The sequence below is a fragment of the Colias eurytheme genome, chromosome 5 (assembly GCF_061535395.1).
Source record: "Colias eurytheme isolate Ceu_HAF_F1 chromosome 5, ilColEury1 Martin Lab GWU primary, whole genome shotgun sequence".
NCBI classification, from domain to species: domain Eukaryota; kingdom Metazoa; phylum Arthropoda; class Insecta; order Lepidoptera; family Pieridae; genus Colias; species Colias eurytheme.
In genome coordinates, this window is record NC_142984.1 from 11,794,568 (window position 1) to 11,866,000 (window position 71,433).

The 71,433-nt window shown below is 38.5% G+C and overlaps 2 protein-coding genes across 5 annotated transcripts in view; both read left to right on the forward strand.

The window, feature by feature from the left end:
- The window catches only part of LOC149908694 (uncharacterized), a 191,180-nt gene extending 173,704 nt beyond the window's left edge, over positions 1-17,476 (forward strand). The window contains exons 3-22 of one of the 4 annotated variants that reach the window (XM_090102150.1): positions 41-76; positions 399-434; positions 1,144-1,179; positions 1,461-1,532; positions 2,907-2,960; positions 4,536-4,715; positions 5,069-5,174; positions 6,663-6,751; positions 7,006-7,140; positions 7,265-7,291; positions 8,313-8,360; positions 9,099-9,203; positions 9,285-9,329; positions 9,478-9,549; positions 13,200-13,226; positions 13,301-13,354; positions 13,556-13,582; positions 13,671-13,706; positions 13,888-14,022; positions 17,286-17,476. In XM_090102150.1, coding sequence (XP_089958276.1) covers positions 41-76; positions 399-434; positions 1,144-1,179; positions 1,461-1,532; positions 2,907-2,960; positions 4,536-4,715; positions 5,069-5,174; positions 6,663-6,751; positions 7,006-7,140; positions 7,265-7,291; positions 8,313-8,360; positions 9,099-9,203; positions 9,285-9,329; positions 9,478-9,549; positions 13,200-13,226; positions 13,301-13,354; positions 13,556-13,582; positions 13,671-13,706; positions 13,888-14,022; positions 17,286-17,366 — 1,401 coding nt within the window. In that variant the 3' untranslated portion in view covers positions 17,367-17,476. Of the gene's footprint in view, positions 1-40; positions 77-398; positions 435-1,143; positions 1,180-1,460; positions 1,533-2,906; positions 2,961-4,535; positions 4,716-5,068; positions 5,175-6,662; positions 6,752-7,005; positions 7,141-7,264; positions 7,292-8,312; positions 8,361-9,098; positions 9,204-9,284; positions 9,330-9,477; positions 9,550-11,081; positions 11,605-13,199; positions 13,227-13,300; positions 13,355-13,555; positions 13,583-13,670; positions 13,707-13,887; positions 14,023-17,285 lie in introns of those variants that run through there. The other 3 variants (XM_090102151.1, XM_090102152.1, XM_090102154.1) reach the window with 3 other exon arrangements.
- A 6,886-nt stretch (positions 17,477-24,362) lies between these two features.
- Positions 24,363-60,669, forward strand: LOC149908695 (uncharacterized). The gene is made up of 9 exons (XM_090102231.1): positions 24,363-24,864; positions 35,008-35,914; positions 37,832-38,001; positions 38,079-38,224; positions 38,441-38,569; positions 39,224-39,640; positions 57,786-58,121; positions 58,687-59,003; positions 60,072-60,669. The coding sequence occupies exons 1-9, from the start codon at positions 24,699-24,701 to the stop codon at positions 60,361-60,363; spliced, it is 2,880 nt and encodes a 959-aa protein (XP_089958357.1). The 5' UTR covers positions 24,363-24,698; the 3' UTR covers positions 60,364-60,669.
- Positions 60,670-71,433: the final 10,764 nt, after the last annotated feature.

Sequence of the window (71,433 nt, forward strand, 5' to 3'; positions counted from 1 at the left end):
ATTATTTAAGTTTACTATTTATTTTTTTACTTACTTTCAGGGGTTACTGGGAGCGCCAGGAAAAAACGGATTCCCGGTAGTTATTTTATGTTATTTTATTTTTATTATTTTTTTATTTCTTAGATACTTATTATTTCTTTATGACATAATAATGTTGATGTCACAACACATTTCTACCGATGCACAATGTTACCGGTACTACTGAATAATATTTACCATTGAACACGGTGATACTCATGAAACTTAACAGATAAGTCACGCTGATGTCGCATGAGAGGCGTTCTGTCGGTCGTTCTCTTGAGCTCGTCCCCTTTACAATGTACGGTGTCAGCTGACCGGAGTAGGGCAAATAGCAAACACGAGTGGTGGATTCAATGTAAAATGGTGTGACGTTTCAGGGGAGCAAGGGCGAGAAAGGCGAACGAGGCTTCATGGTAAGCGCCGCCCCCGTACCCATCCGCCTCGTCTCGCACTAAACCCAGATTATCTTTGCAACTAACCCCGACATCCAAGCCATTCTAAACTAGATACTCCCAACGAAAAACATTAATTGTAAACTGTTCTCCTGGCTGTCGCAGACCAGCGACACCAGAGCAAAGAGACTGTTCATTAACCTCGTAGTGGTGCTCGGTAGATCCAAATCCTAACCCGGCTGAATCGTAAATCCTTGTAGATTAATGTAATTTGGGTTTTACTAACAATAGACAGTAGTTTATGCATCGTGTTATCCTTAAGCGGCACTCTCTGGCGATATGCGCGTGAAGTCATTGTTTATGCATAGAAATACATTATGGATCTAGGTCCAGTTCCCTACCCATAGTTTTTATAGAATTCATAATTATTGTATTAACCAGTTGTAGCAGACATAATGTATTCCCCACCGCTCAATTACAATTTTCCTTCGGTTCACATCCTTCGTTACACCCGCCCATCGATCGGCCCTCATCGAGGTTATATTTTCATTTTTGTCCCTTCCAATGTCTTCCGCGCCAGTGTGTTGTTTGATGGTTTCACTAACTATAGGTATTCTAGAATAACCATACATCGAGATTTCATCTTAGAGCATTATTGATTGGTATACTTACATATTAATTAGCTTATTATAATGAAACATGTCGTAATGGGACCATGTTCACTTTTCAGGGTCCAATAGGATTAGACGGACCGAAAGGAGATCCCGTAAGTAGTTTTTTTTACAATCTCTCAGATCATTTGATCGATTTCATTTATTGTTGTAAAGTAGTATTATAATTTATAATGCTGAAGAGTTTATATTTTGTTTGTTTGGCTTTTAACAATTATCTCCAAACTACGAGGTATACCTAACGATGACGTTTGTCTGTGTTTTACATATTATTAATGTATATTTGAAATTTGAATCATTATCTAAATCTTATAAATTTTATTACGCTTCAATAGTTTAGAGGTAATTTGAAAATGAGCGTGTGATGATGTTCCAGGGCCGGCCGGGGGACAAAGGGCAGAAGGGGGACCACGGGAGCCCCGGCTTTGATGTATTCTCAGCCGTCAAGGTAAACTTTTAATTAAATTTTACAAGAGTAAAACAAAATTATGAAAAATTACAATAAAATATTTGTTGATGTGATGTGTTAATTTTCAAGACAACACAAAGCGACAGGAGTCAATCACCCTGAACGATTTCACTAAGGATTTCAGTATTGCAAAGAGCTGTCTTTATTTTATTTGATTACTGATTAGGGAGCATCCATAAATTACGTGAGGTGTTTTTGTCCATTTTTTGACCCTCCCTCCCCCTCTGGTGAGATATCATGAGATTTTATTGAACCCCCTCCCCCATCCCCTCATCTCACGTGAGATTTTTCAAAATGTGGGTTTCTTATGATTATTTGTCATTGTAAAAAGAAAAAAAATTGTTTCGTGCTTTTGTTTACGACTAGTTAAAAATAGTAATTAATACTGCTGAAAGTTAAAGTGTTATAACAAGGTAACAATAGAATATTTAAATCTTAACCGTAACATTAAAATCTAAGCATGTTATTTGGATTAAATGGACCAAAAGAGTATAATTTGGTTAGTTTCAATTAAAAAAAAATTGCGTGATATTTGCCGACACCCCCCCAATTTTACACCTCTCCCCAACGTAAGGTTAGATGAGATTTTACTCGACCCCCTCCCCCCCTAAAACAACTCACGTAATTTATGGACGCCCCCTTATATGTAGGTATATTTTTTATTAAAAGCAAACGATTGATTTGCAATAGGAGCTGTCAATTTTTTTTTGTCGAGTATTGGTATGCAAATGAGAGCATCATATTATTATTATAATAATATTATGATGCTCTCATTTGCATAACCTTTTCCCACTCCATAACAACCATAAGCCAAGTTCTTTAAAAGTTGCCCTTTCCAGCTCACTATTCTTGTGAACGTAAATCAACAAAAATGTGATAAATAGCGGGTTACAGGGCGTCAAAAGATCGGTGGACAACTATAAGATGAGTCCCTACACTACTGCCGAAATCATTGCTGTGAAGGTATTTCCTTTAGAACCGAACTGTTACAGTATTTACGTATTCGTTCAATTGGCAATTCACGGTTTGCTTTTCAAATTATTTTGCGCTTCTTTCCGTATTATCGTAGGTTATTCTGCGGTGGGTGTATGTAGTGTACTGAGTAGATTATCGTTTATTAGTGCTGTTGACGTTTATATTATTTATTACATCTGCAATCTGCATGCTACGTGAATACTCTGAAACTGATGCAACTGACTCTGAGCCGCAACGTATTAACGTTATTACATATTATAACGTTATGTTATGTCAAGTAAGGGTTCAGTGAGCGGTGGCCAGTAGTCGGCAGTCAGTGGAGTATACAAGTGGCACGCGAAGTGTTCAGCATAACGCATGCTTCCCGTGTGCCTGTAGGGCCTGCAGGCGGCCGGCCACAACATCTCCGCGCAGTCTATCATTCAGCTGAAGGTGAGAGCTTTCTGCGTACTTTTATTAATATCGTGGCAGTATTCATATATTTATTGCTTTTATACATATTTATAAATTGGCGTTGCATGTTGTTAGAATTTTTTTACACGTATTATAATTATTGGCTTAGTGTATGGGGATTGCAGTATTACCTATAATTATTGTAAAAAATAAAAATATTACGATTGTGAGTGATTATCGAAAAATATTTGGAGAAAAACAATTAGAACAGTAGGTACGCAAATTATACATGTTATAATATTATAAGATTAAAAGCAAAGTATTTCTTTGTTTTTTTTTAAATAAGTTTATTGCCGAACTATAGCTTAATTTCAATATAAGAATTTACAATTTATATATAGTTACTTAGGTAGACTTCAAAAACGGAAAAGTAAAAAATAAAAAATATTTGATATTATTAATTACGACCTGTGATTACCTACTAAATGTTATTTAGATGTGCTATTTACTAAATAGGTTTCCATCATCAAATCAGCTCTATGTCATAATGAATTTTCATCGCTAGTCAATTTACATACATATAGGTACAAAATTTCATCTCAATCGGTAACAGGGAAGTGAATCAAAGTTACTTGCTAGATTTCAATTGAGTACCTAATCGAGATCAGACAAAAAACTAGTGTGCCTATCCGAATCAAATTTTTATAGGACCAATTCGAAACAATTCCGCATAAATCAATTAATGAGAATAACGTAAAATAGTCCGGGATACATCGCTCATTTTTGCAAGTGATTACTATCAAGCTAATTTTTCGTGAGTAGCTTTATTTTGATGAGATGCCCAATAATTTCATGTACGAAACTCTCGATTGTGGTAGCTTACAGAGGTAACAAGGATAAAAAATTTTGATTTGACGGTTCTCAAATATTTATTACGCAATTTGTAGGACAATATGTCTGTTGAATTATATAAGTATTAAATAAGTGAAAATAAAAAAATCTGCTGGTTAGTAATCATTTATGATGACTTCGTTATCGATACACATTGGAAAGGGGGACTCTTTGATCAAACCATAGATTTTGTAGGACAAATATTTTTTCGAATAATTTAGATAATTATCTTGAGATTGAACAAAAAAAAAACATTCAGTTAGTAATTAATATTTGAGAACCATCAAATCAAAATATTTTATCCTTGTTTCCTCTGGTAGCTACCACAATCGAGAGTTTCGTACATGAAATTATTGGGCATCTCATCAAAATAAAGCTACTCACGAAAAATTAGCTTGATAGTAATCACTTGCAAAAATGGGCGATGTATCCCGGACTAAAATCGGTTCAGAAGCCTCGGCGTAATATTATGTATACATACATAAAAAACACAAAAAAATAAACCGGCCGAATTGAGAACCTCCTTCTTTTTTTTTGAAGTCGGTTAAAAATTGAACATAAAAAATTATATTAACAATATCTATTTTTATTTATATATAAAATATTAACACTGAATTTTCATTTATAGCTTGCTAGCCGTACTAATACTGTGCAACAAGAGCTTTAATTGTTATTATAATACATACTATAAGTATTGTATAAAGGACATGTGTGATAATATAGGGAGAACCTGGTGAGCCAGGTCCACCGGGGCCCCCGGGCCCGTCCGGAGCGGACGGCGTGACGGGTGCGGAGGGCAGGCCGGGGCCGGCCGGCGCAGTCGGGCCCGCTGGCCCGATCGGCCCCGCCGGCCCGCCAGGGCCCATCGGACCAACTGGGCTACCCGGACCTATAGGACATAAGGTTAATATCCATACATATTATAGTAAAACTGTACCCAAACCCTTTCTGTACATTTACCATATTTTCTCTGGAAAATTAAAAAGACCTCCACTTTCAAAACTAAGTAAAAGTATGGCAACGAGTAGGTACATAATGCAATTCTTTCAATTATTTTTTTCAAAATATGTAACTTCATCATAGTTACTGTTATTTTAAAGATCCTCTTCAGCTTCATCACAATAATTAACATCCAACTACAGTACTTAAGGAATTATAATGTAAATCAACGCCATTCATTCAAAATTTTAGTAATCTAAGTATATAAGACGTAATGTGAGAGTGTAACTGTGGCCCTGGCCTGCGGCGTGTTTCAGGGCGACAAAGGCGACAAGGGCGAGCGCGGCTTCACCACGACGCTGAAGGGCGACGCGTTCCCCACCGGCATCATCGAGGGCCCGCCCGGCCCGCCCGGCCCGCCCGGTAACCCTCTCGTAGCTCCGCATGTCGCCCCGGGACAGACACGCTTCCTACACGACGCCGTAGCTAGTCGCTCACGCTCGGATTTGGGAATGCTTTTAAATTTTGTTCGCATTAAAACGAAGCTTCATGGGGGTTAACATACTTATAATTAATTTGGATATTTATGGAATCTAATATTTGTTCATTAATCGTTCCTTTAGAGTTTAGTAGATAGAATACCGCTAAGTAGTATTATTGAGCACGATATCGACGCACGCCTATTCGTTTCGACGCTATAATAATTAAAATGTTGACAAATTTAAGTAAAGGCGATGCGTCCATGTCGCGCACGCCGCCTAGAAGTAGCCTAGGGCGTAGTGCGTAGTAGTGTGTAACGGCAGGGTGTGTTGAAGGGTCGGAGGGCGCGCGCGGCGAGCGGGGAGCGACGGGCGCGCCCGGCCCGCCCGGCGAGCGCGGCGCACGCGGCAAGCGCGGCAAGCGGGTAACCGCCCTCACTGCGCACCACACCACACGCACACGCACAGCACACGAGCACACGAGCACACGCACACCGACCACGGCTCACCACACATGGCTACCGCTCATACAAACATTCTAGTAATCGATTATTATGATACCAAAATAACAACGATTTTAATATTATACACTTTTGCTTAAAAATAGAAATAACTTATCCATGTATGGTAAGCCAAAATTAAACGAGTGTTGCTAATATAATACTTGTAGTAAAATAAAAACTATGATGGAATTCATAATTTTTCAAATTCTCTTATGTTGCTTACGAATGTCTTATTATATTACAATTGGCAACACTACATAGAAAAGAGAACCCAACAATATACTTATTCATCCGCTGCCCACTCTGCCCACGCGCAGCACGCTCGCCTTTCGAAACCAGAGAAGACTATCCACTATTCTTTTATATTCTGAATATATTTTACTCAGTGTACCTCTTTCTAAAACTGCTGATCAATCGACTCCAAGCTGTCCTTCTCGTCTCATCATTTTTGCATCCTTCCTTCGAGATATATTTCCTTATTCATTGCATCGTTCGCATGCCTCGCACGCCGCATGATATTGAGTAGTACTATAACGCCAGTTTACAGTTTTGATCACACGTAGATAGTTGGGTTGTGGTACAAGTGAGGACTAACTAGCTTCAGGTGCTTAGTAACGAGTCACGCGAGAGCGGCTCTCAGCCAGCATTGCACAGGCTTATTGACACAGGTAACTTTACTTTAATAAGAGTACAGTGTTGAATTCCCACTGTTTGTAATAAGTACATAAAAGAAGTATCACTCTCAACGTATCATTCGTATCCTGACTTGACAATTGTTTATTATTTTGTACAAATCAGGGCCAAACGTTGATTTCCAAATAAAATTTTTATTAACATAATAAATTAAGATAAAAGTAAAATGCAAATAATCTAATTGTAATTTTAATTTGGATATTTAGATGTTAACTTACGTGTCATTGCCTATTCAGGAACTGCGGGAGCGGCTGGCCCGCGCGGCCCGCCCGGCCTCGACGGACGCCCCGGAGACGCGGGCGTGCCCGGCCCGCCCGGCAAACCAGTACGTCTCAAACTGCTCTTGATTGCACCTAATGCAATCAAGAGCAGTAGCAGCAGCAGACTTGGAAAACAATATAATAGCCCGTTTTATTTCAATACAAAAATTAATAATGTTTTTTTTTAATATTACCTTAAAATAATTAGCATCATTTGTAAAATACGTTATTTGCGCAATAACAAACACAATAATCCTGAATTTTATTATCTGCTGAAATATTAATCAAATACAAATGATGATATTTCCTAAAATGACAGGGTGAGATGGGTCCAAAGGGCGAGAAAGGAGACTACGGTGACATGGGATCCCCGGGCATGTTGGGCGCCCCCGGGCTGCCCGGGCCGCCCGGCTACCCCGGCCTCAAGGGGGAGAAAGGCGACAAGGGAGACTCGGTAAGGTCGCACGTACCGGCAGCGTAGCACAGTAGTCACGAAACAGCTGAGCACAACTAACATTGCCCTTCTCTCTCTTGTTTTGGTTGCGGTGCGCGCGCGGTGCCCTTCGGTTGGACACTAGAAGTACAGAAAGCTGAGACGAAGACAAGTAACTATCGACTCTTTTCTTTCTTCTTTTTTCATTTGCATCCCTCCAGCAGGCCTAGAAAAATGACAACGACAAATAGAGGCGGTCCTTCATTTTTAAGTTCTTGGAAAGAAATACATATTGTCAAATAATATTTTTTCGCAATTTTCACCGAAACGGTAAATTTTATCATGAAAATATCACCTGTGACCAAAATTGTAGATATTTTTATTAGAGCCACTTTTTATGAGATATTCAAAGAAGTCATTCAAAATTTCAAAAGATTCATAAAATGCAAACGTTTATAAAATCAATTCCGTCCTACATAAGTGATTGTGAATGTTAACAACTTCTATTTCCACTATGGTGGTTTTGCCATTTTGGTGCAAACCATCTTTTGTCCAATATTTATTTTTCCAAGTACCGGAATGATGGGAAGTTTTGATATTCAATTATATTTTAAACAATTGTACCAATTTTCAGTTGGTTGAGCTTTTTGCAACTCTTCGTAACTTCGTTATCAAAAAGTCATAAACTTTCGTCAGTTTTCGGCTGGATAGGAATTTTGTTACTTCGAAAGTCTGCATTGACCGTACCGGACTATATATTTTTAATATTTATACATATAGAAAACGAATGACGATGACGTTTGTCTAGGCCTACTGTTAATAAAAAGCCTAAAAAAATAAAAGTAATCATTATTAATAAGTATCACGATTTTACTTTTGATTTTTAAATATAATTAAAGGGGAATTGCTTCTCTCTCTAGATGGAATGTCAAATATCCTGAAGTACCTACTCATGTTCAAGTAAATAAGTATATTAATACGAATTTTCAAAGATATCGGTTAGTACTACATAATGTGCTACTGTTTGCTACACGGGAAGTATGATGCATATTTTGTTAACAAAGTAGTTTGAGTCGTCTGTACTTACATAGGAGTCATAAATGTTTTCTTTAGGTAGTTATATTATAATACATTATCAAAGTATATGCCTTGGCGGTGTGATGTGGAACTGTTAATCTTTATGCCCACTGTTGAACTTACAGGGAGACGGCACGGGCTACGAGCTGTATGGACATGAAATAGTAAGTCATTTTTAATATTTTCTCAAATATCGAATAAACAGATATTTATTGCCAAAAACATTACCTACAAAATTTCTCTGAGTAGTAACATAATATAATTATTCTTCTTCATCTATAAGAAATTACACGCGAGGCCGAGTTAAATATTTGTTTGAATGTAATAAGAGAAAAGAAAGAAAAGAGCATATTCCTACTTGAAAGGCCGGCAACATACTCACAATGTCTCTGGCACTGTGCGTACATATGGGCGACGTGGAGCACTTACCATCAGGTGACGCGTCTGCTCTGTTGCCCCCTATTGCATAAAAAAAAATGTAATAAGAATGTACTGCGATTCTACACAGCTACCCAATTGATGTAGGTAGTTGATATCAAATCGCAGCTAGTCAACGACTATTAGCAAAGTGAGGGTAGTTGGGTCGAACGTCGTATAAACAACGTCCGAGCACGATTCGTACGAATGCGCCACGAGTCAAAGGAATGCGGCATTTGTGTTATTATCGTGTGAAGTAAATATAGACATAATTATGTATTACTAATACCATTGTATATTTATTTGTTTCATATAAATAATGTATATTTATTTGTTTCATATAAATAATGTATATTTATTTGTTTCATATAAATTATTTTAAACATCTTAATTTGCAGGTGGGCTAGGAATTTGTGTAAAACGGTAACTACATAATGCATATAAAAGCAATGATAAAAAGTAAAACACACGTTCCACTTTTCCAGATGATGGGGCCCCCTGGCGCGCCGGGCCCCGCGGGGCCTCCCGGCGTTGCGGGCCCGCCCGGCATCAAAGGCGACAAAGGCGACCCGGGCATTCGGGGGAAATCGGTACGTCGCAGGTGTACACATTACAAGGGAAATGTATTTCACTGAAGATCATTCATAAAATTAAACCTCTATGTTTTCCAGGGGGAACGGGGTGAAAAAGGAGATCCTGGTCCGATGGGTTTACCGGTTGGTATTCATTAATTATTCTTCTGTCAGTAAAATATTAAAGAATAATATAATTATAGTGAAAGTCGGGTAACATATTTAATTAAAAAAATGTTCTTACTTATGTGTTTCAAACATTATTCCTCACACAAAGGTGTAATTATTCCAGGGCCCCGTGGGGCTACCCGGCGAGCCCGGAGAGCCCGGGGAGCCCGGTCGACCCGGCGACTCGGGGCCTCGCGTAAGTATTCTCGTCCCACTTTGCCCCACATGAGCAGACAAACTGTGAAGATATAAAGCTTCATATGAACGTACAAAATTTTAACCTATTTTGGTAGAGCTAAATAAATTTTATTTTCTTACAAAATATCGTTATCGTGGTTCTCAGCCTTTTCGCCAAAAATACATACATATAATAATCCGCTTAATAATAATTCTACCAAATGAAATGTTGTCATACAAAAATTTGCTAATCGTTAGTTGTCAAAGTGAAACATCGGCGAAACGTTGGTTGGCAAGTGATAATCTGGCAAATCATTGCGAAAAGGCAGGATACAAAAAATTGGTTTATTTCAAATCTCAATCTCACGGTGTACGAAAAGCGATGACATTGACAGCTACCCATTGGCCACACGTGCGATCTTCGCGGCTATATGAAGCTTTGTCTCTCTACATTTTATTACTCATGTGCGTTGCAATCACCTACACTGTACATTCACTAATTTGCAAAATAAAAATGCATGTATCTAGTAGCGTGTGGTGAGCTAGATACCATGCTCGTCTGCGTAGGGCTATGGAGTGGAACACAAAGTTTATAAAACGTAGACTTTTAGATTCCTTCGACATAACAACACTAATCCACTAACTGTAGCATTTAGTTTAATGAGCATGTTAAATACCGTTCTGCGACTCCCACATTTATGTTATAACATCTATTTTAGCGTATGATTGTATTTATCACAGGTACTTACGGGTTTGTAATGGATTTAAATAGTAATTCAAAATTCATGTTGCGTACGTAAACATGACGACTATAATTAGCTGTTAATGATTCAATCTCATGAATAACGAAATATATTAAAAAATCCGAAAAAAAATCAAATCCCTTGCACTTATAATTTTAAATAAATTCAGTATACGCGAGTAAAAGCAATGTTATACTCTGTCCATTATATTATTTGCTTTCTGACAGCTCCACGCCTATGAAGGATTGTATTGTCTATGTTGAAATGTCATACAAATAATTATTGTACTTCATGGACAGGCCCCGCCCACTTAGTGATGTCTACACAGAATTATTCAATGATGGGTCGATAGATTATAATAATCGATAGAAGTACTCTGTAAAATATATCCGATACAGAAAAACTCTTCTATTATGTTATGTAATTTAAACATAAAGACAAACAAATTGTAAGACAGAAACCAATAAATAATAAAATATTAGTTTAGTTTAGTTTTAACCACAGTTTTAACATAAAATGCATAGATATTATGTGGTCTTATTATCACATATCTTATAAGTACGTTTACGTTGTAATTATTATTTACGTACCTGATTCGATTTATGATAATATTTTGAATTTATAATCGGAATGGTATGACAATCGATAATCTTTTGGACATCACTTCTGGTATCACCTGTCGAGCTATCAAAAAGCAATTCTTATAGTGGACAGACTATAAAATATACTGAGCTAAGTACATGTGAGGTGGGTCGCAGAGCGGTGTGGGAGGGGTGTGCTAACAGAGGTGTGTGTGTGTGTGTGGCAGGAAGGCGGCTGGGCGCAGCACTTCGCCTTCACGTAGTGGCGCCCGCGGCACCGACTGCTGTAAATTGTAAAATTGTACCTATCTCCTGGATCCAGTGTAAGATGTTACCGTCTAGTGCTAAGTGTTATTGACTCTGTATAAAGATAATCAATTTTTACACGAAACATCGAATTGTAATTTACGTTAAGCTTTGTGCCGTTTTGTATAAATTGAGTGTGAACGCCCTTCGCTCGACTCGAACGGAAGTGTTGTCGTTTTTATAAAGCACCTCGATGATAGGGAACCGATAGTTTGTATTATTTATGCCTCTAAAATTGATTTGGAGACACAAAATATTTCATGGGACATTTTAGTAAAATAAAATCAATATCACAGGAGGTTAAGAGTTTTACCGTGGACCGAATCTTTACTATAAGCTTTATGCATTAGCGCCCCGCGAGGCTTCGAGGGAATTGTGAATATTGTGATATATTACCATTTACCATGTACGAGTGTCAAGATGTTCTTGGAGTTGTTATCCTCATAAGTAGAGATTGTCTAATCTAAAAATGAACGCCCCTCCACTAAACTTAATTGTTTCAATGTGTGAGGACAAATAATTATTGAACCACTTTATATGTGTGCGCGCGTCGATTCTACTGCAAACTTTGACACTCGCGCACTGATTTGTCAACTAATCGGGCGATCAGTTCAGGTGCCTAGCATTGTATGGCGGGGAGAGCGCGCTATGTACGGAATGACACGTCCGTTCTGTCGTGCATCGCGTCATTTATGCACTAGTTGGCCAACTGGTCCTGTCGTTCGGGCATGGACGGGACTGGAGGACTGAACGACCAATGAGGCAGACCAAATTTGTGTGTATTGCGTCTATACACGTACTTTGAATGTGAGCGTTAACACAGTGGAGGGGCGTTCATTTTTAGATTAGACAATCTCTACCTTTATCGTGTCACTTTGTATCGCTAAGTCATATCTATAAAACTATTTATCGACTCGCCTAATTTAACGATAAGGTTATTGTGAATGTATCTTTCTTTAAAATGAATGTTATATTCGAATTTTAGCATAAATTAATAATATGTAAATAATGTCATCAGTGAGTGCGCGCCAAATTACTAAACAAATGTTTCATTAGCAGGGCAATAGATTGAAATTATTTAAGCATAATAATAATATATCGAAGGAAACTATGAAAAACAATAAATAGAGTGGCCAGTAGTGGCAGCCCGTTGTGCAGTATGCCGCGCGCGCTCTCTGCTTGCGAAGGGGGCGAGGGTGCGCTCTTCGGGTCTCTCTCTACTTACATATCATTTCCTACTTCTGTCACAGCATTTCTCCCGTGTTTTGTGAATATACTTTCTAGAGTAGTGGTCTCGAGAAAGCGCCCTCCCCCGCCCTGTACATAATGTGTCCCGCGCGCTCCGTCCGCACTCCTACTATGTTAATGTTAAATCGTGCATATTCACTCGTGTCCTATCTCTCTCGATGTATTTCTTCTAAGGTATCGTCTTTATCATAAACGTTAAACTTAAGTATTACTAACGAAAGGAATGTACAAATTGAATCGCCTAGGCTAAGATAAGTGGTGAATGCCGCGTGTGACTGCCTGAGGAAAGTGTAACTATGGCTCGAGCGTGTGATCGCTCCGTCGCGCCGGTCCACTTCCCTTTTGTTCGTCTCGTTTAGTGTAAGTGTATGTATTAGAGTAAGGAGTTTAGTTTTTTTATGAGATCGAAAGTTGTCATTTGTACCATAACCTCGAGAGCGAATAAAATATTGTTGTTCACAAATTATTTTCAAGGAAAATAAATATTTGCATGCCGTGCATATTTGTCTTTTTCTTCCGACCTGTCTTATTTCTCGTTTCGCTTCTCTTCGAGATGTGACGAGCGCTCGCCGTCTCTGGCATGGTGGGCGATGGCACGTTAGCCCGAACGTATGAGCATGTTACTGTTCTCTGAGTCCAAAATTTTCAAGCTTCACAAGTAATTTCAAAAGGATTCTAGATATATCAATATTCTGCTTACATCGTTAAAGTGAATACGTAGAGCATAGTGGGCAGCCGCGACCAATGCAATGCACCAAGAGAATCGACGTTTATTAGTGTGTATTTCGCAGGGTCCGCCCGGCCTGGACGGTATGAAGGTCAGTATTGGGTGTAATTAATTATATTTAATTGAATATTAATCAGATTTAAGTAATTAAACGGTTGTCGACAGGGTGCACAGGGAGAGCCGGGCGGCAAGGGCGAGCGCGGTGACCCGGGACTTCCCGTACGTTTACATTATTCAATTTTGGTTTTTCTTCCGCGCAGGATTGCTAAAATTATCCGAGCGTTATAAAACTGCCGTCCGTCGGTTAAGACCGGTCATCATTTTCTCAATACAGAACATACGTAGTTAACCGTTTTTAAATACATAATATATTCGGTCGTTAAGAATTAAGGATATCATTCAAGAGCTTATTCATTTCAGGGAACGGACGGAATCCCCGGGACGGAGGTCAGTCGGAGCGGACGATATCACTGTATACGACCTGAATTACTCTCTTTATATAAAACGATTAATCAATTTAACTTTAACCATATAGGGGCCGAAGGGTGAAAAAGGTTACAAAGGAGAACCGGTGAGCAATCTCAATGTTGATATTATTATTCTCTCTTTTCTTCTCTTTCGGCACAAGGTAAAACGCTAACTTTCTGAGACACTCGGACACATCGCACGTGCACTAACACTAACGCACACAAGCACCCCGACACTGCATCGTTTCCCCGGCAACACCCCAGTAACGCCCGTCCGCTCCGCAGGGGCCGAGCGGCAAGCGCGGGCGCAAGGGCGACAAGGGCGAGCGCGGCGAGCAGGGCGTGCCCGGCCTCGACGCGCCCTGCCCGCTGGGGCCCGACGGCCTGCCGCTGCCCGGCTGCGGCTGGCGGCCCTCCAAGGTACGTGCAACCTGTGGCCGCACAGTGTGGCGAACTCACTCGGGAAACCTAATACCTAATGTTTTATAATTCCGAATGGGGTTTTGAGTATGGCCGCCAAATATTGTACAATAACAGTCGTGAAATCGTAACACACCGTAACATACGTGACTGATAGTAACATACGTGATTTTGTTAAGCCTAGTGTACATTACAACTAATAATGCAGGAGATTTTTTTTACATTTCTGTTTTATATTGTTAATTAAATTATTTGATTAAATTACTTTAAAACTCAATAAAACAAATTTAAATATTAAAGAAAAAGTTTTATTTCTCAAATTTTGTATTTCTATAATACTTACAAATGCAAGAATCATTCACAACTTATGATATTAATTACGAATACGAATTATTATAGTAAAAAAGTTACTAACTTCCGAAACATGATAGTTTTTGAAGTGGGTTCTCTTTATGTAAAAAAGTAAATTTTTAACTTTAGATTCTCTAGTGAGTACTACCCATAAGAGCCGCTCACGGATGTTACGTAACACAATAGTAACACATGGTATCATTCGTGAATAAAAATATGGTTGGACATAACCTAAAAAGCCTTTATTCGCCAAAGTATTGTAGTAATAAGACGCCGCATAATTTGATTTGTTACTAGAACACTAAAGCTACACACATAATTTAAATAATATAGTAAATTTGTACTCTTACCTTGCATAATTCTCACTCAAAATTATTAAAATGTTCTGGGACAAAAATGCCGACTACCTTTCGATCAACTTTTACAGTAACAAAATGGCGATTTTTTTTCTAAAGGTAGGCCAACATGTAAATCGGTGTTGCCCCTACTTAAAAATATTTTTGTGGCTTGGATATCTAGTTATTTAGGGTGTTATTTTATGGTAACCGTGCGTGAAGTATCATTCGTGAAAAAAAGTGAGACATAGTTTTAAGTGAGTTTTATATTAATTTCTTTTATGTTATTTTTATTAGAACTTGTTAAAACTATCCACAAGTTTACAGAATAATTTAGAAATACCAAAATTTTACAGGTATCAATAGATTTTTGCATAATTTTGTGACTTCAAAGTGTGAGATGACTAAGTGGGACACATGATTTTAGTATGGAAAGGAAAATAAGCATTTCAAAAAAAATAATATTGAGCTTGTTAAAGGCACTCAAAATTAATTTAAATTATTAATATAATGATAAATATAACATAGTGAAGCTGAAACTATTTAAAAACTACCATAATTACTATATAAAAAAATTTGGTGCTATATAAAATGACAAGGACATTTTTTTTTTCTTGAATGTACAATTTTTGGCGGCCATACTCTTTTACCTTACTGTTGTGAAAACAGAGGTATTTTGTATTTTTGTATAATATTATAATTATGGTATTATCGAGCAGCATGAATTATGCGTACCGCCCTACTAACTGAGAAACTTTATAACGCTAACTCGCACGCTTCATAACGCTACCGCCCCCTCCGTCTGCCGCTCTTCCGATTCGACGGGTACATAATCGCAGACGGCAATAATAATAATATCGAATCACTATCTCGATTATATATAATTGTCGAACGTCGATGCATCGACAAAAAAGTGAAAAGTTCCCCGAGGGCCGTGGCACAGAATGCGAAGAGCGGTAGGTCGGGACGCACGAGGGTCGGCGGAAGGAGTGGCGGGCAGTAGCGGGTGGTAGTTGTCGGTGTGGCAGGAGGCGGCGCGCGAGGAGCGGCCGGACGGCTCGCACGAGGACGCGGACGGCGAGGCGGAGGACGCGGACGAGCCGGGCGAGTACGACACGCGCGACGACGAGCTGGAGCACGCGCGCGACTACGAGGACTACCCCGACGGGCCCCTCGACCCGCGCCGCGACTGAGCGCAGGTTCGCTGGCGTCCACCGTCGCCACACACTTTTATTTATCACGAGCTCGTATTCGATTGACTTTTGTGCGGCGATTGGAATGCTGAAATCCCGCCGAACGCCCGCTCCCTAAGTGGGTAAGTATAAAAATATTGATCGGTGTCGTAGTCGACAGAATGGGTTTTCTATATTAACTTCTAATTACTAACCATCGATATCGGATATCTTATATGGCAGGGGTTCCCAAACTGTGCGCCGTAGGAAGTGTAGAGGGGCGCCGTGAATCGATCTGCTTATATTCGCGAGTACCTTTTTAGAGCGCTCGAATCGGTAAGAAACATAAAAATGAAAATAAAGCGTCGTAAAATGACATACAAGATTTTAAATTTGATACGACGATAGGTACCTACTACCTACTTACGTCGTACCTTTATCGTGTTTTTTTTTTTAGATTTTTTGCGTGGGTAGGGCGCCGCGACAAAAACTTAACATGAAACTGCGCCGCGAGCTGAAAAAGATTGGGAACCCCTGTTATAACGGGTTTTTCAATAAGCACAGGTAGATATTTTCGGCCTGTGGTGGCTACCTCCTGTGAGTGACATACTATATCAAAAATATATTTTAATGTTCAGCAACTTATGCCATTTTACTATGCCAAGTTACACGAAAAAATTCAGGCACAAATGATAAAACTTTATGATCAAAATAAGTGTCTGTATGTACATTTTTTGAGTCAATTTCACAGAAGTGGTGAGATCTGGTTGAATTTTATCGATGGCCTGTGTTAAATATGCATTTACAGCATCAGTCGATTGTGGATTACCTCTTTAGATCTGGAACTTCAATGTGTAACAACCTAATAATCGCTAATTTGAAACGTAAGTTCTTAGGCACGGCAAGAAATCACCTGCCTCAGGTTTTGCTATACATATCCATGGACTACGGCGATATTCTCCGCCATTCTAGCATTTCTTGAACGTTCAGGTATTGGCTTATAATAATAAGCCAATACATGGGGAAATTGTATACTATTGATTGGGACAATAGTCCCAATCAATAGTATACAATTTCCCCACCAAACTGTCCCATTTATTGTAATCGTAAAATTTTATAATGTGTGCCTACTTGCCATAGTAAAATGGCATAATTGGCTTAACATTTCAAATATTTTTTTTATAGATGTCACTCACAGGAAGTGGCCACGACAGGCCGAAAACATCTACCCGTGCTTAATGAAAGACCCTTTATATGTGAGGTAATAATATATTATGTGGGTACTGAGTAACTACATAATATATATAATAAATTACTATTGTATAGTTTTTATTTTGACTCAAAGAGACATACCTAACGATATCGGTCGCGATACGATAAGACTGAGCATACGATGTGCGGGCAGGACGCGATGCTGGCGTGGGTGCGGCGCCGCCTGGAGCTGGACCGCGGGGACAACGAGCTGCGCGCCGGCCGCCTGGCCTGACCGGCCGCCTGGCTGACCGGCCGCCTGGCTGACCGGCCGCCTGGCTGACCGGCCGCCTGGCTGACCGGCCGCCTGGCTGACCGGCCGCCTGGCTGACCGGCCGCCTGGCTGACCGGCCGCCTGGCTGACCGGCCGCCTGGCTGACCGGCCGCCTGGCTGACCGGCCGCCTGGCCTGACCGCGCCACCCCGTCCTCTGCGCGACCGTCTACTGCTTCCACTGTAATTGCCAACTTAAAATCATTATTTAATTAAATAGCTTTATCTATCATCCGAGATTAAATTATTACATACTAGCGACCCGCCCCGGCTTCGCACGGGTGCAATGCTGATACTAAATACACTACAGAAAAACTGTGAACGTTGTATATAAAAACATAGCGGCCCGCTCCGACTTCGTATAGATAGCCTGGCGGCCGGCCGGTACCGCCGCAAACGCTACGTCCCGCAATTTTTAAATCTGTAATATCTTCGAAAATATTCACTTAAATCATACGTTGTAAAGGGCCATATAGATCTATATTAAACGAACAATGTATTCAAGGTATTTAATTGGTTAAGGATTAATGCTGTATTGGTTAAAATCGCATCGAAAATTAGCCATTATTTTTCGTAAAAAGTAAATGACAAAAAAATGTTATTGTGGGTTATCCATAAGAGATAGACATATACCATCGCGGACTTTTCTATACGTAGACCTTTTCAATGTGTATAATACTTAGTACATTATTTTGATAAAACTCGTAGGGTTCAGCCTGCGTTTGCAATGTAAGCGGAAAAAATGTAATTTTTTACGACATCACTTTAGAAACCTCAAAAATAACAGTACTTTTCCACTATTTAATGGATGTTATTATACATATAAACCTTCCTCTTGAATCACTCTATCTATTAAAAAAAACCGCATCAAAATCCGTTGCGTAGTTTCAAAGATTTAAGCGTACAAAGGGACATAGGGACATAAGGACATAGGGACAGGGAAATCGACTTTGTTTTATACTATGTAGTGATACCTATGTTTTCTGTTAAGTTATACAAAACTATATTTTCGGGTTAAAGTAAATATATTACATTAGTCTACTGCTACTGTTCTAGTGCTTTTATAGTTAAAACCTGTATATTATGACTAGGTAACATCTTCTGTGAGATATATCGAAGATATTATAATTTGGGAAGAAATACGTGGAAATAGGCAGATGAACAAAAAAAATCGTTCTTCCAGCGCATTTTTTGCCTCCAAACATAAACAATTAACGAGTAAATAACTTGTGCTGTAACATATAATAAATAATCATATAATAAGTAAGATAATTTTCATACCTTTGCATTTACTATAAGATAGTTATAAGCGAATTTAGTGTACAAACCGAAACGGAATTATTAGGGCGGCCGTACACGGACCGCTTCAAGCAGTTGAGACCGACGCGACGGCTTGAAGCCGCGACCGTGCTGTGAACTATGGACATTCATTCACTGCCGTACACGGACTGCAGCTGGAGCCGTCGCTAGCGCTTCCAGCCATCAACTGCGCGGTTTGTAGTGACAGCTCGAGCAGTCAACGACCGACCGCTCGAGCCGTCACAAATAAACCATAATTCCCATTAGTTAGGAGTATGTAATTACCAATATCGTGTGTGGTATCGTTCGTTCGTCTCGTTGCAATACCCTGTCACGGCGTATTTTGTAAAGTTTAATGTAGTTGTAATAATTGGAAAGTTTATACGTGTCGATGTTCGTTAGAGTCGTGAATATATTTTGTACTATAGATAGCAAAAAACTGAACTACAACAAGCGAGTTACCGCAGCATTAGTCCGTTAGCGCCCGTAGCGAAGCAGCCGAGCTGTGCGGGGCGTGCCGGCCGCCCGCCGCCGGGTCGCGCTGGCGCCGCGCGGCTCATTGACTTCACCCAGCTACCCGCTTGTAGAACTAACACATTTGTAAATATCCATTTCATATTAAGATATACCTAACTAATAAGACTATGATATATTATTATATTTTTTTAAAGAATTGTGGACTGTATATAAGAAGTTTTTATTTATAAAAAGCTACTTGTATAATTTAATGATTGTAATTATAAGTTAATACAGACAGTAATTAAATAATGCTAAGTGAGATAATAATTAGATTGTTGCTGTAAATAATAATTCTTAATTTCCATGTAAACTCGTGTCGGAATCCAAGATCTATTCAAGTCTTATTCAAGTAGTGGTTATGACGGGGTTTTATTTGTAATTTTATTTAGATTTAGATATTACTCGGATTTTAAAAATAGACAAACTAAATAATAACTATATCGAATGATACAATTGTTTCAGATCTTTATTTGTTTTTACATTTCAGAATTAAGTTTCTATAGGAGGTACCTAAACTCAAAAATACTATCTACTAGTATAATGCAAACCCCATTCTATATTATTATCTAGTTACTTATACTTTGAAAAAAAATATATATTTAGTCTTAGGGCCGATTTTTCAATGCTGGGATAAAACTTATTTGTCGAATAATGTATAAAACTACCATTTTAAAAACGTATTCTAATTCGCCGTGTTTGACAGTTTACGTGACATTTTAATATTATCGTGTAATACTTTATTGGACGGATAAGTTTTATCCAAGCATTGAAAAATCGGCCCTTAATCTAATTAATTTAAACAGATGTTTTGTAAATAGTTATGCTCGTTAAATGTATAAATTTCAAATACTAAGTAAATGAATGTTTATTTAAGAATAAAAGCAGTGATTTTTTTTATTTTTTGTTTTATTTTTTATACCTACCTATTAATACAATGAAAATTATACAGATGATATCAGTGAGATGAAAGATTTTCAATGTTGGATTTTATTTAAAAAAATCTACGAAGTCGAAGTTACGAGGCGGACAACTGTTGGCTAGATGACATCCCGCTTTGGAAGAATTAGTAAAATAGTCCCGCAAAATGTTAGATGCGTCCCGCATGTCAAATTATGAAAACTAAAAGCGAGTGAAATGTTCTTAATTTTTTTTGTTCCACTTTCGGCTGGTGAAACTGCAATGTCGTCTCCGAGCGGGAAAGACCTTCACAAAAACTGCTTGGCCATTGAGCAATATGTTACTATATATACCTTAACCTTATTGAAATAAACATTAAACAGCCGAAGTTGAGGTTTTATACATAATATTAACATAGGTACTTAGTTAGGTACCTACCTACTACTACTAAAAAGTTTACTAAGCAAGCAAGGTTTTTAAAGCTATTTTGTAAGGTAATGATTATTGGTGACTGATGTTATCTTTAAATCTTGCCAAAAAAGTTTCACTTCTGACACGTATATCACACACTCTTTTTTTTCATTTAATTGAAGTAAGTGCATATACCTATTTTGTTTCGGAATAAATTACTTAGTTATCCACTAATCCATACTATAATATTATAAATGCGAAAGTAACTCTGTCTGTCTGTCTGTTACTCAATCACGCCTAAACTACTGAACCAATTTGCATGAAATTTGGTATGGAGATATTTTGATACCCGAGAAAGGACATACCATAGGCTACCTTTTATTGCGAAATATGTGCCACGGGCGAAGCCGGGGCGGACCTCTAGCATAATATTATAAATGCGAAAGTGTGTTTATTCGTTTTAATGTGACATGGCCATGGGTAACTTTTGACAGCGGTGAAACGACTCATATAGGTCGCGTCATGTAAAAAGAACACTGGCGGTTAAGCTGCGCATTGGCGATTTATTGGTCTATTTGGTGTTATGAGGTGGTATAAGAATAACAAATATGTAGTTGCGAAGCCACGACTCGAGAGCCTACTTCAAAAATAAAATAAGCAGCAAATAACTTTCGTGCTAAATTCGATACATGCCAAAACATACCCCAGCACTTTCATCCAGCGTTCTTTTTACATGATTCGCGTTATACTAATGCGAATTTAACATCAGGGGAATCCGCGGGCATAGAAAAATATATGAATACTAGCTTACCGCCCGCGGCTTCGCCCGCTTTGCCTTCCTCTTGAATAACTCTATCTATTAAAAAAAACCGCATCAAAATCTGTTGCGTAGTTTTAAAGATTTAAGCATACAAAGGGACATAGGGACAGAGAAAGCGACTTTGAAGGGTTTATTGCCGGTAACAATATTATGTATGATAATAATTAATAATTCATAAAAAAGTATTTTATACCTACATTTCTTAAAAAGCTTCGATATTGTATACAATAATACAATTCATTAATTATTGATTATTATTCAAATTGTTGTAAAATAGTCACACTTTTTTAAGTTGGTTAATACACTAACATACTTATCAGGATCGTACCTACTAATAAAAATAACAAAATGATTTTTTTAAGTTCCCAGTAATCTTCTAAAATCAATTTCAATAAAAATAATATCAAGTATGAAGAATGGAATGCGCTATGTTTACGTGAGCGTGTTGTTCCCGCGCACCACGTTGCGACGTTAGATACCTAAATATGAGTAACGCAGATTTGTGACAGCGTCCTTAAGTTCTCTTCTGAATTATTTCTGTGAAACACGAAATATAAGGTTATTTATTATGCATACCATGTTTAAATATAAATTTGTAGTTGAATCGTTTCTATCGCCTTAAATACGTATTTTATCACAATTTTTTAATTACCTACTTATCGAAATTTTCATGACTTATAGAAATTTTCTCCACAAGGAGAAATTTTCCTGACGTATAGAAATTCTCCTGTCTTAGCGAAATTTTCCCGACTTATGGATTTTTCCTGACTTATAGAAATTTTTGCGGCAAAGAGAAATTTTCCTCACGTATAGAAATTTTCCTGGCTTATAGAATTTTTCCTGACGTAAAGAAATTGTCCTGGCGTATATAATTTTTCCTGACTTATACAAATTTTCCTGACGTATATAAATTTTCCTGGCTTATATAAATTTTCCTGGCGTATAGAAATTTTCCCCACAAAGAGAAATTTTCCTGGCGTATATAATTTTTCCTGACTTATACAAATTTTCCTGACGTATATAAATATTCCTGGCTTATATAAATTTTCCTGGCGTATAGAAATTTTCCGGACTTATGGAAATTTTCCTGTCTTAAATTTTCCTTTATTATGGAAATTTTCCTGGTGAATAGAAATTTTCCTGGCTTATAAACATTTTCCTGACTTATACAACTTTTTTTTTATAAGAGTGGGCAAACGGGCTTGTGGAGCGCCTGATCTTAAGCGAGTCCACCGCCCATATTCATCTACAGGGGCTTCTGCAGATGCGTTGCCGACTTTTTGAGGTGGAGGTACACTCTCTTCTTGAAGTCACTCAAGTTGTAGCCATTAGGAAATGTCGCCGGAAAATTTTCCTTATCTATATAAATTTTCCTGACGTATAGAAATTTTCCTTGTTTATAGAAATTTTGCTTTCTTATGGAAATTTTCCAGCTTATAGAAATTTTCCCGACTTATGGAAATTTTCCTGACTTATAGAAATTTTTCCTGACTCATCGTAATTTTTCTGTCAATCGAAATTTCCCTAACTATTGTTAAAATCATATTTCTAATCTTCCTAAAATTGGAAATTTTTACGACTGATTAAAGTAAACCACCCACCTATTCCCACCCACATCCCGTACGCTATGCTCTCTATCCACAGGCCGCGCGTGCGCAGATGGCTCAGTATCTGCATAGCTAGCGAACGTATAAACTCGCCTGGTCGTTGGGCGTTCATGAACAATATCATCATCATCATTTTTATTGAAAACAATATTCATATATTTTTCTTTGCCCGCTGATTCCCCTGATGTTAAATTCGCATTAGTATGAGTCGTTTCACCGCTGTCAAAAGTTACCCATGGCCATGTCACATTAAGGGCCGATTTTTCAATGCTTGGATAAAACTTATCCGTCCAATAAAGTATTACACGATAATATTAAAATGTCACGTAAACTGTCAAACACGGCGAATTAGAATACGTTTTTAAAATGGTAGTTTTATACATTATTCGGCAAATAAGTTTTATCCCAGCATTGAAAAATCGGCCCTAAAAAGAATAAACAGTAAACACACTTTCGCATTTATAATATTACTAGAGGTCCGCCCCGGCTTCGCCCGTGGTACATATTTCGCAATAAAAGGTGGCCTATGTCCTTTCTCGGGTATCAAAATATATCCATACCAAATTTCATGCAAATTGGTTCAGTAGTTTAGGCGTGATTGAGTAACAGACAGACAGAGTTACTTTCGCATTTATAATATTAGTATGGATTTCATAGTCGTATAATCTCCAAAACCCTTAAGCTGCGTACGGATTGCGCGTACCCTGGTACGCGTTCTCAGTTTACACGTATCCGGAACGCCTAGTTCCGTATAGAAAGTAACCTGCAGCTACGCGTTCACTCTTGGGGTACGCGTACCGCGTGAGCCAACTCGAGCGCGAGCCGATCCTCAGTCGGTTTTTGGTCGCGCGTCAAAGAGAACTCGCGCGGCCGGCTACGCTACAATTGGACGGCAAAATGAATAAACACGCGTGTTCTTCGAGTTTTAATAATGAAAATATTATCAGATTGATTCAACTTTATGAATTTCACCGGGTCATGTGGGATAGCACACTAAATGATTATCGAAATAACGATTTTCGCCAATATGCATGGAAGGCAATTTCAAATGAACTGAAAATTCTGAGTCATGGCGAATGACTGGGGCTCGCGGAGCGTTTTGGATCGATTGACCTCGCGTACAGGTTCGCGGCGGTCCGTACAAGAGCTGTACGCGTATCCAATGTACGCGTGGACAGTGTTTCTCCACTACGCGTAACACAGGAACGCGCTATCCGTACGCAGCTTTATACTTAAACTAACTTCTACTACTACTACTGTAATATATAATACTCTCAAATCCCGATAACACCTGAGTCAACTGACACTGACATTATTTTGACGTTTAACGTCACTCCGACGCGTACGCGTTCGCCAAACGCCAGTAATTTGTTCAGTGACAGTATGTCTACGTACGGCGGCGGCGTGGGTGTGTATTTTGTTTGTGAATCGTATTTACATCGTTTTTCAGTCGTAATTAAGTCAGTTAACTCTTAAAGAGTAACGATTATTAGAAACCGAATCGGTAATAACAGGCAAAATGCAATTCACTAATTTGAAATGTGCTTAAATATTTCTAAAACGTTACACTATAATATAAACGTAAACAAGGTAACAGGAAAAAGTGGATTTACCAAGAAACTAGTCAGCGGTATGCGGTAAATAACATGTAGTCATCAGGGTATATTTGTGCGCGTAATCGTCTGATAACCGCTACAACGGTGCGTATTCCACGCCTCGAACAATTGAAATATGGATAAACAATGGAAGTGAGAAGGTGGCGGTGTCTGGTGCTGTGGGTGCTGTTAGCGAGATGCGAGAGAGGCGCGGAGGGCGCTGCGCTGCGCTGCCCGCCGCCGCCGCCCGGCGCGGCGCCCCGCTGCCTGTACCGGGGCGAGGCTGACGACGAATACTTCTTTAATGTTGATGGTTTGTATGAATACAAATAAACATTCCAATAAATACTTAGTTATAAGTACATACCGAAACTTTTATAAGTCTATTTATTTATTCGTATCTTTCTTATACAGGGTGTAATCGTTAAGTGTGCACAGGCGATTATTTCGGAACTATTGCCCATATCAAAAAACTTTAAACTGATATTGAAAGCCCTATACCTAATGAGTAAGATTACTATAATAACTTTTAGAAAATAAAACAGGAAATATCCAAAAAAGTTACATTAAACACTCCCATACATTGAAATTTCCATACATTTTGTGTTCAAAGCAAATGTTCGAAGTGACGTCCTCGTTTTGGAATACCATTGTATTCCACATCGAGCTCTATTTACAGTTTCCAAATGAATTTTTATTAAAATTTGCGAAGTAATTTAAGCACAAATTCAAAAAAAGAACCAAAATTTTTCATATTACATGTTTAGGATAGTCATATCTCATACTAAATGTATGGGCGTGTTTGTTTTAAAAAGTTATTATATTCATTTTACTCATTTTAGGTAAAGGGCTTTCCATATCAGTTTAAAGTTTTTTGATATCTGCAATAGTTACGGAATAATCGCCTGTGCGCACTTAACGATTACACCCTGTATATATTTTATAATTATAATATTATAATAAATTTATAAAGATCAAAGGTTAAAATTATGTTTGATATTAATTATATTATGACTGGAACCGTTTATAGACATTATGTTATACAAGTGACTAAAATTTCCTCATTCTTATTTATTATTATCAACTAGCTGATGCCCGCGACTTCGTTCGCGACGTAAACAACTGGAGGATTTCAATTAAATAAAATTAGATTTAACTGAAATCCTCAAAATAAAGAAGAAAGCATTACAAAAAAGAATAAAAAATTGGTCTTGAATATTACACGTATCATCTAATAGAAGATTGGTAATTTTGCTTTATACGCACCCTTAATTCGTTTTTGTTAAACCCTTATTGTAGGTAGGTACTCATTTAAATTATTTTAAACTAGCTTCCGCCCGCGACTCCGTCCGCGCGGATGTGGGTCTTCGCGTGGATAGTTTATTTCTCCATTTTGAGTAACTCTGACATTAACATCTTATAAATATCTATTGGACCCAAATACGGCTAGGCCTATTATAATACCCAACGTGTGTTCTCGGTTCTACAGAACAACGTCTATGGATAAAACTGAAAAATTAAGTTTATTTTTTTCTACGTATTTTTCCAGGATAAAAAGTATCCTATTTTACGCCCAGGATAATAAGGTATAATTATACCAAGTTTCATCGAAATCGAACCGTAGTTTTCACGTGATGTCTTCACATACAGACAGACAGACAGACAGACAAAAATTTTTTTAATCACATATTTGGGTTTGGTATCGATCCAGTAACACCCCCTGCTATTTATTTTTTCAATATTTTCAATGTACAGAATTGACCCTTCTACAGATTTATTATAATATGTATACAGGGTGTCCCACTTTCGGTATACTAAGCGCAAAGGGACTTGTAGTTTTGCATACGCTGAGTACGTAAAAAATACTTATAAAATTCCAGACGCATTTTTTTTTCAAATAGAAGAGTTCTTAAAATTCCATGTGTACACCCCTAAAAAGCAACCCGCCCAACTTGGCCACCCGCACGTGAGCTATCGTTTAAGATTATCTTTTCATAGACAAAATGCTCACATTAGCAAAGCGATATATGCCGGCTGCGCGAAGCTAGAGAAGAATACATGGATTTTAAGGAAAAATTTGGCGAAAAATTTTTCACGTAATTTTGTTATTTGAGTATTTTTTACGTGATCAGTGTATGCAAAACTACAAGTCCCTTCGCGCTTAGTATACCGAAAGTGTGACACCCTGTAGATTATTTATAAAGTACGTAAATAATTTGAAAGCAACTCAAGCGCAGTCACGTCTCACAACCTGTGCTTTTGATGATTTGTTAAAGTTATTGCTAAACTCAAACTCAAACATTTATTTATTCAATAAGGCTTCTTTTAAGAGCACTTTTGAATCGTCATAACATTTTTTAAAATTTACCACCGATTCGGAAAGCAGTATCTATGGAGAAGAATCGGCAAGAAACTCCATAGTTGCTCTTCTTAACACATCATAATTCATAACTAAATGAATTTCGATGATATATCTAAGCTATCATCGAAATTCATATACAGTTCATACCAAGTAAGCTATAGATAATAATTATTTATTTAAGGTGATTGCAACGATCTGTTCCCAGCCAATATCCCGCTAGATGGCGCTGAATTCTACATTTCTAGTTTATTTGAGTTTTTGCGTAATTGGAATAGTCATCAAACCTAGGAATAGTCATGGCGGTTACTGAATATTATATTTTATTGAAATATGTTATATCATTGCCTTAAAATCCACCCAATTCGGTAAAATTATGCGTTTTAACATCTGTCATTGCATACAGGGTCGTTTACACACACAGACGTATACAAAAATGATAAAGATTTAACTCTAGATGGCGTGAATGTAAAGCGCGTCACACACGGTGATGATACTACCTATAATATTTTATCTAATCTAGTAATATTTTATATTACAGTATCTTAAGGTATCCGGTATCAGCGTTCTGACCATCATTTTTCTTTTTTCGCTGTAGAACCGCCATCCTGTTACAAATGACCCACAAAGGAGAATGACCACGGGTGGTATCGGTAAAATTTTAGTTGTGCCACGTATTCGTTATATTGTTAATTCCTATTTGTATTTATAATGATCATATGTATCAATATTAAGTCTTAATTAAACCGGATAAATTGAAATAATAGTAAAAGTAAAAGTTTTTCTTTTGAAACATGTATGAACTTTCGCATTAGTAGGAAGTAGGATTGTTATAAAAATAAAAGTTATATTTGTTGGCGTAAACTATTTTATTGTAATTTTGGGAAATAAATAATGTCAAAATTGATTACCTACAATAAAACGCAGTTTTATTTTATTACCTACATTACACTATTGTTTTTTTTTAATCAAAACATGTATTTGAAGTAGCAAATATGATATTATGCTGATCCAAGCATTTTCACTCAAAACTAATATCAGTAATGATTTGTAAAAGTAAATTATTTCAAAATACATTTCATAACCAACAAGTAAGAATAATTATTCATACAACAACAAATCAAAAACACTATTTACTATGGAAAAAAAACCAGGAAGGTGAAAAACATATTTACGATTTCGATGCACTCGACTTTTAGTAAAATAATAGGTAAAAATATTATTATGGTTTTGATCACAGACATATCTGTGGTTTTGATTTTAGCTACTAGTATCAGAAAGCTGCGTGTTCAATGCACGTCGGGGTCCCACAACTGTGGAGGAAGGAAGGTAGAATACCTCCATCGAATAAGTGAAGTTTCTCGACATACTCGATTTGCCGGCCGGCCTCAATGAAGATTGTCCGAAAGTTGTATATGTGCTCTGTAACGAAAAAATTTCGCTAGCGCGATTCAGAGTGAGGTGTCGTACAATATACCTAATGAAGTTTTTCATCTTTTTATTTTACTGCAAATACAAAATAAAAATTAAACAATGGTAATGTAAATTCTAAACAAACTACTACCAAAATACAATTAGAACAAAAATCATTTGACTTGTTTATTTCACCCAGAGGCCAGAGGCGGCTCGTGACAAAATTGTATACCTAGGTGTTCACTTGAAATAAAACAACGAAAATACAATAGCGTTCGGGATGATTTATTACAAAAAAATGAGCACCACATTTTATAAATGTCTATAACACTAAAAATTACAAAGTACAGGCTATTTCAAAACGAATTCAATGACTAGGTATCAATAATTAGTAAATCACCGAATTTGCATTCGCGAGCGTAGGTATCCATAGTGTTTGTCACTGACGGTCACTGACCTCTATAACTTATAGTTATAGAGGTCAGTGGTGTTTGTTGTGTAAACATGTATGTATTTGAGTAGTTAGTAGCATATTATATTCTGAATTTCTGATCCATGCCTATTCACTCAAAACTAATAACACTAATGATTTGTAACAGTAAATTATTTCAATAGGTAGGTATTTGAACATTTCCCAACAAGACGTAAGAATAATTATTCGTAGGTATACAAGATACAATAACAAATCTAATACACTATTTATTATTTTATTATTTACTAGCGGTCCGCCCCGGCTTCGCCCGTGGTACATGTTTACGTTTTCTCTCCATAAGAAGTAATAGCTAGAGAGCTAGCGCAAAGCTACCTGTATGTATTTGACCAGACCTGGATTTTTGTGTGTTGATTCCCCTATACCTACTATACATGAGATGAGGAGTCACTAAGCCCAGAGTGGTGGACGGGGTGCGCGCTTAGGTAAGACAGGTGGAAATTTTTGGCGAACTTTGAAACCATTTGACCACGTCTGCCATTTTGATATTTGAAAATAGATTATTATTACTATCGGAAAATAACAATGGCAGACCATTATCACGCGGATAACATTCTGGCAGACACTTATGAAAGTGCTGAAAAAAATACAATTTTGAAAGTATTTGACCAGATCTGCCATTATATATACATATATTTTATTTATTAGGGTCTTAAAAACTTATTTTCGAAACGGCAGACATTTTCATTGCGTACAGACTTCAGCAGACAACAAAACTTTACAGACTTCAGCAGTCAACAAGACTTAGCTTCTACATGGTCAGATGTATATATGTATTACGTTCCCTGACCTTACATCAATGATTTACTTTATTAATGTTTTTATGGTCATTTACATTTAATTTTGAAAACTATGGAATAAAATTTATAAATTTGATGATACAAAACTAAATATACATTTGTAAAGAATCTCAAATATAAAGTTGTGTTGCAAATAACAAATCATCATTTAAATATTTAGTTTATTTGATATTTCTTTATTTAAGAAACAATTAACAATTACAAAACAACATAAAAAAACACGCATGCATTTATTGAAATGTTCATTCATCATCACTATCGTATGGCGTTGTGTGACTCGTCTTCATAATCCATTGAATCGGATTCTGTAAAAGTAAAACGTAAATTATATAATAAAAGAAATGAGTCATTATAAACTTACCTAGTAAGGCAATGCCTTTCTTTGATGTCGCACGATGCCGCCGCGCCGCCAGTGTAGGTACTTCTGCTGCTACATGAAGATATGCTAGGGTTGCAACAAATGGGAAATAAAACAATTGTAATTATTACTATTATGATGTAATCATTTATTCATATTATGTACATTCAAAACAATTGCTATTATTAAATCTGATGTAATTATTTTTTCATAAATATATAATTATTATTAATTATATAATATATTGCACTGTGAAATATTTACGTATCACTTTATTTTTGATGTTCTTAATTGTCTTTTATAAAATTTAAGTGACGCATTCGCATTGGGATCAACAATCCGATAAGAAAAGAATGGAGACAACATATACATAGCTTTGATTTCAATTCTACAGATACAAAATATACAATCTATCTAAAATGATACAACGGATGTTTCCTGCGTTTTCTCGTCAAAATACCGAAACAACGTAATTATTGTATAGTAGTTGGGCGTGAAAGTAAAAAAACAAATGAAAAGTGTTTTCCATATGATTATTTATTAAATTTACGCGATTAAGAATAATTTCAACGATACAATTTAGTAACCGAGAATTCAGAGGATTAAAGAAAATACCTGCCTGATCATTTTATCAAACTCTAAAAGAATTATGGTTATTTCGCATCACTCGGTTTATTAGTTTGGTAATAATTATTAAAGGTAGTTACAACCCTAGCCATTGAGTCGAACGGTAGGCAACACAATATCGACTTTGTGCGGGTACATATGGTACATTTCTTCTTGCTGTGAAGCGTAATTATTATTATTAAGATTTTTTAGGCTATTTTGAATCAGCTGTTCTAATTTAATTCTAGAAATTTATTAAAACGTGATTTTTTTAAAAGTATATTATGAGTTTATAAATACCTCAACCAATAGTAATTGTGTCCTATCCTCATTTCTTTATATCTTGGTAGTTAACTAAAGTGTTAAATTTACATAACCTCAACAACAACATTTACACTGCCACTGCACTAAAACTAAACTAACTAGCTCTCTAGCTATAAGAACCATCCTCGTACTTCAAGGGATATAATAAAAAAAGAATTATCGAAATCGGTTCAGCCGTTCTCGAGTTATGCGCTTACCAACACATTTTGCGATTCATTTTTATATATAAGAAGACTAGCGGTCCGCCCCGGCTTCGCCCGTGGTACATGTTTACGTTTTCTCTACATAAGAACCATCCTCGTACTTCAAGGAATATAATAAAAAAAGAATTATCGAAATCGGTTCAGCCGTTCTCGAGTTATGCGCTTACCAACACATTTTGCGATTCATTTATATATATATATACTAGCGGTCCGCCCCGGCTTCGCCCGTGGTACATAATATTTACGTTTTCTCTACATAAAAACCATCCTCGTACTTCAAGGAATATAATAAAAAAAGAATGATCGAAATCGGTTCAGCCGTTCTCGAGTTATGCGCTTACCAACACATTTTGCGATTCATTTATATATATATACTAGCGGTCCGCCCCGGCTTCGCCCGTGGTACATAATATTTACGTTTTCTCTACATAAAAACCATCCTCGTACTTCAAGGAATATAATAAAAAAAGAATGATCGAAATCGGTTCAGCCGTTCTCGAGTTATGCGCTTACCAACACATTTTGCGATTCATTTTTATATATAAGATAAGATTATGTGAAAATAACCAGGAAGGTGAAAAACATATTTACGAAAACATAGTAACATAATACCTATGGCTGTCGCTAGTCGCTACAATAATTATATTTCAATTTTATCTTTTTATACCTAGTAGAACTGGCCGACGAATAAAAAAAATCGTATTAGAATAAATACAATAAATTACGGAACAAAAAAAGGATTGTAACTGAATTAGGTATGTTTGTTTCTGGGCGCACCGTTTTCGACGACGCGACGCGCGACGTAAGCGTATAGGTATAGGTACCTACTTTGCTAAAACAAACTAATAAAATTGTGTGTCTGTCTGAAAATTCGGAAAAGCATATTTTGCAAGTTTGTAATTACTTTGATAGTTTACCGATTTATAATAATTGTAATTGTAATTGTATAATATATAATTTGCAATGTGGTGAAATTTCATAAAAATCACGGGCCAATTTTTTGTTTTGAATCCCACCGAAAATATAATTGCGTTATTAGAATAATTAATTACTATACCTACCCACGATCAATTATTACAATATAGTCTCAAATGCATACTAGAGAAATATTGCAATTTGATTCAATTAAAATGCATAGCATACAAAAATAAATTCACAACACAAGAAATTCCGCGCGCAAATCATAGCGCGTGTCAATGAAATCAAGAATGTTTTATATCAAGCCGACGCGGACGACGACGCGACGCCGAACAAAAGTACCTACGACGGACGACCACGCTTCGAGTTGCCAAACAACATGAGTAATAAATTGTTTACAAAAAAAACAAGTTTTCCATTTTTCTGTATGAGTAGACAGAACTTCAAAACGCCACCTGCTACGGTTTATATTATGAACGATTGTTATAAAAATAAAAGTTATATTTGTTGGTGTAAACTATTTTATTGATCAATAATTTTGGAATTTAAAATTGTCAACATTGATTACAATAAAACGCAGTTTTATTTTATTACACTATTGTTTTTTTTTATCAAAACATGTATTTGAAGTACCATATAATATTATGCTGATCCAAGCATTTTCACTCAAAACTTATATCACTAATGATTTGTAAAAGTAAATTATTTCAATATACATTTCATAACCAACATGTAAGAATAATTATTATTATTCCTACCTACAACAACAAACCTAAAACACTATTTACTATGGGAAAATAACCAGGAAGGTGAAAAACATATTATTATTTACGATTTCGACGCACTCGACTTTTAGTAAAATATAGTAGGGAAACATAATATTATGGTTTTGATTTTTGCTACTAGTATAAGAAAACTGCGTGTTCAAACTACTTGTTTGTCTGTCTGAAAATTCGGAAGTACTTTGGTAGTTTACCGATTTATAATAATATTGTATACCTATATCGTTGTTTAAAAAATATTCAAACACAATAAAATATGATATATGTACTGATTTATCACTGGTTTCAGTGATGAACTGATGAGTCAATTATAGCCACTATACTTTCGTCATACGTGTGTATGATTGATGTGATTTGCAACGTGGTGATATTTCAGAAAAATCACGGGTCAAATTGTCCCACCGAAAATATAACTGCGTTATAAGAATAACTATACCTACGATAAATTATACATAATACAATATAGTCTCAAATGCATACTAGTGAAATATTTTATTTGAATCAATAAAATAAAAAAATAAATAAAAAATAATAATAATACAAAAATAAATTCACAACACAAGAAAATCCGCGCGCAAATCATAGCGCGTGACAATGAAATCAAGAACTTTCGAGCCGACGCGGACGACGAAGGAGCCTAACAAAAGTACCTACAATCATAGGCGGCTCGTGACAAAATTGTATGGCCGTGTTCACTTGAAATAAAACAACGAAAATAGGTACCTACAATAGCGTTAGCAGTACAAAAAAAATGAGCACCACATTATAAATGTCTATTTATACACTAAAAATTATAGAGTATTTCAAAACGAATTCAATTATTATTTAGCAATAATTAGAAAATCCCCGAATTTGCATTAGTGATCGTATTCATAGTGTTTGTCTACACTAATATTATAAAGAGGAAAACTTTGTTTGTTTGTTTGATTGTAAATTGTAATGAATAGGCTCATAAACTACTGGACATTTTACCAATGTTTGCAAGTTTGTGATTACTTTGATAGTTTACCGATTTATAATAATTGTATACTTATATCATTGTTTAAAAATATTCAAACACAATATGATATAGGTACTGATTTATCACTGGTTTCAGTGATGAACTGATGAGTCAATGTTAGCCACAATACTAATCACTTTCGTCATACATGTGTATGAACTATGATTGATGTGATTTGCAATGTGGTGAAATTTCATAAAAATCACGGGCCAATTTTTTGTTTTGAATCCCACCGAAAATACATATATTACTAATTGCGTTATTAGAATAATTAATTACTATACCCACGATCAATTATTACAATTTACAATATAGTCTCAAATGCATACTAGAGAAACATTGCAATTTGAATCAATTAAAATGCATAGCATACAAAAATAAATTCACAACACAAGAAATTCCGCGCGCAAATCATAGCGCGTGTCAATGAAATCAAGAATGTAATTTTATATCAAGCCGACGAGCGACGACGCCGAACTAAAGTACCTACAGTACCATTTACCTTCAGTGTACAATACAGTTTACAGACCTACGACGGACGAACAATAATGAGTAATAAATAAAAAAAAAACATAGTTTCTAAGGTCATTAGTTTTATTTTATTTTATTGTTATTTTCTTTGAACGATTGGAAATGAAATTACTCAATTTTTACACAGAACTTTGATTTATTAGAATTATGCTCATTATGCATAAGATAACGAACGCGAATGCACGACATCTAGCGCGTCAATGTCTAAACATCGCCTTTCGTTTAGACATTGACGCGCTAGATCTGTAATAAGTATATAGTCTATGCGCTAGATGTCGTGCTTTATGTCGTGTTTCGCTTGGCAAAAGTCACGCACACTACTGTAGAAGTGTCAAATTTTTCCGGTATTTTACTGTTGTTTTTCTAAGTAAATATTGTAAATTATTGATTAAAAAGGTCGAACGCGCACACATTTCATTATAGAGAAGTGATAAAATGATTAGTTTTAAAGAAATAGTGTCTGTGTTAAGTGTTTAGAGGTAATCAAAAATGTATGGAGGGACGGTCGGAACATCAACCTTAATGTCTAAAACTTAACAAACTGAAAAATTCACGCAAATAAAAATAGATCTGCTCCAGCTATAAACGGTGTTATCAATCTCTATTACCTACCTTTTAACTTTGAGTCTATAAAATGTAACAGTAGGTATATAATGAATTTTTAAATTTCAGGTAACGATATCAAAATAGATTATGGGGCGAGATACTTTCGTCTGAACTGTCCAGAGAACGTGCGGCTAGACGGCGGCGCGCTGCCGCAGCTGGAGCGCGCCGCGCGCGTGCCGCAGGTGCTGCTGCACGGCTGCGCGCCGCCCGCCGCCGGCTACGCGGCCGCGCTGCGGGCGCTCAACGTCAGCGTGGGCACCAAGCTCTACCTGGACGCCACGCCGCCCGAGCCGCGCCTCGCCGCGCGACACTTCACGCAACTGCGTTTGACGACTTTGAGGATAAGCACGGACGGATTGTTGCGCCCCGATGCTACCTTTTTGGAGCCCTTGAATGAATTAGCGGACCTGACCCTCAAAAATGTCAAAGTGACTCCTTCCTCGCTGGCCGCGCTTTCACCGACGATTCGCTCCCTGAACCTGAATCGATCGGGCGTGGAGGAGCTTACCGATGTCATTTTCAACCGGCTCCCGGCGCTCAGACGGTTGGTCGTCAGAGAGAACCTCCTCCTGACCGCTCTACTCGACGGAGCGAAATCTCTGACCGACGTGGACATCTCGGCTCCCTTGACCGCCCTGTCCATCGGCGACACGGTCAAAAACGTAGTGTGTCAAGGGGCGTCGACGGGGCCGAGGATCGGAGGATGTAAGAATGTTGTAAAATTGACTTTGAAAAATGTAACCGTGCCCACTGTGAACGTGTGGCTGGAGCGATGTGAAGCCCTTGAGACGGTGCGCGTGGAGCGCGCGAGGGGTGCGGGGGGCGGCGCGGGGCTCGCGCTGCGCGGCGCGCGGCTGCGCTCGCTCAGCGTGCTGGCGAGCGGGCTCCACGAGCTGCCGCCCGACTGGCTCACCGCTGTGCCGAAATTAAATGTTTTGAAAATCTCCAACAACAATATTACAACGTTACCGAGGTATCCGTTTTAATTTAGATGGTACGAATAAATAAAATTTAGGAGTCTGTTTTTAATAGCATGTAAAAAATTACCAAACTTTTTACTCGGAGCATCTTACAGAAAGAAATTGTTTGAAATACATATATACTGTTTATTTCTTAGAGCATTAAACCATAATGCTCTAAGGTTTATGTTTACGTTTTGGCACACATGTAGCAACTTTTATCTTAATTTTATTTGTCCTACCTGTTACTACGTTTGTTCCGGCTAAATATCTGGAAAAGCTGGACTGATTTTGACGGAAACTTTCAGGGTCAGATATATTAAAGAAAACATACTATAATAAAGTAAAATAAGGCCGCTTACTATGTATAATAAATTATTATTTTTCTTTATTTTAACGATTCAAAAGCACTTCTAAACGAAGTGTAGTTGAAAAATGTTGTGTGGTTTTATGAAACCACGGTATAAGTGAAACTTTCCGAACACTGCTTTATACCTATAGCCCGGTCAATTTAAACATTCGGTGCTACATAAAGTACCTCAGGCAAAGATTGTAGATCATAAAATTATCTATAACAAATGTATCAATACTTTCTTTCTTACGAGCCACCGTTTCTGAGATATAACGATTCAAAATGCAGATGTCGTATCACAGCCAGTTATTGCGTGTAAAAATAGTACATGATCTTTACACTTAACTAATGTAAATAAACTTTTTGATGAATATATATTTTCATTGATGCTGAGCTTTTCCACAGATTCCTGATTTTTTGACGCCCATACATTTAGTATGAGATATGACTATCCCCATCATGTAATATGAAAGGTTTTGGTTATTTTTTTGGTTTTGTGCTTAAATTTCTTCGCAAATTTTATTAACCCTTAATCGGCCATGACTTCAAACAAGTTTATTTTAATACATCAGTTACGGGGTTATATCGAGATTAAACAGTAAAATATTGGGTAGCTTATAGGTTTATTTGGCGGTGGGATATTATTTCCCTATAACCATTAAAAGTTATGTTTTGTGGGAAATTATTTCCCTATATCCATGAACATACATGTGGGAAATAATCTCCCACTTTTGCCGCTTTTGCCCGCGCCTTTACTCGTCGATTTTAACACAGGGACAAAAAATAAAAATGCATAATTAAATTTATTATTTATTGAATATGTATGAATTTTTAAATTACTTTTTACTTTACTCAACTTTTTACTTTTTATACCTACTTGGTATCCTTACAGGATAAAAGGAAATATATTCCCACTTGAAGATTTCATGCACGGCTACAGGGTATTAATTTCCCACCATTTTTTAAATTAGAAAAAATAACCCAAAGTAACAGCTTTCGTACGTTATTTTGTTTATATTTGATAAATAACACGTTCTTCTTTACGAATTATAAACAATTGCATATTTACAGGAATTTTTCTGGGCATAGATTCAAAAACTATCTTGAATTTCGGGAAAAAACGGTCGTTTTACTGAAAATCGCGAAAAACTCATTTTTTTGACCTTTGACCGTGAATAAAATTTTTAGCTTACAGGGGAATGATGGAGAACTTTTAGACATTGTTTATAATTATGTTTTCAACAACTTCACAGAAATTCAGCCTGTTGGGACTTTATGTAGTAGTACCCTCATTTTTTGGTTTAAATTGACCGGGCTACTACTCGGCAGCCGACCGTCACGCGACATGCGCGACACAGACCAAAAAGTTTGAGACGATGTAATAAAAGTTTCACTTTAATAAGAATTAACGACACCACGCAAAGGCGACACTCCTCAATACTTACAAAATAGTAATAGCGATACCCTAAGTAAGCATTCTCTTTTATCAATATAATTCGACGATATAATATAACAACATTATTTTACAAGTACACCTAATCATTTTATGAGATTTAAAGGCAAAAATATGTTTACGAAGGGAACTGTTCGTGCCCACTACGAATTTGAAAGAGCTCGATCTCTCGAACAATAAGCTCAAGTACACAGCGCTGGAGGCGGTCGGCGAGGCGCGCTCGCTGGAGGCGCTGGCGCTGTCCAACAACCCGCTGGGAGACCTGTGCAACATCAGCGGCAACTACGTGCCCAACGGTCAGTAGCTCCGCCTCACCACCGCCTCCTCCACCTGTGCCTATAATCGATATCATGAGTGTAACGGGTGTGCGCAGCGGTGTCGGCGCTGTGGCGGCTGCGGCGGCTGCGGCGCGCGGCGCTGTCGCGCACCGGCGCCGCGCTGCTGTGCGCCGACTGGCGTCGCGACCTCGCCGACCTCACCGACCTCGACCTGCGCTACAACAACTTCACCGTCTTGCAGGTACAATATACACACCTCATTCCATTCTCGTCCTGGCCCGACTGGGCTCAAGAATCTAACTCGTTTATGATACTGTACTCGTGTATGTACATACTTTGACGGCTACTATAGTCTATACTACAATAATATCAGTTGCGTAAAAAATAGTCTTACGGTCTTTAGACGAATAATATTTCCAACGAAGTTTTCATATTAAACCCGAGTGTGTGTGCGCAGTGGGACGACCTGCAGTGGACGCGGGCGCGCGCCAGCCGCGTGGACCTGCGCGGCAACCCGCTGACGACGCTCGGCTACTCGCAGCGCGACTACCGCGCCGCGCTCGCCGCACCGCCGCGCCCGCCACCGGTGAGTGTGTGTGTGTGCAAGTGTGTGTGTGATTCTTGCTCCATTGAATATTCTTGTGTTTGCCAGGGTTTGGGTTGTGGCAATAAAATAGCGAGCCATGGTGTTATACTGTCTACAATCTACATGATGGCCATCATTTCACCATTACACCATTTTATAATGGTTCATTTTCTTAAAAATATTCGTATCGGTCATTATTACTATAAATATGAATTATATATTATATAGAAAAACGTTAAGCAAATGTGCAGTTCAAACAAAACGAAATAACATAGGTATTATTTTATGTCGACGCGTCGGCGTCCGTCGTCGTCGGTTATGTTGTTGAATTTTGTTGAAAAAATGTTTCGTAATAAAATTACTCTGCTATAACTTAAATTGACTCGTAAAATATTATATGTTTCCACTTTAACAATACCGTTTCAAAGATCGAAGACCCCAGGCTCGATCTTCAAGTTTAGATATAAAAATTCTAAATCTAGTACATACTTCGGTCGAACTTCTGTCCACACTCTGTTTTGCGGTCGAATGGAGCTTCGTCTCCGTAGCGTTTTTCACTCGTGACGTACAACCGCGACGGTCTGCAATAGTGCCCGTCGTTCGAAAATTTCACCGGTTTCAAAATTAATTACTGTCATCTATACCCCTTCGCAGCTCACTAGGATATTACTGGACACGCCGCTACAATGCGACTGCGAAGTGTATTGGTTCGCGCGCGCGCTGCGCGAGGCGCCCGCGCACCTCGCCGTCGCGCTCGACGCGGCCGCGTGCGGCGAGCGGCGCGCGGGCGGCGGGCGGGGCGCGCCCTACGACGAGTACGACGCGGGCGAGGAGGGCACGCCGCTGCGCGCCGTGGCGCCGGAGCGGCTGACGTGCGCGGTGCCGGCGCCGCCGTGCCCGGCCGGCTGCGCGTGCGCGGTGAGCGGCGCGGGCGCGGTGCTGCGTTGCGCGCGCGCGGGTCTCGCCGCGCCGCCCGCGCTGCCGCCGCAGTTGCGACCCGTCATCGAGCTCGACCTCGCCTACAACAACATCACGCACATCGACGTCGAAGACGTGCCCTCGACTGTCGCGGTCGGTTCTCGCTTTATTTATTACCTAATTCGATAGAACAAAAAAAAAACTAATAATTCTTAGTAAGATTTTGTATTCATTTATTTTTTACTTAGATAGCAACTAACTATTATGGGATGAAATGGGATGAGATGAGTTGAGGTGAGAATGAGTACCTACCACCCGGTGTGGACTCTGAATGGATACTAATTTAATATAATTTAATAAAAATAACTACGTTAAAATAACCGACTTTAAAAACGGAAAAGTAAAAAATAAAAAAGATTTGATATTATTAATTACTACATAATAATATTACGTAGTTTTTATTTAATACTTTATAGTGTATTTTTCAACACGAATCAAACGAGCCCAAACTCGATAAAGTTGAGTCAATTAATTACTCAGTTCCTATGGCCACCTTCCGATTCCATCATCAAATCAGCTCTATGTCATGATAATTTTTCATAGCTATCAAATTTACATACGTATATAAAATTTCAGCTCAAACGGTAACCGGGAGGTGAATTTTGATTCAACTTTGATACTTGCTAGATTTTCAATTAAGTCATCGAGATCAGACAAAAATGCTCATAAAATAAAAACTACTAGCCCTACCCGAATGAAATTTTTATGGGACCAAATCGAAACCATTCCGCATCAAACAAAAAAAGAATCACGTAACGATTTGCTTTTTTTGTTCAGAAACCTCGGCGTAATCGGTGTACAATGTACATACTACATACATAAAAAAAAATTATACCGGCCGAATTGATAACCTCCTCCATTTTTTGAAGTCGGTTAATAAAAGATGCAACATCAGCGGATCGTAATCCTCGATGTCCCATTGTTTATACTTTATACGATTACTTGATCGTAGTATGTTATGGGATAACGGTAGGTGTTTTGAAAGATTCGTCAAAAGCTGTGGTCGAAAGGTACCCCGCACGCGAAACGCCGTACATGCGTTTTTTTACGTACGCAAATCCGAAACGTCGCAATTTCCTTCCTAGTGTCCTAGTAATTATTATAATAATATCGAAAAAAAATAATAATAAAGAATTAATATTTATTTGCTAAAAACATAGTAACTACACAGAGATGTCAAAAAATTGCAATTGTTCATCATGTTTCGCTTAGTAATAAAAATATAGCATACAAATATTGCGTAAAATTAATTAAAATACAGTCAATATCGAAAGGGGAATGCCCGCCAGCCATAGACATTTGGGCCATAAGTGCACACATGTAAAAACATATAATGTAGATTATAATATTACTAGCTGAGGCCCGCGACTTCGTTCGCGAGGACTTAAGACGTAAACTACTGGAGGATTTCTATTAAATTAGATTTAACTTATAAAGAAGAAAAGCATAACATAAAAGAATAATTATTTTCCTACCGAAATTTCGAGTTAACAATTGCATTACAAAAACTTTTAAAATCTCTTTATTAACTACGTTCGTTGCGCTCTTGCCTCTTATCTCTTCATGCAGTACTCCAGGAACACTATCTCACTCTCACTTTTGAATTGATTTTGAAATTTGAATATTTGGTTGTATGCGTATTCGGTATTCGGGACAATGTATGAAAATCTCATCGTGCAAACGCACATAACGTTAATAATTACTGGCCTGTAAAGATCTAGAAGTAGACGTGCGAATATGCTTAGAACACAAGCGTTGAATTTAAGTTGACTCCTTGAATGTTTCCGACTCCCGGGACAAGCATGACGTTCATAATCAGCAGTCATAATGTTTAATAATATACATATAAGGCGATATATTATGAATATAGAGGCGCATAATGTTCCTCCCCACTTTCACTTTCACTCAAACTTTGACAACTTTGACTTTCGACAACTTTGACTTTGACAAAATAATTGACAACTTTGACTGACAAAATGTCAACATTGACAAAATAACTTTGACAACTTTGACTTTGACTTACTTTCACTTTGACTTTGAAAACTTTGCCTTTCATAACTTTGACTTTGACTTTGACAACTTTGACCTTGACAACTTTTATTTGACTAAATGACTGACAGCTTTGACTTTGACAACTTTGACTTCTTTCACTTTCACTTACACTTTGACTGAAAAATTTTGACTATGATAACTTTGACTGACAACTTCGACTGAAACGTTGACTTTGACAAAATGACTGACAACTTTGACCTTGACAACTTTGATTTTTGACAACTTTGACTTTGACAACTTTGACTCTGACAAAATGAATTTGACCACTTTGACCTTGACAATTTTGTTTTTGACAACTTTGACTTTGACAACTTTGACAAAATGACTTCGACAACTTTGACTTTGACAACTTTAACCGGGTAAACCCGGGTGCATGCCCTAGTTCCACATCAGATGATCCAGATCTTTCGTTTTTATAAGACAACAGAAAATACCCATCAGACAACATTTTTTGTTAAGACGTCATTCCTATATAATATGTTATAGTGTAGCTGGGCTATTAGGGTTGCACATCAGATGTTCCAGATCTTCAAATTTATACTCTTAGCAGAAAATGCTCATCATGTGGAACGATTTTTGTAATGGAACAATTGTTATAAGTTATAACTCTTATTGTTTCGGTGGTCTGTTGCGGTTCTGCATCAGGTGATCCTGATCTTCAAATTTCAGCAGAAAATCAAGTGGAACGATTTTTGTTATGAAACAATTGTTATAACTCAGCTTAGGTGTAGTCATACGGTAGTCAGCGTAGTCAAAGAAAAACCCGCATAGTTCCCGTTTCCGTGGGATTTCCGGGATAAAACCTATCTTATGTCCTTCCTCAGATCTTAAGCTATCTCTATACCAAATTTGAAGTCAATCCATGCAGTACTTTTTGAGTTTATCCCGGACATACATACAAACAGACAAACAGACATACAGTCAGTGCTTCGGTATCTATTGTAGATCACGATTCACGACCCAAGTATTCTTTTAAAAAAATATTATATAATTATGTACAGTTTTGACTTTCCTACGATTTTATTATATGTATAGATGTTACGTTATAATATTATGTTACGTAAAGAATAAAATCATCATCAATACATATAATAAAATTCTAGAAAAGTGGTGTCTGTACAATGAAAATATGTAAAAAAAAATTAGCAGGGGTTATTACTAAATCGATCCCAAACCCAAAACTGTCGTTAAAAAAATTTTTGTCTGTTTGTCTGTTTGTCTGTTTGTCTGTATGTTTGAACACGCTAATCTCAGAAACGGCTTATCCGATTTAAATGCGGTTTTCACTAATATATTGTGGTAAGCTTCATTTAACATTTAGTGTTTATTTCATGTCAATCGGTTCATAAATAAAAAAGTTATGACCATTTAAGTAATCACAGCGAACATTTGCTAAGGCATTCTATACATGAATTACTTTATTACGTAAATTATACGCTAAAGTTATTCCTTGACATGTCCAGATGATCATATCGAAAGTTCCCAAGCGTGGGGGAGGTGGTTATGCTGAGGGGGTAGTAGGGGGGGTCAAAGGAACTTTATTTAGATTTTTGCTCATAAGTCTAAAACCTGCACGAATAGCATTATGGTTACTTCTAGGTAAATTTTCTATATACTTAAAAGGTCTTTGAAATTATGTCGTAGGTATTATATTTTTAACCCCCGACGCAAAAAGAGGGGTGTTATGTCCGCTATGTGTGTATTGCGTGTCTGTCTGTGCCACCGTAGCTCGCTAACGGGTAATACGAATTAGATGCGTTTTTTTGTTACATTAGTTGTTTATTATATTATTTAGGGGTAAGTGGGAATGAAAAAAACGAATGTTAGTTGTTAATGTAGGTTGTAGGTTATACCCAAGTGATATATCAAATGAAAATAGACGACATGTCAGAAACAATTAGTCAAATTTTATCAAAATCGGTTCATCCATTTATTTGATATAGGGGTAAAAGTGGAAATAAATAAATGAATTTTATCAAATATACTCAAGTGACGTATCTAATAAAAGACATGACGTGTAAAGTACAATAAGACATATTTTATCAAAATTGGTTCATCCATTTATTGGATAAAAGTGGCAATAAAAGTTGTCAAATATACCTAAGTGGCATATCAAATGAAAGTGCATGACCTGACGTGAGAAGTATAATGAGGCATAGGTATTTAATCAAAATCGGTTCATCCATTTATTATATAGTAGAGGGGTAAAAGTGGGAATGAAAAAAACGAATGTTGTCTATTATACCCAAGTGATATATCAAATGAAAAAAGACGACCTGTCAGTAACAACAAGTCAAATTATATCAAAATCGGTTCATCAATTTATTTGATATAGGGGTTAAAGTGGGAATAAATAAATAAATTTTATCAAATATACTCAAGTGACGTATCTAATGAAAGACATGACGTGTAAAGTACAATAAGACATAATATTTTATCAAAATTGGTTCATCCATTTATTGGATATAATATGTAGGTATAAAAGTGGGAATAAAAGTTGTCGAATATACCCAAGTGGCATATCAAATGAAAGGGCATGACCTGACGTGAGAAGTATAATGAGGCATATTTAATCAAAATCGGTTCATCCAATAATTATATGTAGGGCAAAAGTGGGAATGAGAAAAACGAATGCTGTCTGTTATACCCAAGTGATATATCAAATGAAAAAAGACGACCTGTCAGAAACAATTAAGTAGTCTAATGTTATCAAAATCGGTTCATCCATTTTTTTGATATAGGGGTAAAAGTGGGAATAAATAAATAAATTTTATCAAATATACTCAAGTGACTTATCTAATGAAAGACATGACGTGTAAAGTACAATAAGACATATTTTATCAAAATTGGTTCATCCATTTATTGGATATAGGTATAAAAGTGGGAATAAAAGTTGTCAAATAATAAATACCCAAGTGGCATATCAAATGAAAGGGCATGACCTGACGTGAGAAGTATGATGAGGCAAATTCAATCAAAATCGGTTCATCCATTTATTGATTTATAGCGGTAAAAGTGGGAATGAATAATCGAATGTGGTCAAATAATATAATCAAGCGGCATATCAAATGACGTGTGAATTACAATTAGTCATGTTTTATCAAAATTGGTTAATCTGTTTATTACATATAGGGCACCTTGGGGTGATAGTGGGGATACATAATCCAAATGGAGTACCAAACGAAAGGATATGACATGTACATAATATATAGGTATGATTAGACATGGTTTAGAATTTAGATCAAAATCGGTTCTGCCATTTACTAGGGGTGAAAGGGAAAAGTTGAAAGTCTGTGAAAGTAGAAGGAATATGGGAGCGGGAGAATAACCACATCCTGGAAATTTTGAACTCTTCTGTACCTAAGTTTTATAGCTCAGTTTAGTAATAAATTTTACTAACAGTTCTTTTGTGTTATTATTTATTTTATTTCTTAACTTTATAATAGTTAATGTGTAAGTACTTATAATTTAGTTGTATATGATAGTACGTGTTTCAAGACGTGTTTACTCAATAATTGTGTGTTAAGTAGTAACTACTATGCAGTCACTATTCCACGCGGACGAAGTCGCGGGCACAGCTAGTTGCTTAATAAATTGGTTTAAAAAAAGTTCGGATTGTCAGGATATAAGATAGTTTTTATTTTAAGAAGTACAGTTTTTACTAATCACATTACTATATTATGTTCTTATCGTTATATTAATTATTGTGTTTTGTTAACATATTTCAAGATTTTATAGTATCTTAACCATCATTCGTATCATACGTTTTTCGCGCGCCGACCGTCTTACCGAGTGGACGTGCACACCGTGTTATCCGTTACAACTACAATGAACGTACTGCGATCACCTACTGGAAGTGGCATGGTTTCTGTGCATAGTGACCCTCAAATTAATGTGTCTAGTGAAAAGCCCCTTGATCAGCAAGTAACTTTTCGGCATAAAAGAAAATTTAAAGACGATGATGAATTGATCAAAAATGAGTTAAGTGAATTAAACAAACAAATGTCCCGGATGATGGATATGATGTCTGCTTTATCTGAAAACCAAAGAGAGTTCATGAATAAAATTTCAGGCGACATTTCGTCTATTAAACAAGAGATGTCTGAAACGAAACTGTCACTAGAAACGCTGAAAATGGAGCAGACTTCGCTTAAAACTAATGTTAATTTGCTTCTAAATAAGAACTCTGATACCGAAATACGACTTAATGGTATTGAGACTAAATTAAAAGACCTACCGCTCCACATAAATAACTTCGAGCAAGCTTCAAACCAGGAAGAGATTATATTTGAAATACATGAGCGTCAAAAACGTAGCAAAAATTTAATAATTACAAACTTACCTGAATGTGACGCTGTCGAGACAACAACAAGAAAAGCTTCTGACACTAAAAATGTAATACAATTTCTAAAAAACATAATACCGTGTAGCCCAGATCTAGTAGCAACAATAAGACTAGGAAAATTCATACCGAACAAATGTCGACCACTAAAAGTATGTTTTTCAACAGAAGAACCAGTTAAAATAATTTTAAGAAATAAGCACAAAAATTGTAGAAAAGAAATTGGGATTTATTCCGACCAAACTCCACAGCAACGAGCATACCTAAAACTTCTAAAAGATGAACTCAAACAAAAAACGGACGAGGGAATAAAAAACTTAAGTATAAAATATATTAAAGGCATCCCTAAAATCGTTGAAACGGATTCAAAAAACTAGATCAATCTAAAAGATCAGAAGATCCCTTCCCTCTCGGACACTGTGCAGTACAGACGTGTTTCATTCTCTAAGTAATTTGTATTTTTTTGTACTAAAATTAAAGTGAATTGTGAGTTTAATTTAAACAAAATAATAGGAGCTCATAAAAACCGAAGAATTCGCATTGGGGTAAACAATACGAAGGAATTGCCGCTATTTCCTTCATTCATCCAATATACCGTACGAGTCACAAATACCAGGTTAACATAACGCGCAAGGAGCCGCTTGTTGTTGTATTTCTATTGTGCGCTTGCGCATGCGCTGCACACATAACGTGCTCCAACTACCACCGTAATTCAACGACGAGTACTAGGAGCGCATCAAACGCAAGAACTAAGTGGTTGTGAAGAACGGGACGACACGCGTGCGACGAGGACAAGTTACGTGAGTGACTCATCTTTATACATCACTGCAAAACAAATCCTTCGCTCGATCCGATATATTAATAAGTTGTTAAGTGAATTTCAACCTTGTACCGCACTCACACGAGTTAAAACTGTGTAAAGTAATCGAAAACTTTATTTATTCGCAATTATGTCTGTGCAACGTTCACCACCTGATTCCTTGCATACTCCAAATACTAATTTGCAATACAACTCGGATTCAGCTCTCAACACTTCGTGTATGCAACAATCGGCGGACAACTACTTTAATGTAACGAAGCGTCAAAAGCGTTCCTATGCGGAACTTCCCGTTACGTCATCCGCGTCAAATTCCGACATAAAATCCATGTTCATCGAACTTAAAGAACAACAAGATATGAAATTCGAATCTTTAAATAATGTTTTGACTACTATTATGTCACAAAACCAGGACATACAAAAATCAGTAGAAACGATTTCGGGACAACATCAAGATTTATTGTTTAAAATACACGAATTAGAGCAAGAAAATAAGGAATATAAGGATCGAGTGGCTTCCCTGGAGTTGAAACTGGAACAACTTGAAAAGTCGGCCCATTGTACTACTCTTGAAGTGAGGAACTTACACAAACAGCCTAATGAGAATAAAGAAACTCTTACAAATATTATCTCCAACATCGGTTCGACATTAGGCGTCGATTCGCCAATTCAAAATTCTGAAATACGTGAAATATTTCGTACAAGGTCAGACGCTGTATTAGTGGAATTTACAACATCTTTCCGTAAGGAATCCTTTATGTCGAATTTTATAAACTACAATAAAAATAGGCGCCAAAATAAAGAATCCCAATTGAACACTGAGCATATTAACTTACTAGGTCCATCGCGTCCTATTTATATTTCCGAGTTCTTATCTAGTAAAATGCGAAGAATTTTTTACGTTGCGCGCGAGAACGTCAAAAACAAAAAGTTGTTTGCAGCATGGACCTCATACGGAAAGATATATATTAAAAAAGATTCGAATTCGAAACCCATACGTATTGTGAATGAAATTGAACTATTTCAACAAATAGCATGACTATATAATGTACGCATTATAAATTTCAATTTATTGTTACGCATTACACTTTATATTATTACTCTTTATTTTTATATAATTTTTTCAACTTGTTCTATACCTATATGCGGACCAAAACACACAACTACTTGTTTAAACAACCATTATACATACAATTAACTCACTACACAAAATACACAAAATTCAGCTACCCACACACATGCTGCATTTTATACACATCTACACTAAATATAAATATCATACCTATTCCTATAAATAAAACATCCCATACAATTATTATCAATATCAATTTTCTATTTTACTTACTAATTAAAAAACAGCTAATAGCCACTTGCGTTTATGATCAGAGTTTATATTATTATTTTTATAACAATAATTATTATAGAATTAACGTGCCACGGTGTTGCCGTCGACACGTAATTTTACCCCGTTTAATATATAACTTAAAATGATGCCAATAGTAGAAACCTTAAACTCTGATCTAGATAATATACAAGTGGCCAATTCTATAATATGCGACATAGATAACATTGATAAACATCTCATAAATTCTAATAGTAAGCTCAATTTGAATATCTTGTCACAAAATATACGCAGTATTAACCGTAACATGCCGAATCTTATAACATTTCTCCAAAGATCTAATATTTCGTGGGACGTACTTGTGTTATCGGAATGTTGGCTGTCATCAACTAGAAACATCCCAAGTCTTGATAATTACCATTACATTTCTACATCTTCTCAAAACACTCAAAACGAAGGAGTAGTTATTTATTACAACAAACACCTCATTGTAACGCACGAGGAACCTTGTCTTAGTGATACTAACTGTTTATTATTGTCCGTAAATTCAGAAACTTGTATTATTGCAATATATCGCCCGCCGAGCCAAACGAATACATCGAAATTCATAAACTCTCTAGACGTACTCCTCACTAAACTTAGTTCTTATAAAAATATTATATTGTGTGGCGATATTAATATAGATATCTCATCAAACTCAACTGATAAACGGGCATACGATTACCTTAATTTACTAGCTGGTCATCGCATCTTACCTGCCCACATTGTGCCAACTCACGGGAGAACTTGCCTCGATCATGCTATGATCAGAACTAATCTAAAAGCTACTTGCTTTATAATTGAATCATCTATCACGGACCATGAGTGTGTTGCCGTCAACTTACAACAAGTAACATCATCGTTCAATAACTCTAATAAATCGTATCTTGTGGATTTCTCGGGCCTTGACGCAGACTTATCAAATTTTAATTTCAATTTTATTTCTGAATTTAATGATGCTAACCTTGCTACTGATAATTTTATAAACAGTTTATCAAGCTTCATAATTAAAAATACTCGTACTTTTAAAACTCCATTACGGCAAAGAATACGTAAACCATGGATAACTAAATCACTTTTGCGCGTGATGCGAAATCGTGACAATTTACATAAAAAATTAAAGCGAAATCCTAATAACGAAACGCTAAAAGTTACTTATCACCACTATAGGAACTTTTGTAACGCTCTATTAAGAAAGGCAAAACGAAACTTTGAAAAGCAGGAAGTCCAGAAATATAAAGGAAATAATAAAAAAATATGGGAATCTATAAAATCTATTTGTAACTGTAAAAAAACATCAGTTGTTAACATTAGCTTAGGGTCTAAAAATCCTGTCCAAAGTGCTAACGATTTTAATAATTTCTTCGCTAACGTTGGTGCTGAATTGGCGGATAAGATAATCAGCTTGAATCAAAATTCACATCCAGTAACTGACTCATATTTATATCCAAGTTGTTCATCCTCTCTTGATTCACTTGTCTTACTTCCCACTGATAAAGAAGAAGTACAAAATCTTATTAATGGTTTAAATAATGATTCTCTCTCCGGTGTTGACTTTATTTCAGGAAAAATTGTTAAGAGGTATGCTAACTTGTTGATTCCACCAATATTACATATCTGCAACTTGAGCTTGGTATCAGGTATATTCCCTAACGCTTTTAAAATAGCTTTGATAAATTCAATACATAAGGGAGGTGATAGAGACTGTGTGAATAATTACAGGCCTATATCAATATTGCCCACATTATCCAAAATTTTAGAACGCCTAGTAAATAAAAGATTAATTGGTTTCTTAGAGTCAAACAGTAAGCTTTCTTTAAATCAATATGGGTTAAGACGCGGCAAATCCACTAGTGATGCTGTCCATGAGCTAGTCAACTCTATCATCAATAATTTAGATAAACATAAAAATTGTTTAACGATCTTTCTTGATTTGGCAAAAGCATTCGACACAGTCTCTATCCCTCACCTATTAGATAAACTAGAAAGTATCGGTATACGTGATATCCCATTAAAACTAATCAGTGACTATTTGACTGATAGAAGACAACGTGTCAGGCTAAATAGTGATGCAACTAGTGATGAACTATCAGTTAAATATGGAATTCCTCAAGGAAGTATACTCGGGCCAACGCTTTTCTTAATTTATATCAATGGCTTGTGCAACCTCAATATCTCCAATGGTAAAGTCATCACTTTTGCCGATGACACTGCCCTTTTCTTTGTTGGCAATTCATGGGAGGAGGTATTCAATTACGCTCAACAGGGATTTAATAGTGTCTGTAACTGGCTACAACGCAACATTCTAACGTTAAACGTTACGAAAACAAAATATATGGTCTTTGCACATAGAAATAAAATGCTTCCATCTACATCTTTTGCTATTGCAGCTCACTCTTGTTCTTCCATTCTTCCGAATTGCCAATGTCCAATACTCGAGAGGACTGAAACTATTAAATATCTGGGCATAACTATTGATCAGCTCCTATCTTTCAAACCACACATAAATGTACTTGTAACAAGACTGCGTAAATTAATTTACATTTTTAAGGGCTTAAGACATATAGGAGACCACCAAGTCATTAAAATGGTTTACTTTGCCCTTTGTAGCTCTTTAATAAATTATTGTATCACATCTTGGGGCGGTAGTGCTAAGAGTTACCTGATAGAAGTTGAGCGTGCCCAGCGCTCGATCCTCAAAGTTGGTGCTGGCCTCCCTTACCGTTTCCCTACCACCGAGCTTTACAAAAAGTGGGACTTACTGACGGTTAGGCAATCATTTATACTACAGACAATCATAAAACAGCATTCTCAACTAGTCTTTGACAAAAACCTACATTCTAGCCAACGTCGTAAAGATAAAATATGCCCGACCTTACAATTCAAAAGTTTTCACTCACACAATTTTTTTTGCTTTTTGGGACCTTTTCTTTATAACCTAATAAATAAAGCGTTAAACATATATCCTCAAAATAAATATAATTGTAAATCAGCCGTAACTAATTATTTGAAAACCCTAGATTACCAACAAACTGAAAATCTTTTAAATATAAAAAAATAAAAAAATAATTCACTGTATTAACATCTTATTGTGTATGACACACACACTCACAAACGCAAAAACGCACGCACACACACACACAAGTAGACGCACACACAAACATACACATTCACACACACTCACACATACAAACATACATATATACACGCGCACACACACATGCAGACAAACACTCATTAACACACTGGTCACGTATATAATTTTAAGTTACTATTTAAGCAGAAGTAGACTTAAGTTCAGTCTATTGTTTTTTGTTTTCCTCTCCTTATTGTCGATTGATATTTAGTTATTGAAACTTTAAATGTATTTTAGTAGTGCTATCCGCGAGGGGGGCTAGTGATCTGTACTACAGGTCTTTCAAAGACCTATTTCAGACACTAGTCCTTCACAACGAAAATGCTACACGTTTACATATTTAGTTCCATTGTAATAGTTTTAAGTTGTGAAGGCAAATAAATGAAATTTTTATTTTATTTTTATTTTATTATTTTATTTAACCAACCCGACTATCGATAACCTGACATACCAACTAACCAATAACTACGGTGAAATTAAATTTTCGAATAAATCTCTGAAATTTATGTATGCAAATGTACGTAGTATTGTTAAACCAGGTAAATTAGATGAACTGAGATGTGTGATAGAGTCATTTAAATATACAATACACGTAATCATATTGACTGAAACTTGGATCAAAACAAAGGATGAAGGTGAACGACTCCAACTTCCACGATATAAGCACTATTATAATCACAGGTCAAATAGTAGAGGAGGTGGGGTCTCAATATTTGTCCACAATAATCTCCAACACAATCAATGTCACGATCTAGTATTACTTGATAACCATTATCTCTGGGTCCACCTCTATAACTATTCATTGGACATAGGTGCTATATATCGTAAACCGGATCCAGTTACACTACAAAATTTTTTCGAAACCTTTGGAATACAACTTCAAAAAAGTAGCAGAGCCATCATATTTGGTGATTTCAATATAAATTTATTAAACTTGGATCGGACTAATAATACCTACAAGGACTTGGTTGAGATAAATGGCTTCCAACTACTAAACAAGATTGATGAAACATACTGTACACGAGAAACCAATACGACAAAATCAATTCTAGATCATGTTGCCACAAATGTGAAACAAAACGATTTCCACCTTGCCATTGTTGAATCAGCAATGTCAGATCATAAACAGATATTTTTAGAAGTAAAAAAATATAAACCTGAATTATTTAAAAAAATAGAATATGAAGCACTAAATTACAATGAATTATACTTATACATAAAAAATAACCCTATCTACAATAACAATTTAGAATATTCACAAATGGAATTAAGATTAAAAGAAGCAATCAATAAAAACAAAGTCATAAAATCAAAAATACTCAACAAACCAAGACAAGACTGGATACACAGAGATATCATTAAAGAAATCAACGACAGAAATCAAATTTACTACGAGCACAAAATGAACAAAGATAATAAATGCATTGAACAGAAGTTTAAAAAAAAGAGAAATCAAGTAACTGCAAAAATACAGAAAACAAAAAACGAATATTATACAAAGGAATTTAATAAAGTTCTCAAACAACCAAAAAAAATGTGGAGCCTTATAAACTCGTTATCTAGGAATAGCATAAAGGATACTGTCATTCCACAGATCAATACCCCTACCGGCTTAATAAGTGATGAAAAGGAAATTTGTAAGTGTTTTAATATGTTCTTTGCTTCGGTTGGCTCGATTTTAGCAAATCAAATTCCTAAAACCCAGAATTATCAACTTAATGTGACATTAGATAGCAAAAATTCATTCACCCAGTTTAATCCCACTAACGCTGAGGAAGTTAAAAACATTATTAACTCGCTAAACTCAAATACCAGCTCAGGGTTAGATGGCATTAGCGTTAAAGCCTTAAAATGTATCAAAGACTTGATAAGCCATGATCTAGCGTGTTGTATAAATAAATGTCTATCAGAAGGAACATTTCCAAACTCTCTAAAAATTGCTAAAGTCGTACCTATATTTAAAGCTGGTAGCAAAACAGACCCTAACAATTACCGACCAATCTCTGTCCTATCTGTTATATCAAAAATTTTTGAAAGGGTCTTGCATACTCAATTAAAAAAATTCCTTGACTCAATCAACTTTCTTTATCAGAAACAATACGGCTTCCGTCCCAAATCCAATACTCTCTCAGCCACGTCAGATCTTATAACAAAACTTATTAGTAATTTAGACAATAGAAATATCGCGGTAGGCATTTTTGTGGACCTAAAAAAAGCGTTTGATACCGTGAGCCATGACTTGTTGCTAACAAAACTTCAATGCATTGGTATCAAGGGAACAGCACATGAATTAATTAAATCCTACCTCGCAAACCGTTGTCAAATTGTCAAAATTGGATCATGTCAAAGTGATCCCTTGCCGATATGTTATGGAGTACCACAAGGCTCTATTCTAGGTCCACTTTTGTTCTTAGTATATATAAACAACGTATATGAGCTTCCCTTCAAAGGTGACATAAGTCTATATGCTGATGACACCAGCCTATTCTACTATGGACAGTCAATACACTCTTTGATATCGGAAGCTCAACACGATATGACCCTCCTTAACACTTGGCTACAAAATAATCTACTGACAATTAACGTTGAAAAAACTAATTATATTATATTCTCACCTAAATCTAAAAAAGTTCCAACACATGCCCCTCTTTTTATAAATAATCAACAAATTAAACAGATTAATGAAGAAAAATATCTGGGTCTAGTATTGGATAGTCATATGACCTGGAAACCGCATATTGAAAAAGTCAGGAAAAAAATAGTTTCATTGTCTGGTGCATTAAGAGGATTTGCAAAATGTCTTCCAAATACTGTTCGATATACAATTTATAACTCCTTAATTAAATCCCACTTAGATTATCTAATACCGATATGGGGAACATCCGCTAAAACTAACATGAACAAAGTACAAATAGCCCAAAATAGATTAATAAAAACCCTTTTTTGCTATAATTATCTCACTCCAACAAAGAAAATATATAAAGACACTAAAATAATGGATATTTCGCAAATTTACGTTTATAATACTTGTATTCTGATACGAAAATTGTTTAATAAGGAAATTCATACAGATATCACTTTAACTAAGAGGAAGCGAAATTCTAATCTACGACAAAATATATGTATTGACCACCTAAATATCCATCCAGCCCGTACCTACTATGGCTCAAAAAATTTACTTCATGACGGAGTTAAAATATATAATAGCCTACCTACAGATATAAAACAAGTAAAATCATTAGGATTATTCAAAAAGAAATTAAAACTTCATATACTACAAAATGAAAATATGCCCTGAAATAACTATCGTGTATACAAATTACAACTTAAAAATATAAGTGAATAAAATAAAATCAGCAATATAAATAAAAATAACAACGATCACATACTTACTTACCTAGTTTAAAAAAAATCAAAAGTAAAATTACTTCAAAAAATAAATTAATATAACTAATATAAAGTGTTAAATATAACATAAAAAGTATATATTTTATGATTATTTTAAAATAAAGAGTAAAAATCATTACATCATATTATGAATTATACTTATACATATTAAAAAAAAAAAAAAAAACAAGATTGTATTAATTAAATTACTTTAAATAGCTAAATCAACACTAAATTACTATTTAATCTCTAATTTTTAAATAAACTTACAATTAATATTTATTTTAGTTCATGCAATCGATGTCACATTTAGTTGCTTTATATCCGTGTAAACATTCCTCACGAACACAGCCATACCGTCATAAGACGATATTATTGCACAAAATAATCTCCACTCACCCGCAAATTTTTTAATTTTTTTTTGTCAAGGTGTACAACTTTGTAAAATACTGTGAAACTTTAGAATAAGTGAATTGTAAAATTCTTTGAAAATAAATGTCTCTAAACCTATATGCAATCAATAATACATCACCTAGGAACTGAGCCGGATGGAAAATATTATTTTGCCCTGCCCAACCCAAATACCATATTACTGTCATAACGTGGGCACAGCATCCTACCGTTTGACGGCCGACCATACAATTACATTTACAGCAATACTGTTTTATTGCACCTCTACCACCCTCATTCCTGTTTATTAAAAATTAAAATACAAACGAAATACACCTTAGCTCTAAGCAAAGAACAGTTAGGACTTATGTTTATTCCTTCCATAATGCTGCTCCTGTGATTATTGCAAACATGTATTTGATAACAACCATTATATTATCTTATATGGGTCAAGGTATACGCTTTTACAACGGAATTCCTCATAATATTAAAGAGTTTAGTAGTTCTAAATTTAAAACTAATATAAAAAATGTACTAGTTCAGAGAGCCTATTACAGTATTAAGGAATATATGGACGATAAAAACCCATGAAGAGTTGTCGCGTAAAAACCACAGGACAGTTCTTTGGCATATCACTATAAATTATGATGTTACATATTATTATGTAATTTGTAAAATTAAATTGTAAAACTGACATGATTAAAAAGAGCAACTATGGAGTTTCTTGCCGATTCTTCTCCGTAGATACTGCTTTCCGAATCGGTGGTAAATGTTAAAATATAATTTTCATAATGCTTTTGTTTAATGTATAATCCTTATAGAATATCTCTCAACTCAGTGTGCCTTCTGGCAAAGGCCTCCTCCAGTAGTTTCCATTGCTTCCGGTCTTTGGCTACTCTCCTCCAATTCAACTACCAAGAGATCAAATTCAACCAGAGAACAATAGACTTCTAATTATGTCTTGTTTTTCATTAGTTAACAGATTAAACTGAGAGATAAACAACAGTTGAAGATATTAACCAACAGACCAACTAGATATCAGCACCACAGATGATAAAAAAATTGTTAAATGCTTACCTGACGTGCCATCTTTTGGGCAATCATATTTTTTATGCGCTCCTCACGCAGAGAATCAGACCAGAGTGTGTGTGATCTTATTTTCACAAGCGACTTTGCACAGATGATGCTCACGTGTCCATATGGCCAACAGTACGAGCATTTTGTTGTTCAGTGGTTGGATATCGTACTTGATTCCAGGCTGCTGTCCAACAACAAGTGGCAATTATAACTCACTCGAAACTTGTACCTAAAAAGATAAAGATAATATTATATTAATTTCATATTGATATAAAATAAATGCACTCAGCTAGAAAGCAATTATCAGAGCAAGACATAACAGTGACAGATCAATCACTTATTTACCTGTTGTCGAACCCATTGTTGTATAAGAATCCGCACGTCTGCAATTTCTAGCAAATGCCTTCGTAATCTCGAGACATTTAAATTTTAAACCACAGTTGACGCAGCGTAAATATTCTCTTGAATGAGTTACTGAGGACTGGGAAGAACTTTCGCCGATGCTTGGATCATCATTATCAGTGGATATACAGTCCAAGTTCGTTGGGCTCGTCCGGGGTTGTCGAAAGAAACGGGAGGGGAGTCCACGTTCGTACCGAGGTCAGCAGAATAATCGGAGTCAATTTAGGAAGCTTATTCGTTCGTCAGCTATCAAATCTGAAAGAAAACAAACAAAATAATACAAACACAAGCATTACATAGTCGACCAGCCTGGAGTCTGGACCAACCCTCGCGCCGGTGTAAACCAAAGAGTATAGTTGTATAAGTGTAAACTGAATTCTGAAAGAGAAAAAAGAAAAAAACCAAAGAGAATACAATACAAATACTACCTACGTAAGACTGTAAACGTCAAAACCGATGCTGCCACTTAACATGATTAAATCGATATCGATTTTTTGTTCGATTTAAACTTAAAATGAAATTATTAATGAACTAATAAATAAAATCATTTTTGTTTAATCTAAATAAATTCGTTAATTCACTAGCAATCCGATTGCTTTATACTTAAAATCGTAATAATTATCGAAAAGAATCTGAATAATGTTGTAATTGCAAAAAAAACATTCAATTGTAATGTGGTCGGTAAACTTACAATCGATTAAATTAAATCGTTTTTTACGAAATTATGTATTGGCAACATTTTTTTTATTTCATCCCTAACCAATGACTAACGTACATAATATAATTTCAGTTAATTAATTTAAATCTATAGAGAACTTTTTATATTTTGTAAAAATTATTGCCATCTTGTTTGAAAAAACGAATACCGCGATTAATAAACATAATACAAGAATTTTTTTTACAAAATCAAAGTGCTGGGCGCTGCATGGCCAAAAATGGGCATTCCTCTATAACCTCATTACAATTAATTGATATATCATTCCATATTTACAAAATCTTTAAATCTCCATCATTATTATTCATTTTACATTCATTTCATACTAATGCTCTAAGTTTCATACATATTAAAACATATTGTATTAAAATAGTATTATTGATGTCGGAGTTCGTGTGAAAATATGGACGTTCGGCATTCTTTAGCACAAAATCAGCAAAAACTACCGATCGGATCTCGACGAACGTACTGGAATAGGGCGTAAGCTACTTACCAGCGCGCACGGCCGGGCTGCGTCGAACGAACCGATCGCGTTCCAGCACCTGAACCTGTCGCACAACCGCATCGAGCACCTGGACGCGAGCGTGCTGGGCGAGCGGCGCGAGGTGTGGCTGGAGGGCAACCCGCTGCGCTGCGACTGCGCGCTGCGCGGGCTGTGGGCGGCGCGCGCGCGCGTGGTCGACTGGGCGCGCGTGCGCTGCGCGGACGGCGCGCGGCCGGCGCTCGGCGCGCAGTGCGCCGCGCCCGCACCCGCGCCGCCCGCGCCGCCCGCCGCGCTGCTGCCTGCGCTGGCCGCGCTCGCTGTGGCAGCCGCGCTCGCCGCCACGCTCATCCTCGTCTTCGTCACGAGCCCCAATGTTCGAGCGCGCATTAAGGTACGCCATCCTTATTTTTTTAAGGATTCATTAATCCTGAAAACTGACTCATTAGTCAGTTTTCTCGCTTTGCGCTCTCCGATAGACGATATTTACTTTATTTATTTACGCACGAAGGGTTCCGAAGTATGGGAACCCCCCCCCCCCCCCCCTAATTTTATTTTTTTTAATTTTTAGTATTTGTTGTTAATTTTTGTTAGATATTTATACATGATTAAGTATTCAATATTTTATTTCCATGTGCTTTCATTTTGAGAGTAATTAATTAAATTCTAATATAATTGTGAGTTTTTCTTCCCCACTTTCAGCCACTATAACTTTTATACGGATCAACCGATTTTCATCGAACACTCGCACATAAGTCACATTGAAATCGCTTCATTCGTTGGGGAGCTATGATGCCACAGATAGACAGAAAGACACACACACACAAGACACGTCAAACTTATTATACCCCTCTTTTTGCGTCGGGGATTAATTAAGATGAAAACATCTGGATACTATCGGGCCATAAGTAGGTACGTCATTTTCAGTAGACTTAAAACAAATATTCCTCGTGTTCCAGCGATTCCTGCTGGATCGAGGGCTGTGCACACACTGGGCATCCAGCGTGCTTGCGGCCGGCGCGGAGGGTTGGCTGGCAGGCGGCGCGGGACGCGGGGAGGGCGAGGGTGACGGGGAGGGGGGCGGCAAGGCGGATGACGACGAGGGCGAGTGCGAGTACGACGCATTCGTGTCGTTCGCGCATGCGGATGCGGCTTACGCGGAGGCACTGGCGGCGCGCCTGGAGGCAGGCCCGCACGCGCGACGCCTGTGCCTGCACCAGCGCGACTGGCTGCCCGGCGAGCTCATCTCCGACCAGATCATCAATTCCATCCACAAGTGAGACATATTCGCGCGACCACGTCGATCACTATAATATCATTTCTACAAAATAATCATCACTGATTCGTTATAGTAGGGGAGCCTACAATGCTAAATGGGGATTTACTAGATCGTTATTGGAACCTATCACAATAATTAGTAGATTAGACGACAGCAAGAAACAGAGGTTTCCGCTTTTAGCGGTAGGGAAGCGGTAAATTCCAAAATACCCTATTGTGCTCCCCTAATATTACCTACTCCTGAAGATGTTTTTATCACATTTTATAAACATTATTTATCTATAAAAACTATGTTAAAAACAACCGACTTCAAAAACGGAAAAGTAAAAAATAAAAAAAGATATGATATTATTAATTACTACATATTATTTAGATGTGCTATTGACTAAATAGGTTTGATGTCGGTGCACGGGCTTAATACTAAGTGCTTAGTGCTTGGCACCGACTTCAAACCTATTTAGTCAATAGCACATCTAAATAATATGTAGTAATTAATAATATCAAATCTTTTTTTATTTTTTACTTTTCCGTTTTTGAAGTCGGTTGTTTTTAACGTAGTTTTTATTTAATATGTACTTCTTAGTGTATTTTTCAACACGAATCAAACGAACCCAAACTCGATAAAGTTGAGTCAATTATAATATTACTGAGTTCCTATGGCCACCTTCCGATTCCATCATCAAATCAGCTCTATTTTATGATAATGTATCGCTATCCAATTTACATACGTATGCAAAATTTCAGCTCAATCGGTAACCGGGAAGTGAATCAAAGTTACTTGCTACATTTCAATTAAGTCATCGAGATCAGACAAAAATGCTCATAAAATAAAACTACTGGGCCTATCCGAATAAAATTTTTATGGGACCAATTCGACACCATTCCGCATCAAACAAAAAAAGAATCACGTAAATCGGTTCAGAAACCTCGGAGTAATCGGTGTACATACATAAAAAAACATACCGGCCGAATTGATAACCTCCTCCTTTTTTTGAAGTCGGTTAAAAACTATTTTTGGCCAGAAAAGGGCTAAATAATAATTCCAAACTCACGCTCGGTGTCGCAGGTCACGGCGCACGATCGTGCTGGTGTCGGACGCGTTCGCGGCGTCTCGCTGGGCGCGCGCCGAGTGCCGCTGCGCGCTGGCGCTGGCGCTGCGCTCGCGCCGGCCGCGCCTGCTGCTCGTGCTGCTGCCCGCGCTGCGCCGCGCCGCGCTCACGCGCCTGCACCCCGCGCTGCCGCGCTACGCCGCCGCCGCCACCTACCTCGCCTGGGACGAGCCGCACTTCTGGCGCAAGCTGGAGCGCGCCGTGCCCGCCGCGCCCCCCGCCTCACCAACCGCCGCGCCGCGCTACTGAGCGCATCTAGCGCGACCTGTGAAAACAAATCCATCTTTGGCGCCATCCGCCAATCGGGTTGTAAAATATATAGACAATATGAATTTGTGGTGCTAAATTTTTACTTCGATATGACGATATTATTATTTTTACTTCAAAATAACGTCGGTTTCCTAGTTTTAATGATATTTTTGACAAATGTGATTATTAAAGTTATTTTGTATTGTGTAGTAAAATTATAAAATATTACGCATTTTAAATTCAAGGTTTTGTGCCATTCATTAAAATTACAAAACAACATTCTATTGATAAGATTATAATTATTTTTACCCGACTACGGCAAAGCAAAAGGAGGGTTATGATTTTGACAGGCTATGTATGTATGTATGTATGTATGTATGCATGTATGTATGTATGTATGTATGTATGTATGTATGTATGTTCATCTGTTCCCTCGTAACTTCTAAACTACTTATCAGAATTCGACAAATGACATATCATTAGAAGCGTCTTAATTGTCCGCTGGTTATAGGCTATATGGGGTTTCACAAAATCTAATGTGGCGCCCTCTAGCGGACAAAACATACAGAGTAAAAAAATAAAGTTAAGATAAATATGCCGTGTTTGGTATCATTTGAAAGCTTTTTACTTGCACATTTTGAATATATATATATATTACTAGCATTTGCTTGTGACTTTACCTGTATTCATGGGCTGATTGCATATAATTCACATCTTTTCGTTCATAGCTTCTTTATTAGTTCATCAATTTAACTTTTGTTTTATACTTTTTCAGCGTCGTTTTTTGTCGTAGTTGGGTTTTAGTTGTTTTACTTTTTATCTTGTAAATAAAAATAAAAAAATGTCGAAAATTATTGGTTTTCTTTACAGTTTACACCTACCTACCCTTGATACTCGAGGATAATATGATTTTTGGCAATGATGGAGAGTGAAACTGTTCATTCATCTAATCAGTTATATATAATACCGCAATTAAATAAATATTTTTGAAAAATTAATTTCGAAATTAAATGTTTTCAAATCAATAAATCTTCAAAGATCACTCCAACATATTGATTTTTTTTCGTTTTTGGTTTGCATTTTATATTACAAACCCACTTAAGAAGTTAAGAAGGGATATCAAGCAAAATTAACAATATAAATCACCAAACTAGATGATTTTTTTGAGGATTCGGTTTGATCAAAATAAAAATACTATATTAAAATTGACTCGATAAAAAAAATCACAAAGTGACCTCTAATTTTCACACTTTTACGATTTCTACTTGCATGTCAAGTATTATAGTAAGTAATAGGTATATAAATTATACCTATAAATTATGATTTCTATTTTCATAAAAAAATATATTACATAATACAGTGGAGGCTCAGTCGTGAGGACTTAGTACTTCAAATCGATAAGTCGATCACGACAAGGAAAGTGTGCAGGATAAATTGTTTTTCAATTTATTACGCCGCAAGGGCATAACATCACTAGGTACTGCTAAACGGTGAAGGGAAAAAATCGTGAAGAAACCGACATGTCGAAGAATCAAAAGTTCGACATGTGACATCTGCTAACCAGCACTTGGGCAGCGTGGTAGATTATAATATTATAGCCTTTCCCTCATAGAAGGCCCGTGTCCCAGCAGTGGGAATGTATGTTGGCTGATGGTGATGATAATGATGATGAATAATGCATACAGAAAGAGAATAATAGAGATTTTTCGCAGTTTGTGGGTGTAGTTACGCAAAAAATGAAAATTTTGTTTTGAGTTCTGTATACGGTGCTATTTTATGAGAAAACCTGACTTGTGGAAGACCGAAATCGCCATGGTTTCTTTAGAACAGTTATTTGGGTAGATAAATAAATAATAATCCATTGAAACGTTACAATATTATGATTTATGTACTTGAAATTTCTGAACATTTACTTCTTTTATTTTCAGTTCAAACCAACTCTCTCCCCACAAATTCCTCACACCTAGGGTTGCCAATGCAACACCCTGGATGAGTTAAAATTTAACATTCACAACCTATAAATTATAAAATTTAGACGCCGACTTCACACTTCACAGGACGAATCGTTCTTAGCTGCTCGAGCTAAGAACAAGACGTATCAGTGAGACGGAACCAGGAGAGACCAAAGAGAAAGAATCGAACAACCAAACGAACCATCGATCTAAGAACCAACCCTAATTTTAATTTCGGTGCTACACTGACCCTTCTATATATGGACTCGAGAAAAAACAATTATAGTGCGATACAGAAATACTATAAATAAATTACCGCCATCTATTATCACCTTACTCAAGTAATATTAATTATATCGAACGATCTGTCGTGAAGCCATTTTTAGGACAGTACTATAGATAATATCTATATTATGATGATTAAAATAAATTCTACATTAAATTAATTTTTATCTATTTATGCGTATTATATGCGTATTATTATGATTATCGATAGATATAATGAAAATGTTTATATTTAGAAACAAGGCCATCTATGCGACGGATGAAAAACTTTAATAAACGCAGTCAGCACTCTGTGATTAAAGTCCACCCAAAAGGGTCAGGGTTCGAGCCCGGGTGCCCACCCTAATGCTAATTATTATTTTTTAGTTTATCTGCGAGTTATCGACATCAGATGATATTATAATTTATATACCCTATTTAGATGTATTTTGTGGATTTGTAGTGTATTTTTTTAGACATTAATAGGTAAAAATTAATTATTATTATTCTTATTATTCTTGTAAATTACTGCTTAAGGAGGATAGTAGTTATAAAAGGTAGTTACAACTTATTTTTTTTACATTTCTATATTATAATATATAACAATTTTAAACATTTAACTACATAATACAACAATTTTAAAACAGCATAATTTTATTTTATTTTATTTGTGTACGTGAAGTTTTTGTTGTTTTTACCCTAAATACTTCAAAGACGGTGTTAGACAGGGTGTCTTAAATAAAAATAAAAGTAAATAACAAAATAACTACATAATAATAATTGTTCAACCGAGTTTTATAGTGCGGATTAGCGTTAAAATCTTATCTCGTATATTTTATTAACCGTTTGTTTAATTTAATTGAATTTGGTATGTATAGATGCGCATCAATGAAAACTTTTATTAGAAACTAATTTTGTGAAAATTTATCTATCCGCTGAGGAGTAGTAGGGGAAAATCACTTCCAAAAGCGCTAAATCTCTCCCTCGAATAATTAATCAACCAGTAAATGAATATTATCGACTTTGGTGTCTACGGATGCGCAATAACGAGATCTATCGTCTGATAATAATTTCATGAGGATTTGCTTACCTGTTTAGGAGAAAACGAGGAAAATCACGTTGGGAGCCACCTCTCATATCTATTGAACTGGGCTATGCACCCCAATCAATTTGGTGTCCAGGGATGCGGCCCAAAAAGACTTTTCATTTGATACCAAATTTGTAAAAATCCGCCCAGCGGTTTAGGAGAAATCGGCGAAAAACGAAACGCAGCGCCCACCCACCCTCCCAGTCCACATCTCTTAGGCACATCAACTCGGTTTGCACAATTTTATACCTATTTTTTTTTAATTTTTTTTTGAATAGAAAAATGATAACTGAAACAGAATATTTAAAAATTTTTGAATTTGGACTTCTACAAAAGGCTACAGAAATATTTTAAGTTCCTGTTTTTTTTTTTTTTTTTTTAATGTTGTTATAGAGAAAACCTATCCAGGCCAGAACCCTAACCTAACTTTTGACATTAACCTAACCTAAACTAACCTAACTTTGACATTAACCTAACCTAAACAAACCTAACATTGATTTTAACCTAACCTAAACTAACCTAACTTTGACATTAACCTAATCTGAACTAACCTAACTATTACAGAAACCTCACCTAACCTAACCTAACTTTTTTTTTTATAGAAACCTAACGCAAACTAACCTAACTTTGATATAAACCTAACCTAAACTAACCTAACTTTGACATTAACCTAACCTAAACTAACCTAACTTTGACATTAACCTAACTTAAACAAACCTAACTATTACAGAAACCTAAACTAACCTAACCTAACTTTTAACCTAACCTTAACCTATTACAACCTAACTTATTTAAAAGGTTAGGTTAGGTTAGGTTAGGTTAGGTTAGGTTAGGTTAGGTTAGGTTAGGTTAGGTTAGGTTAGGTTAGGTTAGGTTAGGTTAGGTTAGGTTAGGTTAGGTTAGGTTAGGTTAGGTTAGGTTAGGTTAGGTTAGGTTAGGTTAGGTTAGGTTAGGTTAGGTTAGGTTAGGTTAGGTTAGGTTAGGTTAGGTTAGGTTAGGTTAGGTTAGGTTAGGTTAGGTTAGGTTAGGTTAGGTTAGGTTAGGTTAGGTTAGGTTAGGTTAGGTTAGGTTAGGTTCCCGTGTGGAGTTTCTGGTCTCCCATCGGGCGCGTCCTCAGGTGGCGGATAGGGGAAGGCCTCCCAGATATGGGGGGTACCGGTGGTCTTGCCGGCGCGGACCAAAATCAGCGTGGAGGAACTCGAGGGCTACCACGTCCTCGTTGCAATCTCTGCTTTGCAGAGAAATTGCTGGGTTTGTTTTCGAACAGTGCTGCTTTTGTGGCGAGGTATGGCGACCAGTGGTTGCGGACGATTTAGTCCTACTGGACGACGGGCTGCTTTGCAGCGATGGATGGCGGTTGTATCAATCGCGGCGCGGCGGGCTGGGCGGCAGGTTTTCTGTCGCCTGGTTAGAGGCTTCGGCCTCCCGTCGGGCAACCTGTTATCCGTCGTAGTGTTGTTGTCACGTCTAGCAGCTATGACGGACCAGGAGGCTTGCCTTAATCGGCTGGCCTGAGAGGAAGGACACCTCATCAAAAACCCTCAAATCCGCGTTGTAGTCCAGCGGCGTGGATTTCCTGTCCTTCTTGGACAGTTTGGCTCGGGAGAGCGTGAGCTTTTAGCTGTGTACACCCATGGATACCGCCCGACCTCCATGGTGTAAAAGGGTTATCCGGGTGCAGGGGGCACCGCCCGGATGGACGTTTTATATCCCCCATACTCGTGGGAACAAAAATGTCCTTTAACTCCGAACCGATCAACGACGACCCTAGCAAACACACAATTATGGACACTGAAAACTTCTATGATTTGGAAGACACTGACGGAAGTATGTCTCCGGCGCGTGTCGAGACAAGGCGGGGCAGGGCTGTGCTGCGTTCAAGCTCCAGCTCTGCCAACAGCATCATAGAAATAGATGGAAAAGACAGGCTGTGGCGGAAGCGGACGCTGGACACCAGCTGTTCTGGTTCCGACGAAGAAGATGGCACAGGGGTTTTTACATCCCCATTTATTAAGACCACCTCAAAAAGAGGGAAGGGCCGCCCATCGGGTTCAAGCGCCACTCGGCGCGAGGCCACATTCGATATGACGAGGTTGCGTAAGAGGGAGTTGGAGGCGCAGGCCGAGAAGGAGGTTGCTGAGTGCGCCGAGCGCATTGAAGTGGCGCAAGCTAGCGCTCCTCTCCCTCCCATTCCAGCAAAGACAAACACGTCGGAGGCTCTCAGTCGCCGCATTGCCGATGACCTGGCTGCAATCGTGAAGGTGATGACCAAGTCATCAAATCTCAAGGGCACTTTTAAAAAGGCCTTGAAATTGGCCCACGATGACATTGAGCAGTCAGTAGCTCTATTAGAGAAACACACTGTCTCTGAGGAGACGAGATTGCTGCAGGCAGCCAATTCCCGCCTACAGGCGGAGCTCGACTCCCTGAAAAGGGAACTCCAAGAGGTGAAGGCCTCTCAGGGCTCGTCGCTGCCTGCTCAGCCCCAAGATTCGGATATCTTGCGCCAGGTCGGAGCAATGATTAACGCGAGATTTGAGGCTCTAGAGGAGCGTCTGCTGCCGGAAAAGCGCATAAGACCTCCGCTGGCGGCAGATAGCAGGAAAGCGGCAAAGGCGGCTGAACAAGCGATGGCCGATGACCTCGCACCGCCCCCTCCATCAAAGGCGAGGACATATGCAGGTGTTGCGGCTTCATCGCAACCGGGTAGATCGGTGTCTGGGCCCGCAATTAAGAAAACCGCGAAGCAGACGGCGGTCCCAGCTTTGGAGATCGAGGCAACCTCGAAGAAGAGGAAAAAGAAATTAGCGAAGGGGAAGGAAAGGGTCCCCGTGCAGCCTGATCCGGCGGGTTCAAAACCCCCCAGAAAAGATACGCTAGTCACGTCATCCGGCCCCCCGCAGCAGCCGTCAAAGGACGGAGAGTGGACTGTGGTCGGAAAGCGAGGAAAAGAAAATAAGGGGAAAGGGAAGAAGCCTGCGGCTAAGTCCCGCAAGAAGAAGTCGCGAAAGCTCCACGCTCCGAATTCCTCGGCTGTCGTCCTTACCCTGCAGCCGAGTGCGAAGGAGCGTGGCGTAACCTACGCCGGTGTTTTGACGGAGGCGCGGCGTGGAATAGACCTCGCCGAAATTGGCATCAGTGCAATGCGTTTTAAGCGCGCTGTCACTGGTGCCAGGATACTAGAGATCCCCGGTGCTTCCAGCACCAAGGAAGCGGACTCCCTTGCCGCCAAATTGCGGGAGGTCCTCGGTGAGGATAACGTTAAGGTGTCCAGGCCGGTCAAGTGCGCAGACTTGCGAATCACTGGCCTGGATGACTCGGCCACAGTCGAGGACATTGCGGCTGCGGTATCGCGCGCAGGGGAGTGTACCGCGGAACATGTGAAGTGTGGTGGCCTGCGCACGGGCCCCCGAGGTGCTGTATCAGCCTGGGTTAGTTGCCCGGTGACTGCGGCGAAGAAGCTGGCGCAGGCGGGGCGCGTAATGGTTGGGTGGGCTTCGGCGAAAGTCTCTCTCACCGAGCAGAAGCCCCTGCGCTGTTACCGCTGCCTGGAGGTGGGCCATGTCAGCGCCACGTGCTCCTCGCCGACGGACAGGAGTGCCACTTGCTTCCGCTGCAGTGAAACAGGCCATAAAGCTGGTGGATGCGATGCCGCCTCCGCTCGCTGCGCCCTATGCACGGAGGCAAAGCTACCGGCAGAGCATCGGCTTGGAAGCGCAGCCTGTAAGGCCCCGAAGCCTAAAAGAGGTGGAATGCGGAAGCAAGATGGCGCTCCAACGCCATCACGCTCTGCTCCGGTGCCTGATGAGGTACCGCAAACGGAGGCAGCCATGGAAACGCAGTAATGGCCCCACTGCGTTTCCTACAGGCCAACATCAACCACTGTGCCAGGGCCCAGGACCTTTTACATCAGAGTCTGGCAGAGTGGGAGATTGACGTGGCGGTAGTGTCTGAGCCATACAATCTGCCCCCCCGGGATAACTGGGTGGGCGATCTGGACGGCTTGGTGGCGCTGGTTGCTCAAGGCGACACACAGCTTGAGCAAATCATAAGGCGACGGGGATGCGTCTCGGCGGTTGTCAATGGCTTCACCGTTGTGGGGGCGTACTTCTCGCCGAACCGCTGCCTCGCCGATTTCGAGCAGTTCTTGGTTGAGCTGAGGGATCTGCTAGACTTCGCACAACCTCAATCTGTGCTTCTGGCCGGGGACCTGAACGCCAAGTCGGCGTCTTGGGGCTGCGTGGCAAGTGATATACGTGGCTCGACACTCGCTGACTGGGCAGTTGCGTCGGGACTGACGGTTGTTAACCGTGGAGCAGAATTAACGTGTGTTCGGCAGAGGGGTGGATCCATTGTAGATGTCACGTTTGCGAGCCCCCCTCTCGCTCGTCGTATACAAGACTGGAGGGTTCTTTTGGACGTGGAGACGCTCTCGGATCACCGTTATATCCGGTTTAGCGTCTCCACGCCCTCGACGGCTCCCAGTCAATTCCCCCCTGGCGATTGTCGTCCGCGCTGGGCACTTGGTAGCCTCGATAGGGAGCTCCTCATTGAGGCTGCCTTAGTGCAGGCTTGGCTCCCGTCGCAGCAGAATGACGGCGAAAACGTAGAGGAGGAGGCCACTTGGCTTGCCGAAGCTATGTCTCAGGTGTGCGACGCGAGCATGCGGAGGGTGCGGTCGGTTCCACGTAGGCGCCAAATGTACTGGTGGTCCGCCGATGTTGCCCAGCTGCGTGCTTCATGCGTGGCTGCGAGGCGGGCGTACACCAGGCACAGGCGCCGTAGGCGGCGTGACGAAGAGGAGGAAGCGCGGTTATACGCCGTATATAGGGACTGCATTGTGTCTCTGCAGCACGCCATCAGCAGCGCTAAGACCCGTGCATGGGAGGAGATGCTCGAGAGTTTGAACCGCGAACCTTGGGGTCGGCCGTATAAGAGGGTGAGGCAAAAGCTTCGCCCTTGGGCCCCGCCCTTGTCTCAAAGTCTCGAGCCACGATTTCTGGAGCAAGTGGTGACGTCCTTGTTTCCAAGTCGGGGAAGACATTCTCCCCCACCGATGGCACCCACGATGACTGCGCAGGAGGAGCTCAACAACGAAAATGTCCCTCCAGTCACTCGCAACGAGCTCGCTGTGGCAGTAGAGCGCCTTAAGGCGAAGAATGCCGCCCCCGGCCCTGACGGTGTTCCCGGGCGGGCCTGGGTGCTGGCGCTAGAATCTCTTGGACCCAGGGTGGAACAGCTGTTCACAAAATGCCTCCAACAGGGCCAATTTCCCCGTAGGTGGAAGACCGGGAACTTGGTCCTGTTGCAGAAGGAGGGACGCCCGCGCGACTCGCCCTCGGCTTATAGGCCGATCGTGCTGCTCGATGAGGTGAGCAAGCTCTTTGAGCGCGTCTTCGCAGCTCGCCTCATCGACCATCTGGAGGGAGTGGGGCCGGACCTAAGCGAGAACCAATTTGGATTTCGCCGGGGAAGGTCCACTATCGATGCGATTGCTGAATTGCGGAACCTCGCTGATCATGCAGATAATGAAGGCGGAGTTCTTTTGGCGGTGTCCCTTGACATCGCCAACGCATTCAACACTCTGCCGTGGAGTTGCGTGATCGAAGCGCTCCGCTACCACAACGTGCCCGGGTATATGGTGCGCTTGTTGCAGTCCTACTTATCGGAGAGGGCTGTGGCGTACCCCGCGCGTCGTGGGTGGCAAGAAAAGGAAGTGACGTGCGGTGTTCCACAGGGCTCGGTTCTTGGGCCCCTTCTGTGGAACATCGGCTACGACTGGGTCCTGCGTGCCACTTATCTACCGGGTGTCAGCGTGCTTTGCTACGCGGATGACACCCTGGTAACTGCACGCGGGGCCTCGTACAGGGAGGCAGCCCTCATTGCGACCGCTGGTGTGGCGGATGTTGTGCGCCGAATCAGACGACTTGGCTTAGAGGTCGCTCTGAACAAGTCGGAGGCAATTTTGTTTCGCGGCCGTCGAAGGGCGCAGGCTGTTGGTTCAGCTATCCAGGTGGGTGGCACGTCCATCGGCGTCGGTTCCACTTTGCGCTACCTGGGCATCGTGCTGGACAGCCGGTGGACATTTGTGGAGCACTTTCGTCGCCTCGCCCCCCGTCTTGTTGGGGTGGCCGGGGCACTTGGAAGTCTGCTCCCGAATCTAAGAGGGGCTGGGGGTGCGTGTCGTCGTCTATACACCGGCGTCATTCGCTCCATGGCCCTCTATGGTGCGCCCATTTGGGCCGACTCTTTGAGCGTCCGTACCAGACCATACTTGCGTAGACCGCAGCGGGTCATGGCGCTCAGAGTCGTGAGGGCATATCGCACAGTGTCCTTCGAGGCCGCGTGTGTCATGGCTGGGACGCCCCCGTGGGACCTGGATGCCGAGATGCTGGCGGACGTTTATCGCCGCGTCACCGCGTCCAGATCGCATGGAATTAATCCATATCTGGAGCAAGTCCAGCAATGGAGGGCTGATGCTCTCGAGCGGCGGTTCAGGGAGTGGGAACGCCGGCTCGAGAGGCCCAGCGCAGGAGCGAGGACGGTCGAAGCTATCCGACCGGTCCTACGCGAGTGGTGCGACAGGCGGCATGGGGCAATTACCTTCCACCTGACACAGGTGCTGTCCGGACACGGCTGTTTCGGGTGGTACTTGTGCAAAGTCGCCAGGCGGGAGCCGCAAATGGCTTGCCATTGGTGTGACAGTCCGGAGGACACGGCAGACCACACTCTCGCCGTGTGCCCCGCGTGGTCCGAGCCCCGTGCTCACCTAGTCGCAGTCGTCGGCCCTGATCTCTCCCTGCCTTCCATAGCTCGCGCAATGGTTGGCAGCGACAGATCGTGGCGCGCGGCTATCACATTCTGTGAAGATGTGATGTCGCAGAAGGAGGAAGCAGAGCGGGTCCGCGAGGGAGATCCCAACGCGGATCCTATTCGGCGGCGACGTCTTATTGGGCGCAGTCGCCGAGTCGCGACCGCTGTACACGGTCGCGACTTGCTTCCCTAATGTTGGGTGCCGGACGGTGGAACGGGGACATAATCCATCGTCCGGTGCGGTGAGGCGGCGTGAGACGTGTTCCGTTCACGCCGCCCCCCAGGAAGGAGGAACTGGCGAACACTAGCCAGGTCTTAATCGCGATGGGCCTATATAAAAAATAGGCTGCCGCTGTCGGGGTTACGGAAGCGGTTACACCAAATACCCGCGACCCTGCCAATATAGCGGAGAGACGGAACACAGTGGAGTTTAGTCGGTAGTCGCCGCATTCTGCGGTGTGAGTCCGACATAACCCAGGGCCCTTTCCCCGAGCGCTCTGGGTATGCCTAAATGCATTCTCCACTATAAAAAAAAAAAAAAAAAAAAAGTTAGGTTAGGTTAGGTTAGGTTAGGTTAGGTTAGGTTAGGTTAGGTTAGGTTAGGTTAGGTTAGGTTAGGTTAGGTTAGGTTAGGTTAGGTTAGGTTAGGTTAGGTTAGGTTAGGTTAGGTTAGGTTAGGTTAGGTTAGGTTAGGTTAGGTTAGGTTAGGTTAGGTTAGGTTAGGTTAGTTAGGTTAGGTTAGGTTAGGTTAGGTTAGGTTAGGTTAGGTTAGGTTAGGTTAGGTTAGGTTAGGTTAGGTTAGGTTAGGTTAGGTTAGGTTAGGTTAGGTTAGGTTAGGTTAGGTTAGGTTAGGTTAGGTTAGGTTAGGTTAGGTTAGGTTAGGTTAGGTTAGGTTAGGTTAGGTTAGGTTAGGTTAGGTTAGGTTAGGTTAGGTTAGGTTAGGTTAGGTTAGGT

Excerpts from the sequence above, each read along its gene's own strand:
- LOC149908695 (XM_090102231.1), top strand. The coding sequence starts at position 24,699 with ATGGAAGTGAGAAGGTGGCGGTGTCTGGTGCTGTGGGTGCTGTTAGCG. Across the intron at positions 38,225-38,440 it reads ACAACTTCACCGTCTTGCAG|TGGGACGACCTGCAGTGGAC; the intron begins GTACAATATACA and ends GTGTGTGCGCAG. Across the intron at positions 58,122-58,686 it reads ATGTTCGAGCGCGCATTAAG|CGATTCCTGCTGGATCGAGG; the intron begins GTACGCCATCCT and ends CTCGTGTTCCAG.